Source organism: Curcuma longa, chromosome 20 (genome assembly GCF_044706935.1).
Source record: "Curcuma longa cultivar G26 ecotype Majalengka, Jawa Barat chromosome 20, ITB_CL_G26_1.1, whole genome shotgun sequence".
NCBI lineage: Eukaryota > Viridiplantae > Streptophyta > Magnoliopsida > Zingiberales > Zingiberaceae > Curcuma > Curcuma longa.
The window spans coordinates 10,923,348-10,995,436 of NC_133880.1; the positions used below are offsets into that span (position 1 = coordinate 10,923,348).

General features: G+C 35.0%; 1 protein-coding gene across 1 annotated transcript; it reads right to left on the reverse strand.

Annotated features, from left to right (window-relative positions):
• Positions 1–11,947: 11,947 nt before the first annotated feature.
• LOC141813480 (uncharacterized) lies at positions 11,948–58,264 on the reverse strand. Its single transcript, XM_074701448.1, has 13 exons — positions 58,072–58,264; positions 57,292–57,376; positions 57,137–57,207; positions 21,250–21,364; positions 20,988–21,067; positions 19,051–19,135; positions 18,864–18,944; positions 16,304–16,398; positions 15,960–16,010; positions 15,674–15,754; positions 14,965–15,037; positions 14,709–14,786; positions 11,948–12,296 (listed from the first exon to the last, which is right to left on the reverse strand). Exons 1-13 carry the CDS (start codon positions 58,209–58,211, stop codon positions 12,267–12,269), a joined length of 1,065 nt encoding a protein of 354 aa, XP_074557549.1. The 5' UTR covers positions 58,212–58,264; the 3' UTR covers positions 11,948–12,266.
• Positions 58,265–72,089: the final 13,825 nt, after the last annotated feature.

A 72,089-nucleotide genomic window follows, 5' to 3' on the forward strand; every position in this document is an offset into this window, starting at 1 on the left:
TCGGTGACCCTGATACAGCAGCAGCTACCAGCAGTATCGACTTCCTACAGTGTGCCTTATTAGTATATTCATTAGTCGACATCAGTACCTCAGAGTCAGCTTCAGTCAGAGCATAAACAGATTGTATCCCATTCAGCTACCCAACCGTTTAATTACTAAGGTATTTCTGCGTCATAGTAGGTAGATAGTAAATTTGGGGATCAAATTTTTATTAGTAGGGGAGAATATAAGATACAAGAAATTTTTATTAGTGAGGGAGAATGGAACTCATCTTATGAAGATGAAATAAACGAAATTGACTTCGTTCAAAGCAAAGGTCGTTTGGTTAGTGAACCAATGGTTCAGTTTTGAACCAACTTGGTTTGGTTCATGATGGAAGAGATTTTGTCAGAACGGATGCAATGAGAATCTTCATCTTGTGAAGACCAATCGAACAAAACTAATTTAGGTCAAATCAGAGATCGTTTGGTTAGTGAACTAAGCGAACTAAGATTAAACCTGGTTTGCTACAGTAATCGGTTTGATTGCTACAGTAAATCCTAGGTTTTAAGCCGATTCAGCCCAACCCTAATCGCCGGTCGACCTGTTCAACCAACCCCAAAATTACTGTAGTTCCTCGTTATAACATGGAATCGCAACTCTTCCCCTGTTCTGCTTCCTGCCCGCACCGTGCCTCCCCCGCGATCACCCCTCTGCATGACCACCACCCGCGTGCTCCCCTGCTCCGCCGCTGCCTTCCTCGTCTTGCTGCGATCCTCCACCATCGTCTTCCTCGTCTTGCCGCGATCCTCCGCCATCGCCTTCCTCGTCCTGCCGTGATCCTCCGCCGTTGCCTTCCTCGTCTTGCCGTAATCCTCCATCGCCATAGTCAAGATTGAGCAGCCCGATGCCCGCAACGCTGCCTCCCTTCTCCCTTAAGTCGTCCGCATGAGAAGCAAAGTTTGCCACCGCTGCCTCCTTCACGAGAAGCCTTCCGGCCAGAGAGGAATCAGATGTTTATTAGGGCAATAGAGGTAAGTTCGTTGAAGCCGATTCTTATAGTTATTCTGCTCTGATGTGAGATTTTTGAATTTTGGAGTTTCTCTGTTCGGTTGGGTTTCGGTAAGATTGAGATGGATTCTGTTCCAATCTGAGGTGGAGTTAGGGTTAATGATTTTATCTGTTCGAGAGCTGAATTTTCATATGATTTGATCTGTTTAGGTGTTCGATCCGGTCTTGGTATGCTGTGAGATTTCGAGTTTGTTAGGATGTTGGTTGCTGTTGGAATTCAATGGAATCAGGGTTTTGTTGGAGGTGTTGATTGCTGAAGTTTCTAGATTTTTGTTTTGGGGTTCTGTTTCGGTTGATCTTAATCCCGGTGGAAGTGCTGTTCAGATCAATTAGTATTGTGTGGATTAGGGTTTTGTTATGGAATTTATTGATTAGCTTGAACTTAATTAGCATGAGTTGGATTTGGGTAAGGTTAGTTTGTGATTTATTTTTGTTGGAGGTGTTGGTTTCTATTTGGTTATTAGTTTGAGATTAGGTATTGTTGTTTTGTTGTTAGGATAACTTTAGATCCGGTTGAAGCTAGATGTGGATTGGATTGGTTGGGTTAGTTTAGATCCTATTGAGGTTAATGGTTAAGTAGGGTTTACTTTGTCATAAAATTTAATATAATATTGTATTTAGAGGATGCTGTATTTTATAAATTATAAGACCTTAATTTGTGGATCCTATTGTATTTGGGGTTCTTATTGGGACGTGCGTCATACCAGGTGGGTACTCCTGTACTTGGTCAATACAGGTCTTTTCGTAGTGCATGATTTAGTATAAATCTGTTATTAATTATCCTGTTGCTATCATTATTGCATTCATTGCTTGATACTTACTGTTGACTTTTGATATGATCTAGTTGCCATTAAAACAGTTTCATTGTTTGTTGTTAATCTGTGATGACTTATTATGATTGATGTAGTAGTTACTTGTTGAACTAAGATATAGTAGTTACTTGTTGAACTGAGCATCATAGCATTATGACATGTTGTTGTTGGCTCTCACTAGACCATTGTTGATAGTGGTACAGTGAGAGCATTATAGCACTATGTGGGTGCGATCAGGACTAGCTAGATAGCTCTCCTAGAATACTGCCCCTCCCCCTTGTGTGTAGTTGGTTTGTTATTGGAGCGGGTGATTCTTGTCGTGCGCCCTAGTTCACTGCACTGGGTGGGTGTCTAGGGATGTTGAGTGCAGACAGTGACCAGGCAGCTAGATAACTCCCCTAAGATATTTTTCCCGCTCCTCACTCACGTGTAGTGGTCTGTTGTTAGAGTGTGTGCAATTGTCCTATCGTGCGCCCCAGTTCACTGCACTGGGTGGATGTCTGAGGGTGGTGAGCTGACAGTGACCATGCATATTGTCGTTGATGTGTGTTGTATATGTACATGTATTTGTTGGTAGTTATTTTCTTGCATTTATTGGTAATTTATTTTACTACATATGTGTGTGTGTTTGTTGCATTTGTATGATATATGTTTGTTGCATTTGTATGAGATATGATTGTTGAATTGTATGACATTACATGCATTGATTGCATATGCATGATAGCTGTTATCCATTATGTAATATTATTGACCTTGTTCCTTAAGTATCCTTTGGAGAGATTGTATACCCTTTGAGATCCCTGTTTATATATTTATGTTGTGCACTTCTATCTAGTACTTACTGAGTATTTTATACTCAACACTCAGATCTATTTGCTGGGGGTTCTTGTATCGATAGTCGTCATACCAGGTGGGTACTCCTGTACTTGGTCTGTACAGTTCCTAGTTATAGTGCATATTTATGCATAATTTATTATAACTCAGTTGATATCTTGACTTGTTCTTATCATTACACTTGTTGCTTGATACCTTGTTGATTGATCTTGATATGATCTTTTGGTTGCATCCATATAATCTTATTTTATTGTTAATCTGTGAGTGATGACTTATTCTAATTGATGTTGATTATGCCTGAGTAGATGTAGGCCTCACTTGTTGAATTGAGCATCATGATATATACATGATAGAAGTTAGTGTGGTTGATTGTTGTTGTTGTTGGCACTCACTTGACACTGTGTGATAGTGGTACAAGAGTGAGATCAATTGTTGCACTAAGTTGGGTGCAACTAGGACTAGTTAGATAGCTCTCCTGTGATATCATGCCCGCTCCCCACTTGATTAGTAGTCGTTTGTTGTTGGAGCGTGTGTAGTTGTCCTGTTTGGCGCCCCAGTTCATTAGTTGGGTGTCTAGGGGTGGTAAGTACAGATGCAAACAGTGACTATGCATAACATATATGCATGCATTTGTTGGTAGTTGTTTTTTGCATTTATGATTGTTGCACTTGGTTGTTATATGATTGTTTCATTGTGTGACATGACATATATTATTCTCGTATTGTATGATACCTGTTATTTGTATGTAGTATATTGACCTTGTTCGTTATGTATCGTATGGAGACTGTATATCCTGTTGATTCCTTATATATATATATATATATATATATATATATATATATATATATATATATATATATATATATATATATATATATATATGTTGTGCACTTCCATTCTAGTATCCATTGAGTATTTTATACTCACTACCCAGATCCTGAGATTTCTTTTATTCTTCCCCAGGTAAGTAGATAAGGAAGTCGTTGGAAGCTTGGAGGTCTGTCAGACTGCCCCTATCTTACAGCAAGAGGAGTATTTTATTATTTTATTTCGTATGTTTTGTTGGACTGCATTGGATAGTGGATTTGGTCATATTGTATGGATTTGGATCTTACACTTATGTTCGTATTGTATGGACATGGATCTCATTATAATTCCGCTGTCACAATTTTCTATTAGCATAGAATTGTGGAGTTTGTCGTGGTTTGATCGATTTATACATTGTGATTTGCTATTTGTACATGCATGCGATGATTATGTTGTTTGTGGCCGTGTGTGCCTTTATCAATATTGTAGTTTAGTAGTTTATTTACTTGTATTGTACTAGTAATCAACCGTGTGGGCTTGCTATGTTACTATGTATCAGGAAAAGTGAAATTGTTACAGGGGAGATGCTGTCAAAATTTTTCAGACAGTCGTCTCCTAGGACGTGATAATACTTGTTAGATAAAACTTATTTGATTTTATTTTTTCCTTTTTATTATTTTATTCATGTTGAACTTAGATTGAACCTAAACTAGTTAAGGACATAGATTTGATTAATACTTTCCCAACCTAATACCAGGATGGGGCGAGATGATAGTACGCTAGGGAGATCCAGTTTAAGTAGGTAAGTGGGGTAAGGAGCACCCTATCTGGTTTACTTAGCTGAGTGGAACTAACCGAAACTACCTTATCAAACCCTAGACTAGTTAGATCAAAGTTCTTTCCCCAGATTAGCTAAGTGTATAATTTCTCAAACTAGCTTTGTCTTAGAAGGTGGTCATTGTTTCGATATCCAAGAAGGCCCTTGTGCCTCGCCACTCTCTGAAGCTAATTCTTGAAATATATACTTAAGTAGTCGATAGTTAAACTTGAATCTAACTCAAGGTTAATCATATCTTAGATAATCACAATTCTATTAATTAAGATAAAAATTAAAAAATTATCTCACACAATCCATAGGATTAACTATTTGATAATCTAGAAATGGGTGAGATGAAAGCTAGGTAAGATCAATCTACTTTTTAACTCCACACTGGATCCAAACCAAGTATCTTATGTGTAGGAATACAAAAATTTAGATCAATGGATGTTGGATAGTAGATGCTGCAGACACATGACTGAAGACGATCAAAATTCACAAAGTTAAAGTTCAAGAATCTAGGATCTATTGCTTTCAGAAACAACGAAAAACTTAAGGTAATTGGAACAAGTAACATTGAACTAAACTCTAACTTCATTATTTGCAAAGTATTGTTAGTAGACCAATTTGAATTTAATCTGTTAAGCATTAGTCAATTATGCGATGCAGAATATTTAGTTAGATTTACCAAATCAAAATGTATAATTGAGAATATAAAAAATCCTAAAATAACACTTAAGGGAATTAGAAAAAATAATATTTATAAAATTGACCAACCAAGCTCCTCAACTAAATGTCTATTGACACAACAAGAGGAAACCAAGCTGTGGCACAGGAGACTAGGTCACACTCATGTTAGACTCATCTCAAAGATGAGTCAAAATGACTTAGTTAATGGTCTACCTAAGTTAATCACCCTAGAAAATACAATTTGTAATACTTGTCAACAAGGTAAACAAACAAAATCAACCCACAAAATAACCAACCTGAACCAAACAAATTCCATACTTGAATTACTACACTTAAATCTCTTTGATTCACATAGGGCTAAGTCACTAAGCGGAAACCAGTACTGCTTAGTAATAATTGATGATTACTCTAGGTTCACTTGGGTAAAATTCTTAAAAACTAAGGATGAAACTTATGAAAAATTCACAAACTTATGCAAACTAATAGAAAATGAAAAGGACTTAAAAATTAAAAGAATAAGAAGTGACCATGGTGGAGAATTTGAAAATGCTAGGTTTAATAAATTTTGTCAAGCTAATGGATACCACCATGAGTTTTTATGTCCTAGAACCCCACAGCAAAATAGAATAGTAGAAAGAAAAAATAGAACTCTACAAGAAGCAAAGGACAATGTTAAATGAATACAAACTAACCAACCAATTCTGGGTTGAGGCAATAAGCATAGCCTGTTATATATAAAATAGAATATTAATCAACAAACACCATAATAAAACTGCCTATGAAATATATTATAACAAAATACCTCAATTTAAATTACCTAAAAGTATTTGGATATAAAGTACATATACTTAACACAAAAGATTACTTAGAAAATTTACATCCAAAATCACCAAAGGAATATTCTTAGTTTATTCAATAACTAGTAGGGCATATAGGGTCTATAATCAAGATACCTTAAAAGTTGAAGAAATCATAAATATAATATTTGATGAAGAAAGTAACAATAATCAATCTAACAATAATCAACCTAATGAATAACTTAATAATCCACAAAATCAAGAAGAAGAAAAAATTCAACCTAACTCAAACATAACCAAACCAGAAGATAGGACTGACCCAAACCTAACTGAACCTAATACCACATGAGCACTTAGAATAAGAGTCAATCACCCACCTGATTAAATTTTGGGTGATCCTAACCTAGGGGTCCAAACTAGGTCGGCCTATAAAAACCTGAGTCAAATAGCACTAATATTTAATATTGAACCAAAGACTATAGAAGAAGCCCTACTTGACCTTGATTGAATAATAGCAATGCAAGAAGAACTAGCGCAATTTGAACGGAACCAAGTATGGGACTTAGTTCCCATGCCAGACAATAAATCTATCATAGAAACTAAATGGGTGTTTAGAAACAAAACAGATGAAAAAGGAGAAATTGTAAGGAACAAAGCTAGGTTAGTAGCTAAGGGGTTTAGCCAAGTAGAGGGGCTAGACTATGATGAAACCTATGCACCCGTAGCTAGACTTGAATCCATCAGAATATTGCTAGTCTACACAACTCACAAAGAATTCAAGGTCTACCAAATAGACGTAAAGTCCACATTCTTGAACGGGTATATTAAAGAAGAAGTCTATGTAAGTCAACCATCTGGGTTTGAAGATAAAGACCATCTAAATTATGTCTTCAAACTCAAGAAAGTCTTATATGGGTTAAAACAAGCACCTAGAGCATAGTATAAAAGACTATCAACATACCTAGTATCTAATGGTTTTAACCAAGGACAAATTGACCCTTTTTATTTGTCAAGATCGTAGATAAGGACTTCTTCATAGCCCAAATCTATGTAGATGATATCATTTTTGGTTCAACCAACATTAAATTTTTGAATGAATTTGTTGAATTAATGAAAAATGAGTTCGAAATGAATTGGGTAGGTGAACTACACTTTTTCTTAGGATTACAGATAAAATAAACTAAAGATGGTAACTATATTTATCAAACTAAATATGTTAAAGAATTAATTAAGAAATTCGATATGGAAAACTCAAAAGAAATAAAAACACTCATAGCAACAAACATAAATATTGATAGCAACCTAGAAGGAAAACAAGTAGACTTAAAATACTATCAGAGTATAATAGGTAGTCTACTATACTTAACTGCAAGTTGACCAGATATTTTATTTGCAGTAGGTATGTATGCTAGGTATCAATCAAATGCTAAGGAATCTCATTTAACATTAGTAAAAAGAATACTTAGATATATTAAGAGAACACTAAATGTAGGAATGTGGTACCTAGGAGTAACCACTTTGACCTAGTAGAGTACTCTGACTCAGACTATGCTGGTTGTAAACTAGACAAAAAAAGTATAAGTAGAGGATGTCAATTCCTGGGTCAATGTCTAGTCAACTGGTGTAGTAGAAAGCAATAATGTGTTGCATTATCTACTACTGAATCAGAGTATATAGCAATAGGAGAATTTGTTACACAATTACTTTGGATGATGCATACATTAACTGACTTTAACTTGAAATACCATAACACTAAAGTATTAATTGACAATATCAGTTCAATCAATTTGACCAAGAACCCAATCCATCACTCTAGAACCAAACACATAGAGGTCAAACATCATTTTGTAAGAGGTCATGTCACTAAGGGAGAAATTGTACTCAACTATGTTTAGTCCAAATCAAATCTAGCTAACATCTTCATAAAACCCCTGCCTGAATCTGAGTTTAGTACACTCAGAAGGCAATTAGAAATGTGCTTGGTAGACTAAGGATAAATATTTTCAAAATTAAGCTTTTGTCATAATAATTTTTTAAAACTCATATTACCTAGCTTTCAAAGTATTTTTAAAATTATATTTGTCTTTGAAAAATCAAAATTTACTTCAAAAGTAAAAGATAAAATTTAGACTTTGCCTAGGCACTCCAAGTAGAGATCATGCTCCTATAGACTTAGGTTACCACATCTTATAAAGCACACTAGATATAAATTGGTTGTGTATTGTGAAATCTAAAACGGTGTGAGATGCATAGGGTAAAAGAGTTTTCGATGCTTATGTCTGTGCATCAAAATAAATCTGGGCTAAAATGAAAAATATGGATCAAGTTGTGTTTCTACTTAGTAAAGGCTAGCTAAAATGATATACTTAAACTTGACTAACTTGGTCAAGCTGTTATCTTCTAATAGTCAGCCAATGCCAATAAGTTAGACATGTGCCTAAAGGATAAAATTTTTTTATCTAAGTATTTATTATATATTATTTAAATGGCATGTTTAGACTCAAACTTAATTTTTAGCCTGATTGAAATTTTATAGTTTTGGTTAAAATTTTTTCAAAAAACACCCTCAAATTTTAAACAGTTAATTTTTTATTATATCAAAGGGGGAGAGTATGGTAAAGTTAAGTTAAATTTTTTCAAAATGTTTGTAAATGTTTTTAAATCATTTGATTAAAATTTTTACTAAAAATTTTTATTTCAAATGTTTGCAAATAATTTTAAAATTGATTTCAAAATTATTATTTCGATGGTTGCAAAAAGCTTTTAATGTTTATAAAATATTTTCAAAAGTTTAAGTATGACTTGGATAGTTTTTAACCAAATTGACAAAGAAAGAAAAAGACCATGTCAAGTTCAGGGGGAGAAAGTAAAACAAGTTTTTAAATTTTTTTTTCTAAATAGACCTTAACATCAAGGGGAGAATCCTGAGTTAAGGGGGAGTCAAAACTTTAATTTTTAAAAATTTTTATTATTGACTTGGAAAACTGTGATGATTGTTACTGTTAAAGTAATTTTTTACTTAACTTAGAATCTAGGTTGTCATAATTAAAAAAGAAAAGATTGTTGGTGTAGTGAGCACCAGATGATCGAACCTGAGTTTTGATAATGGCAAAGGATTTGAGTTAAGTTTGAGAAGTGGACTAACGAGCTTAATTGAGTGTGCAGGTAGCACAGGGAAGTCATAGTTGTGGCTAGGCAAAGCAAGTCCTGATCTGGAGGATTGGGCAAGGAAGACCTAGTTTGGAGGACTGAACAAGGAAGTCATAATCTGGAGGATTGGGCAAGGAAGACCTGGTTTGGAGGACTGGATAAGGAAGTCCTGATTAGGAGGACTGGGTAGAAAGTTTTGGCAAATCATAGCACCAAGCGAGAAAGTCTAAGCGGGTTTGGAGGATCGAACATCTAGCAGTTGAAGTCCTAGAGGCGAGGATCAAGGCTGAGCAAAAGTCCAATGAGTCTAGAGGACCGAGATTGGGAAAAGGTAACTTCTCCCAAGTGGAGTGGGTGAAAACGTGTTTCTGATAAGGAGAACAGTAGGCGTCGGTCTGACCTAGGATTTCATTGGAAACCTAAAGTCAAGAGCAAATAATTTACCAAAATTGTTTCCTTCCTATTTATTTTATTTCTGGACTAACTTATAATGCAAGAAAAGAGGGACTGAAACTTTGTGTTCCGAGTGCCCTTATCTGGATCCAGGCGATCAGATGATCCAAACACTTAAAAAGGATCCAGGCAATCGAACGTTAGTCGAACGGGCCAGCGAAGCAGATGAGGTGGCAGAGTCCTAGTGGTCGGGACACCTTAGCTTTCAAGCGTCTAGAGAAGTTCCAAGCGCCCGAATCTAGATAAGACGTTACAGAGTCAAAGTTGATCCGGCAACCTCCACATCAGCATCCAAGCGCCCGGAAGGGATATAGGCGCCCGAAAGATATCGAGTCAGCGTCGGACGTGGATCGATGGGATGACGTAGAGGCGCTCGGAAGGACTCTAGGCACCCGGATCAATCTTTATAAGCAACTGCGAGGGGGAACCCTAGAATGAACTTACTACGCTACTATGATGACTTCCTAAGCACAAACATTCGATCTAGTATGCCGTCATAATGCCGAGAAGCTGCACCAATAACTACAATCTTAATACTCTCAGTCGTTAACTATTACTTTATTGCTTTTTATACTTAAGAGTTTAGGACGATATAAGTTTACTAATCTTAACACGTTTTGTAAAGTGACAAACTCATAAGAGGGGAGTTTTTATAGTGGATTGTCCATCAGAAATGATCATAGATCGTGAATCTTGGAGTAGCAGTCTGTGGTTGTGAACCAAGTAAGAACAAAAGTATCTCTATTCGTTATTTTTCGCTGCACTTATTAATTTCACATATTTCTGCACTTTGATTTACGCACAAATTTTCTAACGAGTGAAAAAGCAATAAAGCGTTATTCACTCCCCCCCCCCCCCCCCCCCCCCCCCCCCCCCCCCCCCTCCTCCCTCCCTCTAGCGCTCTAACTCGATCCTACAAATTAGATATGTGATAGACTTTTAACCAAAAAAAAGACCAAAAGTGAAGCTTTTTTTAGCAAACAATGAAGTCCTAGTGATGAGGCATCTTAGAATGTAACTCCTAGTGAGTTGTAAGAGTTGATTGAACTTATAATTTGAAATTTAGGTAGAACTTAAGCAAAGCCTCAACCTTAATATTGACTATAATCAATGATCCAATTGACTAGCATGTGAGTCGACTAGGGAATCAACTCAAGCTCATTCACTAGCTAATCGAATGCTTATATTAGGGATGAGGTTGACTAGGCAATCTACTTAGGCAAAATTAATCAACTAGCTAGTCGACTAGTTCACTGATAGAGCAAGACTACGATCATCATATGGCTCGTACGATACATTTTATTCAATCAACTAGTAGTACATTCAGTCAACTAACGTGTTTGTTATTGAATAGATGATTGATGCAACATTGACTTCAATCGGTTGATTGTCAATTGTTTTCACGCACAAAAGCTATTTTGAGACTAAAGTGAAGATTACTTAAAAAGAACTTATTATCAACATCTAAAGCCCTCGTCTTATTTTGTATAGTAATGTTTTTGTTAAGTGTAAGGTTTCTACTTCAAACTTCATACTTGCTGAAGACTTTTCTTGCGCTCATTATCTTACAAGAATTGCAAAGAATTTCCGCACCTATTAAAGTAGAAAATATAGTGAGATCCAAAAATTCTAAATCGTATAAAATTGGCATATCATCGATTGTTATTATCTGTTATTATTCTTTTTATATTTCCACTATGTTTATAGCGCTAGATATTTGACACTTAATTTTTAATCACAAAGAGGTAATATCCTTAATTTTTTTTATTGAGGAAGTGATTGTTTGGCATCCAAAAGATTAGACAAATTGATCAGTTTGCTGTGGTCGGGCATCGGCAGTGGACTTATGTTGGCTACTCGCTGGTGCGCTTGACGCACAAAATAATTATTAAAAACAAAAAATATGTATGTACAACATTAATATTAATGAAATTATTGTCCCATCATCATTTTTTTTATTTTTTGCAATTATTTTTACATCACTCCTAGAAACACCTACTCCAAGACAACTATATTTTATTTTTCAAATAATATTTTTAAAAAAATCCTAGCAGTTAGATGCATCAAAGAGAGAGTGAGCAAGAGAGACAAAATGACGAGTTGACTGAATGACGAGTTTTGACTATATCACCATGCAGATTGACGACATGTTTACACTGACCAGATAAATTGAGGAAACCATGGAGGATCAAATGAGCAAAACAAACTGAGCCAGAATAGCAGAAGTGGTCAAGCAAATAAAACCAGTTGAGAGGACCATACTTGACAAGTGAACCAAGAGGGTCAAGAGAATTGAGGCAAACCAAGCCCCTGTGAGAGTCAAGTAACTAAACTACTGGGTATGCCAGCAAAGCAAAGCACTCAAGCCAAGCAAACTAAGTAGATCGACAGACCCAAACAGATTGGGTATAGACTGAATGAAATATTACTTATGAACATATATAGTCAACACACTTATTTATTTCATGGAACATTCTATGAATCAAATATAGGCATTAGAATAAATCACATATTCCAAACAAAGAAACGCATTCATATATTCCTATTCCTTTTCATAAAAATTACTATATTCAAATTCATTCCATGAACCACGAGAATTACTTCAGGCTTATTCTATTTGCAACAAACGTTGTGTAGAAAGCCTAATAAAACAAGTGTACAAGAAAGCATGATCAAAGCCCAGAGATTCACATATTTGAGTTATTATGTAACTCACGCACTAGAGTTTTACTATAAATAAATAAATGAAGTAGGAAAACACAGAAAGATGCAACATATTAAAAAAAAAGCTTGCATTGCTTTCTGTTAGTTGAGAACCCTTAGTTTTGTTTTCCAACCTCTTTTCAACAGTTCCTTCTACGGTGTTCGTTTGAATAGTCCTGGAATCTGCATAATAGCAAATGCAACAAATACTGAAACATCAAGAAATAAGACAGAAAAGGCTAGATGGCAGATATTAGTTGCATAAAATTGTAATTAAAGTTGCGACAATAACTCCAATTATCAAACTTCAGAGTGCACTGAGAGCACATACAACTTTCTACCTTATAGGCACATTGAAGAAACAGGAAATGCTTTTTGACTATAGGGCTGTGTTTACTTAAGAATATATGCATAGGAAAGGAGGTGAGGAAGAGAACAGCACAGTGAAAAGAGAAAGAATTTGCAGTGCTACTTGGCATACGATGACTGCATGGACAGGAAAAGGCAACCATTTCATGGAAAAGAAGTGGCCAAATCATTTGTTTTTTCACAATGTCACTTCTTGTCCACCCAATTTTGGGCAGAATGATTGAGGAGAAAGGAGCAAGTCAGATTTTTATACAGTTTTCATCCATCCCTTAATCAATCAAGTAAAAAATTCAAACACTCCTCTTCCAGCTCCTCCAAAAGCTTGACGCTCCCCACTCAAGTAAACACAGCCCAGACAAAGCTTCCAATTTATAAAAGAAATGTTGAAAGCTAAGGTTCAAAATCTCAAATTTTGTTAGTGTCCTAGGCTTTGACTGAAACGATACTTTTTTTGGCATCATGTCGGCATTTCGATACACAGTGTCAATGATGAATTGGAGGTTGGAGGAAGGATATGAACAAGAGGAAGGAGATATCGTCTGTGAATGAAATCAAATTTTGATAATTTACCGGAATAGTATATTTCAACCGTTTCGCTCAACATGGTATGAGATTTTAAAGCATAGTTGAAGTCAAGGTTTAAAATCTCAACCCGTGCCGAGGTTTCGGTCTCAGACCGGAACGATACTGTTTCGGTACCGTATCGTACCGTGCCGATACAGTTTCGGTATTTTTTTATTTATATATATGATAATTATTAGATAAATATATTTATTGTATATAATTTAAAAATAAATTGTATATTAATTAGATATGAGTTCTCAATTATTAACCATCTTAATATTGTTAAATAAAAATAAATAAATATATCTTAATATTGATTTGATAAATAAATTTTTTAATATATCATTAATTAAATTATTTAAATAATAATATATAATTAATTAAATTTTTTAACAGATTAAATAATTCATTAAAAATTTATAACACATGAATTAAATTATTTTTTAAATATTTTTATTTTTTTAATAAAATAAATTTATATATTATAATTATATTAATTAATTAACAGTTTATTTAATTAATTATTATTCTATATAATATATATAATTAGCATTTATTATATAATTAATTATTAATTAAAAATTATATATATTAAATAATATGTTTTATAAGAATTTAATATAACACTGATATAATTAATATAACAGTTATTATAATAAATTTTATTTCAATATAACGGTTTTAATTAAAACCGTTATATTGATTTTTTTTAAAAAAATCAAACTTTTCCTCGCGATCGCGATTCGGCGGAAATCGCGATTCGGCTTTCGCCGATTCGCGATCTCTGATCGCCGCCTCGCCGAGCCTCTGCCGCCTCTGAGCCTCTGCCGTCGCGTCGCTGCCTCGCCGCCTCGCTTCCTTCTGTCTCGCATGATCGACGGAAGGAATCGAATCGATTCCTTCTGTCGAGATGGCGCGAACGCGGCGCGTGCTGTGCCGGTCGAGTGCCGGTGCAGATCCCAGGGCGGAACGGTAAATTTCGGCCGTATCGGGCGGTTCGGCTCGGTATTTTAATCCTTGGTTGAAGTACAAAATAACTCAATTCAAGAAACAACCATATTCGAATACTTTTTTGGTATCATGTCGGCATTTCGATACACAGTATCGATGATGAATTGGAGGTTGGAGGAAGGATATGAAGAAAAGGAAAGAGATATTGTCTGTGAATGAAATCAAATTTTGATAATTTACCGGAATGATATATTTCAACCGTTTCGCTCAACATGGTATAAAGCATGGTTGAAGTACAAAATAACTCAATTCAAGAAACAACCATATTCAAAAAAGCAAATCATTAACCTATAACAAAAGCAATTGTTAAAACCCAAAAACAAAAACAAAGCACAAACCAAGGTCTTTTATTTCTCATCAGCCTCACATACTTGAACCTTCATTTCATTTCTTATTACCCTAATTTACTGGAGTAGGTCTTGCATTGTACCAACTCATACAATTTTGGAAATTGGAGTGGCAACTAATGATACAATAACCATTTTTTATGCATAGTTCAGATGTGAAAACTACTGTGTTAGTTCAATGTCTTTTACTGTCTTTACCTTTGTGCTGTGACAGACAACCTAAATTTCACTCAATGATAAACAAGACAGTTACCAAAGTCCTTACAAAACATATTTAATTTGATGTGATGTCACGACTACTAACCTCAACGCCATGGGGCCCAACTCGGTTACGAGATATAAAATTAATTATAAGTGAAGCAAATTCATCTGGTACATCTTCCTGCAATTATACCAATATTGTAAGACAATTTTAATGAAATTAATAATTCAAAAATGACGAGCAGAAATATAACCAATGAGAAGCCTCCAAACATGTCAAAGCATTAGCAGATAACAATAAATTCCACATATGTGCAATTCATGCATATATTGAGAGATTGAGTTGGAGATCTCACAACCTGTATCGCATGTCCAGTGTGTCGCACGACAACCATTTGAAACTTGCCTTGCATTTGCCCAATAGTAAGAGACCTGTTGCATTAAAGACAATTCTCAAAGTCATAATTGTGTCTCAAATTCATAATTGTACCTCGGTCTTAAAAAATTCTACAAAGGCAGAACACATCGAATTTAGGAAAACTTCCAAACAAGTATATAAGCAGCAGGGTGGAATAATAGAAATGTTAATTCTGCATGCTTGAGAAATAATATTGTGACATTTTTAAGTCCTTAAATTTAGCAAGAATATCAGTTCATTGGAATAATTGATGAAATAATGTGTCACAGTTGCACAAAACATATACACCATGATGACCAACAAAGATACGGCAAAATGAAAAGGTTTACTACAGTCCATTAAAAGATTAAAGATGGTCTAACATCAATAAACTTTGGACCTCTGTTAAATTGATCAAATTTAAATCCTAGTTAGTTATGTAAAATTAACTACTAAAATGCTAAGTGTTTGTTGCAGTGGACTTCAATGGCTTCAAACCGTATTCCAGTATATTCTGAAAAGGTTGAATCCATGGAAGAAACTGGCAACAATTTAGCAAATATATCACTGTAATAAGGGACAAATATGTAGATTCTGCTCAATATAGTTGCCGAAACCTGTATCTACAACAGTTACACTACATTTTTAGCAAAAGAATGTATGCTTGAGACCTGTCTAATCTGTCTGTTCCAGCCAACAGCAACAACTTTGGTACTGGACATGATAAGAACATTTCTGAGAGGCCCTCATACCTGGAATAGTTCTAATGTAAAATGAATCATCGTGGCAGACAAAATTAGCACCAGAACAATTCAAGATATAAATTGTAGAATATTTGAACTTATCTACCATATGTAAGGTTTTCCAATAATTTCTTAAAAGATGTACCAAAATTTGTATAAATGTTCAGAAAATTCTGAATATAATATGGAAAAAGAAAAAACTTCATGGACCTACCAGCCTTTCCAAAATTTCTCTGTTTTCTCAAGCGAAGTTCGGTATGCATAACTGCAAAACATCTTTACATTACAGGACTAGAAATATGTCAAATTCAAAAAACATGAATTGAGAAAATTGCTGGCGACAATGGACTTATAATATAGTTAGTGTTACATTTATTTACCATTTTTTTGAATTGTCATACATGTGTGATGGAATAAATGTTAAGTGAAGATTTGACATTTTATGTCAAATCCATATATATATATATATATATATATATATATATATATATATATATATATAAGAAATTGCTAAAGACAATGGATCTGTAATATAATTATAGTGGTATCTATATTCACCATTTCTTTGAATTGTCATACACAAGTGTTGATGGAATAGATACACGGGCAGATTCAACATTTCTCAATGGGCCTCCTTTAACACTCCATTCAATCTACAAAATTTTGATACAGTGAACCAAAGACAAGTCAAATATCAATCGGAAATGATGCAGAAAATCAAATATGAAACTACATTTAATTTCATTGATCTCAAAAACAATTTCATTTCTGTCAAGTAAGACAAAGTAAACCTTTAAATTATGTCAGTTATGGGCCTTTCCAACAGAAAAAAATCAAAAGATAAATAAAACATATTCCTGCTGTAATGGAGGTGCAATAGCCTGTCGACAAAAAAAAATTGGAATGAAGATGAACTTGGTCTATACAATTGCAAAAACTAAGTCAATTCTGCATAAGTTAAATAAATATCATTCTTAGTATTGTTGCTTCTTCAAATCTATATCTTTCATTACTTGACTATGAATTTTCATATCGTTGAATATACAATTTAAAAAAGTGTTGCATGATGACCATCATTTTGTTGGCCAAACGACAAGTGAAACAAAATGAGATAGGCTTCTTTCTAAGTTTTTCTATGATCCATGAAACTATAAGCAGCAAGCTTCTTCACGTAAGGCAAATGCTTCCTCTTTTTCCCAGAATACTTCAAACCTTGGTTTAATCCATCTCACATGCTTGAATACCCATAAATTGGTGATCTAGTCGAATTTTGATTTGTTGCAAATTCAGTTTCATATCATTATTTTAAGATCTAGGCAAATGTTAACCAAGGTCTAAATCTCCTTCCACAGCGGAGTTTCAATCCTGGCAGAAACAAGATAGTTTCTGTGTTGTTTCAGCCATGCCAGCAGTAGTGTTGGTTGCCTCAATGAGGACAAGAAAAAATAAGCAAAGAACAAAAAAAGATGAGGAACTTACATGAAGGTTTTTGTCAGAATGTGAGGAGATCATGGTGCAAGCTGCCTGAGACAAGCCATGGTGAGTGGTGATAGAGGTATGTGCTAGTTCTAGCTATTGAACCAAAGAGGGATCCTCAGTCATCGCCTAAGGTGAGACAATGAGGGATCCTCAATCACTGCATGAGGTGAAGAGATGAGGGACCTCCAACCACCACATGAGGTGAGACAGCAAATGAAGAAAGTAGTTATTGTGTGTACCATAATTAGGATTGAGAAATGAAGGACATTAAGGCAACTTGCATAAAATCACAAGGAGATTGTAATGTCAACAGTGATTTTGCATAGCAATTCTCCTGGTGAGAGGAATCATGGTCCAAAATCATGAGGACATGTTGCCAACATGAGGAATGGATCATGAGTCGGTGCCAACACTGTTGCACATCTCAGTGTAGGAGAGGAATAGAAAATTTCGATTGTGCCAGCTGGTGTGGTCCAGAGTCTATTCCATAATTAACCAACGATCAAACTCATGGGTCATGAGGCAAATCTATTTGAAACAAAGTAACATGCGAGAATGTGAACTCCATGTAGCTATTTGACACGTGGCAATACCATATGTTTTGTATTGGTATATTAGAGAACAAGTAAATAAAGCATGTGACTGAAGTAGCATCACAACATTGCAAGTTTAAGGGCATGTTTCCTATGAGGGAAGGAACGCTAGAAGGACATAAGATGATAGAAAATTTTCACAGCAATACTTATCCTCCATTTACTTTGGTAGAAAAAAAAGGGAAAGAAGGAAAAGATTAGGAAACTATTCCCCCATTTTTCCTCTATAATAATTCTGTTAAATCTGAGTGTAAAACTCAATTTCGCATGCAATATAATGGAACCAAATCTGACCTTAAAATGTTTTAAACTATTTCTTCTTTTCAAATATATTTTATTAATTTTTTTTATTTTTTTAACAAATAAAGTTTCAGAACATCTTTCCTTCCCTCAAGAGAAACAGTGATCATGTAGGAGATAAGGCTAATATTTTTACTACATGGATCATCTAGTTTTCCAACTGATTTCATAATTCATGTCCAGCAATCTAGCATGACAAGTCCAGGATGCTTGTTTTTCCAGAAATAAGGGAAGTGTTCAAGTTTGCTGGCTATTAAATAAGATACTAACTGATGCAATTTCTACAAATATACAAAATTTGAAAAAACAAACCCAAATGGAAAAATAAAAAATAGATGCAACTAGACTCAACACAACTTTGATTAAAATGTGGGATTTCAAAAATCAACAAAAAGATAATATAAGACAAGAACCAACACAAGACAGGCCTTTTCGATCAATAAAAACATGAGAATTAAACCTGACAGGGTCAGGTCATCTCTCACCAAGTCAAATCAAATCTGGGGTTTCAGTCAAAAACTTTGGCTCAAAAAAGATTTAGTTAGATTTGAAAAGGACTGACAGACTCAACTTGTTACGCTCTTATTAATAATAGTTTGTAAAATCAAGAGAATAATTTTCAGACATTTACCCATTTTAGCATGTGAACTGTGAAAATGTTCATTAATGCATAGATTTTATTGATAATTGATCTTGGAAATAAAATCAAACAACAGTGGTAAAGAGCTCAATTTGATACTACATACTGCTTTTTCTACTGATGGGAAGTATTGCATTCTGCTCGAGAGGATTTTTTGCATATGGACCAAAGATGCCATGGCTGTTCCCTATTTCAAGATGAAAATGATAGAAATTAGATTACAGAAACATGCAACTCTTGTGGAGAATATTATATGAAAAAGCGGATCGTATAGATGAAAGTCTGAAGCACACCTCAACAACGTCGATGACAACAAGACCGCATAGATTAGGCAGAACTTTCTGTGCAGCTACGTGCACAGCCACCGAACCTCCCATGCTATACAAGTACACAGAAGAGATATTACTTGTAGGCTCTCTAGTGAACTATAAGCTAAATTAGATGTTAAAATGATTGAAACAATGTTGCACTTTTTTTAAATATAAAAGGATATTAAGCGTACCAATTATGGATTCACTGGGTTTGTGGGTACATAACAAAGGCAATCAGTAGCAATTTTCAGAATGCTCAAGTATTTCACAGTGATTCCTTTTGACTTTGGTAACGTTCATTAGGTCAGCTGATTTAATCTTATAGTAAGAAAGCTGGCATGAGATGATGCTGCAATAATGCTTCATTTGATTTTGAAACAGTATATAAGCGTGTATGGATAGAGATGCTTAGCTCAAAGATAATGCCATTAAGTATATGTCAAAGCTACTTTTGGTCTTATGAAGCCCTAACCAATTCCGGGAGAATATCTTGATGGAAAAAGATCCCAATATCTTGTTTCTTTTTGCCATTCTAGGAATGAATTATTCTTTCTGGATTAAAGAAATAGGATCAGAATTATTTGCAAATAAAATAAATATAAAAAAATTGATGCAGCCATGTCTAGGGTAACAGCAATGCATAGACTTGGTGCCTATGAAAGGAGACCTTTTCTTTCCATGTACTTTAAAGTTGCATTGAATGTCAGAAGAGCAATACAATGCTGTTATTGTTTGAACCTTATGACATAATTATCAATTCTATTAAATAACTAAATATACATTTGTAGTTAGCTTATTCCAATTAGAAGATACAATAAATGATCACAAATTTATTTCATATAAATAAAAATGTTAGAGAGAAAGAACCCTGAGGCAAACCATTGCTCACAGCCCTAAGGTAAAGATTCATCACTTTAATACGGGTTTGATTCTAATCTTTACCCCAGGGATACAATCAGTGTAACCACTAGTGCTACTGGCATGTCAGTGTGGAGGAATGTCATAGATGCTCTCAATGTTGATCAACATGATAAACTTGAAAATATTGAAGAATAGTCAAAAACTAGAGAGGTCTCTGTTCTTGATTAGGACTCTCCCATGATGCATCATGGCAATGGATTTTCCCTTCTTTCATAGAGAGCAAATGCCTCTTCAATAAACCCATTAAGTAAGATTTATGTCCATATCAAGAGTTGTCTTTTATTCACGCTAATTATATTTTTAATTTTAAATTTTCCAGAACAAAAAACAGCATAGATGTTTTTCTCATCAAATAAAAGTATCAACTGTGAGTGTGATAAGTCATTATTTGAACCGTGAAGAAATATGAAAATGACTGAATTTAAATAATACTAGAAAGATGTCTTTTTCCATTGTGAATTAGTTTAACCTGTTTATTCTGAGAAGAAGTTTATCTTGGTAGATAAATTCATGCAGAACTAAATAGATAATGCAAGAGCAATGAAAGAGAGGGACTAAGAATTATATGATAAATTGTACGGAAAGAAAATAATTCTAGAGTGGAGCCCGGCAAGTAAATGCTTATATGAGACTGTTACCAAGATTATGTTACAAACCTTTACATTCCCACTAACTTAAATGGTAGCACATGATCAAAACCCTGCTAGTCACATGGGAAACACTGTATAGGTTGTTGTAATTTATATTGTATGCAATATACGTCAGGCTCATAAAATTATGCAGGACAAATGGCAATAGCTATTATTGTCAAAAGGCAACTTGATCATCACTGACTGATTAATTTTATATACTAAAGATGGGATATTTAACTAGATAACTAATTGAGAAGTGACTACATGATATGGTTGATTTAAATGCAGATGGAGTACAAAAAGCAACTGCATTCAATGATATGGCCATAAAGATTTCAGTATTTCGCTATGTTTTAATGAGAGAACCTGTGGCCAACAAGTATAACTGCTGGGGGAGAGTCTCCATACAATGTCTTCAGAACAGCCAATACATCATTGCATAAAGTCTGCAAGTTTGAATTTGTCACTTTCTACTTTAAAACAATACATCATTGGTACAAGCGAACTGAAAACTGGTCAAAAATAGAATCCTAGAAAGACAATATCAGAGCTGTTAAGATATAACCAACTCATACAAAAATGTTGTGAGCTGTGCTAACAAAGAAGTACCGAATTGTAAAGTGCATACTTCAATAGATAAGTTTAGATCATCATCGGTAACTGATTTTCCATGTCCTCGTAAGTCCATAGCTAGCACCCTTGCTTTGTCCTTTATCTTTCCCGCTGACAAGGCAAAAGAAAGCCTAACCACAAGTGATGATCAAACATTATTAGGATAATGTATAAACGACAACACAGTCTCGTGATCAAATCAGAGACAGAATTTGATGCATGAAAATGAAAAGTTGATTTTAATAAAAAGGAGGGCAAGCAATAAAATCAGAGGAAAACATTCTTTGCATGCTTTTTTAACTGGTTTATCAAAATCAGAGTAGGCCATAGGATCATCCAATCAATCAAAACATACAGATAGAACTTGGCCAATATCCAGGGCTTGAGATTGAAATCGAGTGCACAGGCAACAAACAATTGATGCAGAATCTCAGCAAGATCCATTTGTGATTTCCTCTATAGTTTGTGAATTGGTATCTGAAACAGCAATAAAATCAGAGAGAATTTCTTTGCATATTTTTTAACTGGTTTATCAAAATTGTGAGTGGGCATAGGATCATCTGATCAGCCAAAATATATGGATAGAACTTGGCTGAAGTCATGAACTTGAGAATGAGGTTGAGCACACCAGCAACAAATAATTGCTGCAGAATCCAGAGAAAAGATGTATGTAAATCCATCAATAGTTAGCGTAATTGGTATATGAAAAAGTAACGGTGGATGGAAAAAATCTAAGTACCAATTGTATTGAAGTGGTAGAGGCTCAGTGAGGTTGGAATTAAAGTAAAAAATTTTTAAATGAAAATTAATATTAAAATCATTTAAATTACGAGATATGAAAATGAATTAAAAATCTAAGGATGATTAACTATTATCCAACATTAAGTTATAAGTTCATAATTATGAATACTTATTCATAGAAATAATTCTCACTATTAAATCAATAATATATACTATAATTAATGATTGCATTATTAATTCAATACTAAAGGCACATCTCATTGATATATAGTCATTAAGACAATGTTAAGTTTCTACTGATAATATGCTTAAGAAAAATCCTTCATATTATTAATATACTTCCAAATGAAGAATAAATTGTTATATAAAAGCATGATGCAGCATCAAAAATCACACCATAAAACTTGAAGAATTCTCTACTCAATAAAGGGAAAACTTTATTAAATTGAAAGATGATTCAATACAAGAGATCCTAACCTTTCATAAACTACAATGAAACTGGATATTGTGATAATGTGCCTTGGCTATCCCAAAATAACTATAACAAACTTTTTCTAATATATCTAAATAATCTCTAATATTCTTATAACAAAGAATAAAAAAAATCAAACTAAAAAAACTTAATAATTTAAATAGGAATTGAAATTCTAACTATGTTATTCACCCTGATCAAAGAGAATTTGACTCTAGGCGAGTTGTCATCTTCGATCTTTGTTTCTTAAGCCTCACTTCCAATGACTTTTTGTTTTATCTTTTCTTAGGCATCCTTTCAAAAGAGTGGGCAACCAATGTAGATTCTTTTTTATTTTGATTCTTGTGAAATAAAATATTTTGTACTCTTCCTTGTTAGCCGTGGGCCTTCCAATAAATCAAGAATGACCATCTCTATCCAAAAGTGGAAATGCTTTGTGAACTTCTCTTGTGACAAAGACAACATGTAAAGATAGAGGCTAGAATGTATCTCAAAATTTAGAATCAGTGATACGACTAGAGGAGGTGAATAGTCAAAACCTTTATAAAAAGTGTCGACTACTCTTGCAAAATACAAGGCTCAAATAAGATTAGTGATTATAAAGAAATATACAACGAAAATAAAAGATATAAACACAATAGCAAACAGCAAACTATGCTAACTCAATATTTAGCGTAATTTGAACACCCTTTTCCGACTTCAAGGACTACTGACTCATTAAGTGAATCGCTCCTCAAAATCCCACTAAAAATTAATTCTCCTTGAGGAAGTGGAATAACTTGTATAGAAAACTTTTGCAAATATAAACCAAATAAGTACAAACAATGAAGAAAAAGAAGCCTACGAATTATAAGATCTTAAGTTTTTAAGGTTTTCACGAGAGCACTTAGGAAATACAAGAGAGAGTGGAAATGATTATTCTGAGATATTATTATGTTGTTGTTGGCTCCCTTTGTTGCTCTATTGATAGCAGTCAAATTGAGCTTGGATATGCTTCACATAGTTATTTTGTTTGAACCAATTAATTCAAATGTCCTCAAGTTGACCTAACATCAATCGCAAAAGTCTCATCTACCAACAACTACTCTTCTAGTCAACTAACACCTATTTAGTAGACTTAAATTCATTGATAACCCTTTTTAGTCAACTTAACTAAATAAAATTGAAGCCTTATATGTCAATTAATATTATCTCTAGACTTTCTTTTGCAAATATAAAACCAAATAAGTACAAAAAATCAAGAAAAAGAAGCCTAAGAATTATAAGATCTTAAGTTTTTAAGGTTTTCACGAGAGCACTTAGAAAATACAAGAGAGAGTGGAAATGATTATTCTGATATATTACTATGTTGTTGTTGGGGTTCCCTTTGTTGCTCTATTGATAGCATTCAAGTTGAGCTTGGATATGCTTCACATAGTTATTTTGTTTGAATTCAATCAATTCAAATGTCCTCAAGTTGACCTAAACATCAATCGCAAAAGTCTTATCTACCAACTACTCTTCTAGTCAACACACCTATTTAGTAGACTCAAATTCATTGATAACCCTTTTTAGTCAACTTAACTAAATAAAATTGAAAGCTTATATGTCAATTGATATTATCTCTAGTTGACTCACCCAGGGTTTGACTCATATCCATTTAGTCACTTAACCTCTTCCAATCAACTCAATTGACTTCGATAGTGAACTCATCCATCCAACAGAAACTATTTTAGTCAATCTAAGGCATTTCAGTCGCTCAATTAAAACAAAAAGTATCTTGTTTTTAGTCGATTGCAGTCAACTTGAGTCACCTCAGTGATTGAAGTTAACTCTAATCAACTCAAGCTAAAATAAAACTTAAATTATGTTCTTGAAAATTATGATTGATATAGGTGCAAGCATGACAACCTTAGTTTTGATAAGGAAACAAAGTTTAATAAATTTCTAAATTAGTTAGATTGCATCGAAAATTACTATGTTGACTTTCATTCACCAAACACAATTTGCTAACAACAAAATCATAGTCACCAAAGAGAATTTTGGTAGTGTCCAGGATCATAATTGTGTGATAGAAACTAAACTTATCATATATTGGCATGAAATGAACAAAATTTAATGAAAAAAATGTGCCACCATATTTTAAATGACACATAATTTCATAGTTTAAAATCTTGTGCCGAACTACCTAATACAGACGAAATATTTCGTTCCGCCCAACAACCTAAACCAGCACTAGCACACCCAAGGTCTCGAGGCCCCGTGACCACCGCAAAGGTATCGCGTGAGCCCCGAGGCCGCAACAGAGGCATCACGTGAGCCCCACGACCACACCATGTGAACCCCACGGTCTCGTCATGCGAGCCCCATGGCTAAGGCGGATGCGTCGCATAAGCTCCACTACCAAGGCGAACACGTCGCATAAGCCCCACGGCCAAGGTGAACACGTTGCATGAGCCCTCAGAATAGGAAAGGGCAAGTTAGCTTTTAATTAAATAAAATTTAAATTAATAATTTCAATCAACTCCTAACTATAATAAGACAATTTAAATAGACTTAATTTAACCCTAATAAACTATTCTATTAATTATATATATATATACAGAAATTCTATCCTGCGCTCCGCTTCATCCGCTCCTCGTCCGCTCCTGCTGACGTGGCAGCGAAGCTTTCTGCCCGTGGCTTCGATTCAAAATCCCGCTCTCCCAAAATCGCGCGGCCAGAATCCTCGCACCAACCTACCCAAGCTCCTGTGCTCGTCGCCCTGTGCTCTTCGCCCCTGTGCTCGTCGCCCCTGTGCGATTCGCCGCCTGTGCTCTTCGCCCCTGCTCTTCGCCGCCTGTGCTCTTCGGCGCCTTCGTCGCGGGGGGAAAACGTTGCCGCCGCCCTAGTCTCAGCTCCTGCTCGCCTTCGTCGCCGCAGCCAGACGAAGAAATCCATCGCCAGACACTGCCCTGTGCTCTTACCCTAAACCCACACGCGCGAGTTAAGGTTAAGGTTTTAGGGTTTAGTATTCAGTTATTCTATGAAACTCATTATTGAATTCGTTGTTAAATGTGGTGTTTTGTGATTTAGAAATGACGTAGCTTAATTTGTTAGGTTTTAGGGTTTAGTATTCAGTTATTCTATGAAACTCATTATTGAATTCGTTTCTAATTGTGGTGTTTTGTGATTTAGAAATGACGTAGCTTAATTTGTTAGGTTTTACGGTTTAGTATTCAGTTATTCTATGAAACTCATTATTGAATTCGTTGCTAATTGTGGTGTTTTGTGATTTAGAAATGACGAAGAGTAAAAAACAGACCGGTGCTACTGAAGGAGATGTTGGAACAAGCGGAAAAGATGGTTATACAAGGTGTTCACCATCAAAATTTATGTCCGTCATGGAAGAATTGGTTCCGAAACTGGGTGACCTACATTTACAGAAGATTAAGGACAGTCCTCTTGCACCTTGGTTGAATATGCAGAAGCTTTCTATAAGCACGTCTCGAGTTTATGCAATGCTGAAAAGGTTTGAAGTAGAGACATGCAGCTTCTGTTTTGGAAGCAATATAATGGTGTCATTCACCTCTAGGGAGTTCTCACTAGTGATAGGTTTACCTAGCGTTGGGCAACCGGTAAACCTAGAGTTGAAATTGGCTTCCAACTTTGGTGAGCGACATTTCAAGGGGATGAAAGGTCTCAAGAGAAATGACATCATAGAGAACTTATTTGCATTGGCAGAAAATGAAGTAGAAGTAGATGATTTTTTTAGGTTTTTTATTTTGTTACTTTTTAATTGTGTTATATTTCCTATTAGCAATTTTGGTACCCCTAGCTTTATCTTCCCATACCTGGACAATTTGGAGACTTTTTTTGGGTATGGTTGGGGAGATGCAGCATTTAGATTTTTGGTGGCTGAAATGGAAGACCATCTTGGCCACAACAAAGTGGGCAAAAAAGAGAAAACCTACATGGGAGGTTGCATAGTTGGACTCATGGTATTATTTTCAGCATATATATGTTATTTGTTGAGCGAGTAAATGCTAATCTTTGTATTTGTATAGGGTTGGGTTTATGAAAGAGTCCCTATGCTTGGTCAGCCCCGTGTTTTGCATTGCTTTCCCCGATTATTCAAGTGGGGAGAGAGCAAAATTCCCATTAATCCAAAAGGTGTCGAGGCCATCATTTCATCTGTTAGGCCAAACAAGGTTGGTTGGTGCAATTTTTAAATGATAATTGTATAATTTGGTTTAAATGTGTTATTGAACTAACAATTGATTTGTTTTTACTTTTAGATCATATCAATCATACCATTCGAGGACGAAAAAGTCCTTGTTGATGATATTCAGAGGTTTGGTCAGGTAACAATTTTTAATCCAAAATAATATATTTAGTAAGAGTTTATTATTGAAGTAATTAGCATGCTTAATTAACAAATCTATTTCCAGGTTGATCCTCGAGTGGGTGATTCAAAATTGTTAGATCACATTAAAAGACTCGAGGATGAGATTAAATTATTGAAAGGAAAAAATAAAGAGGTCGAAGAGGAAGCCCCACATATGGCTGAAGAAGGTGATACCGAGCAACATGTTGGTGTGGAGGCTGATTCTTCTGGTGATGATAAAGTGCCAACAAAGACTGAAAAAGGAAAAGAGATAGTTGTATATAACCCAACATCATCTATTGTGAAGACTGTTCAAAAAAGAACAGATCGAATGAAAAAAAAGAAACATCCGGACTTTATTACACCCCCAAAGCGAAAGAGTAAACGCCATGTGACTGAAGTCGTGGATCAGGTATTTTAAGTAAATATTTAGTACAATACGTACCAAAATTTGATATATTTGACGAGTGTTGTAGTGTTTAATATTTTGGATTGAATTTTGTATTTCTATATTCTGTTTTTCTATATAGGATGAAATGAGTATAGATATTGAAGATATTGCTAATAATGCTGTAGAGGAATCTCTAAAGGAGTTCCGAGGACGATTAGACTTTCCTGGCCACGATCAAATATCAATGGAAGATAAAAATGTTATTCAGAAGTACATCTGCGGCGATAAATTGGGGTAAAAATTTCTTATAATATTATAAATTTTCTGAAATCTTATTATGCTATTTGATGTTGTGTAAGTTGATAAGTTTGATATTTTGGATGTGTAGGGGTGTTGTCTGGCAAGATGATGATGTAATATTGAATGGTCATCAGTTATTACAGTGTTTGTTTGGCACGGAGCTACGCTCTGACCTCATTCATTCATATTTCAATTTGTTGAGCAATAAAGAAAATAACTATGGACATGAAATATATTGCATGTCTCCCAATGTCCAGGTACATAGTCCTAATAGTATATGATTTATATCGTCATCATAGTGATAGTTAATGATTAATTTTTAAATTTGTTTAGATTGATGTGATTACGTTGCTCCAAAATACCAACCAAAGGAGGATTACAGATACCAATATTTCAATATTTTTATCAAAGTTTGATAAAAATATTGAAACATTGGTATCTGTAATCCTCCTTTGGTTGGTATTTTGGAGCAACGTAATCACATCAATCTAAACAAATTTAAAAATTAATCATTAACTATCACTATGATGACGATATAAATCATATACTATTAGGACTATGTACCTGGACATTGGGAGACATGCAATATATTTCATGTCCATAGTTATTTTCTTTATTGCTCAACAAATTGAAATATGAATGAATGAGGTCAGAGCGTAGCTCCGTGCCAAACAAACACTGTAATAACTGATGACCATTCAATATTACATCATCATCTTGCCAGACAACACCCCTACACATCCAAAATATCAAACTTATCAACTTACACAACATCAAATAGCATAATAAGATTTCAGAAAATTTATAATATTATAAGAAATTTTTACCCCAATTTATCGCCGCAGATGTACTTCTGAATAACATTTTTATCTTCCATTGATATTTGATCGTGGCCAGGAAAGTCTAATCGTCCTCGGAACTCCTTTAGAGATTCCTCTACAGCATTATTAGCAATATCTTCAATATCTATACTCATTTCATCCTATATAGAAAAACAGAATATAGAAATACAAAATTCAATCCAAAATATTAAACACTACAACACTCGTCAAATATATCAAATTTTGGTACGTATTGTACTAAATATTTACTTAAAATACCTGATCCACGACTTCAGTCACATGGCGTTTACTCTTTCGCTTTGGGGGTGTAATAAAGTCCGGATGTTTCTTTTTTTTCATTCGATCTGTTCTTTTTTGAACAGTCTTCACAATAGATGATGTTGGGTTATATACAACTATCTCTTTTCCTTTTTCAGTCTTTGTTGGCACTTTATCATCACCAGAAGAATCAGCCTCCACACCAACATGTTGCTCGGTATCACCTTCTTCAGCCATATGTGGGGCTTCCTCTTCGACCTCTTTATTTTTTCCTTTCAATAATTTAATCTCATCCTCGAGTCTTTTAATGTGATCCAACAATTTTGAATCACCCACTCGAGGATCAACCTGGAAATAGATTTGTTAATTAAGCATGCTAATTACTTCAATAATAAACTCTTACTAAATATATTATTTTGGATTAAAAATTGTTACCTGACCAAACCTCTGAATATCATCAACAAGGACTTTTTCGTCCTCGAATGGTATGATTGATATGATCTAAAAGTAAAAACAAATCAATTGTTAGTTCAATAACACATTTAAACCAAATTATACAATTATCATTTAAAAATTGCACCAACCAACCTTGTTTGGCCTAACAGATGAAATGATGGCCTCGGCACCTTTTGGATTAATGGGAATTTTGCTCTCTCCCCACTTGAATAATCGGGGAAAGCAATGCAAAACACGGGGCTGACCAAGCATAGGGACTCTTTCATAAACCCAACCCTATACAAATACAAAGATTAGCATTTACTCGCTCAACAAATAACATATATATGCTGAAAATAATACCATGAGTCCAACTATGCAACCTCCCATGTAGGTTTTCTCTTTTTTGCCCACTTTGTTGTGGCCAAGATGGTCTTCCATTTCAGCCACCAAAAATCTAAATGCTGCATCTCCCCAACCATACCCAAAAAAAGTCTCCAAATTGTCCAGGTATGGGAAGATAAAGCTAGGGGTACCAAAATTGCTAATAGGAAATATAACACAATTAAAAAGTAACAAAATAAAAAACCTAAAAAAATCATCTACTTCTACTTCATTTTCTGCCAATGCAAATAAGTTCTCTATGATGTCATTTCTCTTGAGACCTTTCATCCCCTTGAAATGTCGCTCACCAAAGTTGGAAGCCAATTTCAACTCTAGGTTTACCGGTTGCCCAACGCTAGGTAAACCTATCACTAGTGAGAACTCCCTAGAGGTGAATGGCACCATTATATTGCTTCCAAAACAGAAGCTGCATGTCTCTACTTCAAACCTTTTCAGCATTGCATAAACTCGAGACGTGCTTATAGAAAGCTTCTGCATATTCAACCAAGGTGCAAGAGGACTGTCCTTAATCTTCTGTAAATGTAGGTCACCCAGTTTCGGAACCAATTCTTCCATGACGGACATAAATTTTGATGGTGAACACCTTGTATAACCATCTTTTCCGCTTGTTCCAACATCTCCTTCAGTAGCACCGGTCTGTTTTTTACTCTTCGTCATTTCTAAATCACAAAACACCACAATTAGCAACGAATTCAATAATGAGTTTCATAGAATAACTGAATACTAAACCGTAAAACCTAACAAATTAAGCTACGTCATTTCTAAATCACAAAACACCACAATTAGAAACGAATTTAATAATGAGTTTCATAGAATAACTGAATACTAAACCCTAAAACCTAACAAATTAAGCTACGTCATTTCTAAATCACAAAACACCACATTTAGCAACGAATTCAATAATGAGTTTCATAGAATAACTGAATACTAAACCCTAAAACCTTAACCTTAACTCGCGCGTGTGGGTTTAGGGTAAGAGCACAGGGCAGTGTCTGGCGATGGATTTCTTCGTCTGGCTGCGGCGACGAAGGCGAGCAGGAGCTGAGACTAGGGCGGCGGCAACGTTTTCCCCCCGCGACGAAGGCGCCGAAGAGCACAGGCGGCGAAGAGCAGGGGCGAAGAGCACAGGCGGCGAATCGCACAGGGGCGACGAGCACAGGGGCGAAGAGCACAGGGCGACGAGCACAGGGCGACGAGCACAGGAGCTTCGGTAGGTTGGTGCGAGGATTCTGGCCGCGCGATTTTGGGAGAGCGGGATTTTGAATCGAAGCCACGGGGAGAAAGCTTCGCTGCCACGTCAGCAGGAGCGGACGAGGAGCGGATGAAGCGGAGCGCAGGATAGAATTTCTGTATATATATATATATATATATAATTAATATATTTTATATTTAAAAAATATCGAAATTATAACAGCACGATACGATACCAAAACCGTATCGTTTTAGTCCAAGATCGAAACCTCGGCACGGGTAGAGATTGTAAACCATGCCTAATTTACAAAATGGAAATTTTGAAGATAATTTAAGGCACTTAAAATCAATGAACTTTTTAGTTAAAATAAAAGAGTTGGCTTTAAAGGACCTCCCGATAACTCGACTCTAAAAGGGCCTCATATAGCATTTCAAGAGAACCCCAAAACAACAATTTAGATGAACCTTTCATGATGATGCTACTTTATAAAATCTTTCTAATAACATCTTAGTACTTCAATAACATCTTAAGATGAGCCTCTAGATGATATAATTTTAGAAGAATGTTTACAAAATGGAAATTTTGAAGATAATTTAAGGCACTTAAAATCAATGAACTTTTTAGTTAAAATAAAAGAGTTGGCTTTAAAGGACCTCCCGATAACTCGACTCTAAAAGGGCCTCATATAGCATTTCAAGAGAACCCCAAAACAACAATTTAGATGAACCTTTCATGATGATGCTACTTTATAAAATCTTTCTAATAACATCTTAGTACTTCAATAACATCTTAAGATGAGCCTCTAGATGATATAATTTTAGAAGAATGTATTGTTCTAGTCCAAGATCGAAACCTCGGCACGGGTAGAGATTGTAAACCATGCCTAATTTACAAAATGGAAATTATGAAGATAATTTAAGGCACTTAAAATCAATGAACTTTTTAGTTAAAATAAAAGAGTTGGCTTTAAAGGACCTCCCGATAACTCGACTCTAAAAGGGCCTCATATAGCATTTCAAGAGAACCCCAAAACAACAATTTAGATGAACCTTTCATGATGATGCTACTTTATAAAATCTTTCTTTATAAAACTTTCTAATAACATCTTAGTACTTCAATAACATCTTAAGATGAGCCTCTAGATGATATAATTTTAGAAGAATGTCTTGCAAACTTAACACTAATAGAAATCTTAATATTGATTATGCTGACAAAATTATAATTTATTTATATGTTATCTACAGAAGCCAAACTAGGAAAGTGAATAACACGAGCATTATGAACTAAGTGTAAATAGAAACTTTAAAATAAACCAATTAAGACATTTGTCGATATGTGTTGTTTTTAATTACTTATGACTTTAATCCCTTGTTTACTTGGAGGTGTGATGAGAGAGGATGCATTGCATATCCTTTCCTTTGTTTATCCATTGTAAAATAATAGGCGAATGGATTAAAGAATCCGTCCGCAAATTAGTTTTTGGGCATTTTTTTGTCTACCTAAAATCGGATGAAACGAGCTATCCCTTCGTCGTCATTGTCAACCTGCCTCGCTCAAATCTCTCCCACGGCGTCGTGAGGTCGCTTAGCCACGAGCAACTTCGCTAGAATCCTTTCCATCCCCTTTCCTTCTTTTTCTTCTTTTCCTTTCCTTTTCCCTGGGATTCTTTTCAACTTGAATTCCTTTCCTTCAATGTACACCTCACAGTAAACAGAGCATAATGCTTGTCTACCTATCAAGTTAATTTCCTCATTTACTTTCATCCACCAAATTAAGAGCTTCACTTTGATCATAAGAGAGATACAAGCCAATTCTAAAAACAAAATTGTATTGAGTAATAATAAGTACATAGTAATACAATAAATTTTTAAAATAAGATGTCCTTTTAATAATAATGAAAACAAAGGATGCCCTTTTGATTTTTACCAAAAAAATATTTTAAAAAGAGAAATTAATCAGAAATAACTAAATATAATATAAGACCAATTTCTCCAACATTCCATCTTTCTCCAACACCATTATGGCACTTGTGGTATAGTTTCATGTTTTCTCATTTTGGACGTGATGGGCACATATTTTCACCTCAATCTCAAACATCCCAAATTCAACCCGGCTATTGAACTCCAACTTGGACCAATCAAGCAACCTACCAATCTATCTTAGATTCCTATTAGAAAGGTCACTTGACATCATTAAGAAATTTAATACTAGTTGCCTAAAATTAGCCATGAATTTAAATTTTCTTATAACATTTATTTTAGAAGTATTTATATCCTTTATAACAACTTTAGACGATCATATTGTGGGAAAAAAATAATTATAATGGTTGTTTATTTATTTTACTAACTAATTTAAGCATTAACTTAATTTTTAAATTGGAAGATATGGTAATTTACTAGAGAAAATTAAGCATTCATATTCGTATGTTAACTTAGTCATAGGTCTTATTTTCATGGATTCATCCTCAATATTACTTCCTTTAACACCTTATTATTATTTATGTCAATGTGGACCTCCTTCATGGTAAGGCTATGGTAAGCTAGGGATGACCAAAAGGAAAGAAAAAAAGTAGCAACTCAAGGGAAAGAAAGGGGCATCCAACAAATAAGATAATAAATACTTATACTCTATGAAAGATAGGACTCAAACAATGATATTATCATTTAATGACCTAATTAAAGATCCTCATAACTCGCGTTTAGAATCAAGTTCTTATGAGGGAGAATGATGATCGGACACTCCTAACATAATTGAGTAGTAACCAATTGGTCTTCATAAACCAAGCACTAAATATCAAATTTCAACATCTACAAGGACACTTTTGGTTCACACTTAATTCTAAACACTCATGAAAGTATATAAAAAAAATAACCATAATAGTGTCAAGTAGCATTTGACACTTGATTTAGATGATTATTATTTGTGTAAGTCATCTTTATTTAAACAAATTGAATAGCTTGTTCAAGGCTTATCTACTGTTTAATTTCATCTAATTTTGAGTTTGTTGGTGCAATCATGCCCTAGCATATGTTTGTAGGTGGTTTTGATGTTAGGGAAATGTTTAAGTTACGGAATATGGTCTATCTCATATGCATGTCAAATGTGTAAATGCAAGTAAGGTTAACATAAGTTGTAGGTGCAACAAAGTCCAGGAAGGCTCTTAACAAGATGGAAGCTCTTGGCATGATGGAAGTCCAAGTAGGTATTTGGCACGGAAAAGACCAAGAGAATACTTGGCATAAGTTGCAGTAGGTCAACGAGAACTAGATGTTGAGCACGACAAGTCCCAATAGGTTAAGATCAGTCGGATACTAGACAAATGCAAGATGTCCCAGCAAGTTGAAGAGGACCGAACACTAAGCACGACGAGGAAGCCCTATAAATTAAATCAAGTCATCAAATCATGTCAGCACTCAATTTGATAATGACCTATAGTCAACTGGACAACTAAAAAGGCTGATTTTGGGAAAAGAGAAAAGACCTAATGGTTTGGCTTCTTGACATACCCATAGACTTTATTCCGCCAGGATATCTCTTACAGCTATTAACAACACAATCAGACATATACATGTTTATCTCACGACTAGAAAAAATAAAAATCATAGGAGAAAATCCTACTAAATATTGGGATAGAGACAAGGTGTATTGTAAGCTAAACATAATTAACCCAGACTTAACAATCAAAGCACAAGATTTGATCTATACAAATTGGGAAACAGAAGAATGTAAAATGCATATTAAACAACTCTTAGATTTAAAAGTCATACAAAGATCTACCTCTAGACATAGAAGTCCAGTTTTTATAGTAAACAAAGGAGCAGAACAAAAAAGAAGGCAATCTAGAATGGTGTTCAATTATAAAAGACTAAATGACAATTGTCATGAAGATGGATATAAAATTCCGAATAAAGATCAATTGTTAAACAAAATACAATATTCCAAATGGTATTCTAAATTTGACATGAAATCAAGATTTTGGCAAGTAAAAATGCATCCTGACTCAATAGAATGGACAGCTTTCTCTTGTCCAGAAGGACATTTTGAATGGTTAGTAATGCCTTTTGGATTAAAAATAGCACCACAAGTTTTTCAAAGAAAAATGGATGATATTTTTAGACATGTCTCTTCATTCACATGTGTTTATATTGATGATATACTGGTCTTTTCAAAAACAAAAGAAGAACATTATGCACATTTACACATGGTTTTCAACTTATTTGAAAAACATGGGCTTATAGTCTCCAAAAAGAAAATGAAACTAAGAACTCAACATATAGAATTTTTAGGAGCAGAAATAGGTCAAGGAACTATAACCTTACAACCACATGTAACAACAAAAATATTAGCATTTCCTGATAAAATAGAAGAAACAAAAGACTTGAGATCCTTTTTAGGCTTATTAAACTATGCTAGACCTTACTTAAAAGACATAGGAAAAATTAGTGGACCATTATATAATAAAACCTCCACTACAGGACAAAAATATTTTAATCAACAAGATATTAATCTTATCCAGCAAATTAAAGCTATGGTAAAAACCATACCTACTTTAACACTTCCTTTAGATACAGACTACTTGGTAATAGAAACAGATGGAAGTGAACTTGGATGGGGAGGAGTCTTATTAAAGAAAAAGACAAAATACGATCCCAAAACAACAGAAGTACTTTGCAGATACACGTCTGGACAATATAGAGAGAAAGGACACTTAACCTCCCTAGATTATGAAATTCTAGCAGTTATTTACTGTCTTGATGCTTTTAGACTTTTTATTTGTAATAAACCAGAAATCACAGTAAGAACAGATTGTGAAGCCATTGTAAAATATAGTCAACAAACAAAAGGACTTAGAAAAGGTCTAAGTACAAAAAGATGGATAAAATTTTCTGATGCTATTATAAACAGAGGCTTAAGAATTCAATGGGAACATATTAAGGGAAGTAACAATTCCTTAGCAGATACATTATCAAGGTTATTCCACTAACATATAGTTCTTACACAGATGGACAGACAAAGAAAGGTCAGATCCTTAGCCATGCCTAATATGAGATTTGGGTCCCAAGCATTACCACAATATCATCAGTATAATGAACAATTTCATTTTGACACTAGAAGCAAGTTTGATGCACAACAGCTATGCCTTATTGATAACATCTGGAACATTCCTAGCACTCCTGGAAGTGCTGGTTATAAAATCTCTGTTATCAATGCCTTACAACATTACTTCTTACAAAAAGCAGAACAGAGAAAGTTCACTTGTTATGCAGTCTTCACAGGACCTCATGCAGGAGTTTATCAAACTTGGGCTGAGGTTGCAACTGCTATACAAGAGTTAGAAAATCCTTTATATAAAGGATATTTTACAATAGAGGATGCCTTGACAGCAGTCAGAGCTACTGCTGGGCCAAACTTTTTCATAAGTACCTCATTAAAGACATCTGGATCCTTCTTCTGAACCAAAACAAACAGAAAAAGAAGAAACAAAAACTTATTCCCAAGCTCTGGCTACAGAACAACAATTACTTTTACAAGACAAAAAGCCTATGACAGTCTGGAATAAACCAGGAAAATACACTACATTGTTGGACTTACAACAGAACAAGGCTCTTACAAAACCGGCAGAAACAATAATGACTCCAGAAGCGTTAAGGCTACAACAAATAATATTTGATAATATTCATGGTCTTCCCAGTGACATACATACATACATCAATGAGAAGATCAAAAATACAACATACCAACAGTTTGCTGAATTATGTGAACTGTTAGAAATGATACATAATGAGCCAAGCTCCGGAAATGGAATATCTGTTACATATGAAGCAGAATTCAGTTTCAAATTAAAATGCCAGAAGACTTCACCACAATGCCAGGAAACAGAATCCCAAGGGTGTCCCTGTATGCTATCCTATTCTATCAGAAAGGCCAACATAGATTATGAAAAATTTCAGCCTAGAAATTTTCGAGGAAGATTGGTAACACCTCTCTTATTCATGGACTATGGTCTTCTACATAAACTCTGGATACATGACTTAAACTCTATACAAGAGTTTCCATACAAGCTCCGTCAAATACTCCAATATATATTGGAGCAAGAAACATTTGTAATTCTGACTATGGACAGTACACCTCCTGAATGGCAGACTTTAAAAATTGAACCTGCTAAACATCTTATTAAAATAGATGTGAATGATGTTAATGGTCTACATTGTGGTCAGGAAGATTATGTATCAGACCCAGATGTACACTGGACAGCCAGAACTACTCTTTCTGAACAGCTTATAGAATGGCGAGCTGCTGTCCTAGGTAACCAATGGTACTGGGACAGAGAATATAACACTAATGACTACATTCTTGCTGAGGAGTCATTTACAGAAAAGATATACTGGCCAAAGGAACTGGGAACTTCTTATTTTCCATTTCCTATAAATACAAAACATGAAACAGTCTATGAAAAATACAAGAAGAAATACGACCATTGGGCCTCCAGAAAAATGGCAAGTTCCATATTAGTGAATAATGCTTACTTGGCCCAAAGCCATATGGCCTCTACCAGGCTCCCTGAACCATTCTCAGAACAGGCTCCAAGCCCAAACCCAACAGAAGACCAAAATATGGACAACATGCTGGAATATTGAGTTCATCAGCTATGACGAAGACATGACGACAACAACAAGGTATGACATCAGTCATGACAACAGACTCCACCGACAAAAGAAAAAGGGACAGCTCATTACTCCACCACTCCACCGACAAAAGAAAAAGGGGACAGCTCACTCCTCCACCTAGAAGATTTGTTTTTATCTCTTCTCCTATGTATCTCATGCCATGTATCTATAAATACCATTGTAAGGATGCACCTAAGGCATCCAACCCCCACTGAGAGTTTCTCTAGTTGTGTTTGCCTTCCCTACTTTCTCTACTTTCGTGTGATCAACCCTAAGTGATTGTAAGTTCTTGTTTTGTAAAATAGTAAGTTGCTTTTAATAAAGTTTGTGTGCTTATCTATATAATGCAAGGCTAATTTGCTAAGGATAGAAAGATTCTTGTTCTTCCTTCTTCAACTTAGTCCTCAGTCCTTATCTGTTTCCTAAAACAGTAACTGTAAGAACTGGACTAGTAAGACCTGTGCTGGCTTAGTAAGGCAAGGCCTAGAGCCATAAGACCTGAAGATAGCCGGGGCGTAGTTCCTTTTGTTCTTCACAGGTGAGGCTCACTGGAAAAGGAAGAGGAAGAAAGTAAACAAGAATATTTCTAACTTATTTTCTCATACAAGCTTACTTGCTTTCTTAAGTCTTTTCCTTACCCTTATTTGCTTACTGTCTTTTACTTGTTAGATCTACTTGTTTATTTTTTTCTTAAAAAAAAAAAAACTTATTTACTTACTGCTTTTTGCTTTCTGCTTTTTATTTGTTAGATCTACTTGCTTACTTTATTTACTATTTCTATACTTAAAAATTTTTTTTTGTGCTCTTAAAAATTGGTATCAGAGCCAGAAGAACTTGTGGACCTTGGTACTGGAACTTTGAATTTGAGAACCTTTTTGAACTATAAGAAACAAACAAAGAACTTGAACCATGATATATGAACTCAGCACTTACACCTAAACTAGACTACTTAGATCTAGCTTTACATTCTAGTAAAACAATCACTACATCTGACTTAGGAAAACACACTTGCTATTTAAACTTTCAAGGAGTACACACTTTACATTCTAATTCAGCACATTTGAACACGTTAACAGATTTACACATAGGATTAGGAAAAACAGTAGAAAGTTGTCAGCTTCAGACTTATATAATCTTAAAACAGTTAAGCCAGAAGATAGAACAACAAAAGCAAGATATAAAAGCTTTACAAAGAAATCTTATATTATTGTATTATTTTGTTGTGTTAGAATTTGGTCACTCTTTCCTGTACAATCTACTTTATAATATCCGTCTTCCTTGGTTTTTGAATATTGTTGTACAAAATTTAAAGCTTCTTCGTAATAGTTGTTTTCATATTGTAATTTGTTCATTTATATTTTAATTCTTTGAGCATTGCTTGTATGGATTTTAAATTATTGTCAAGTTGTTCTTTGGCTTTTTCTACAAAGCTTTTAACTTGGACTAATAGATCTTTAGATTGTATTTCAAATTGTCTTGGTTTATTTTCTTCTATTAATTTAGCTACTCTAATAAAGTCTTGTTTTTGAGGAAGATTAGCTAGATTAAGTTGACTAAACTTGTTATTTAAAGCTTCTTGTGTTTCTTTTAGAAAGTCAAGGTTTCTTTGTAAAGCTTTTATATCTTGCTTTTGTTGTTCTATTTTCTGACTTAACTGTTTTAAGATTATATAAGTCTGAAGCTGACAACTTTCTACTGTTTTTCCTAATCCTATGTGTAAATCTGTTAATGTGTTCAGATGTGCTGAATTAGAATGTAAAGTGTGTACTCCTTGAAAGTTTAAATAGCAAGTGTGTTTTCCTAAGTCAGATGTAGTGATTGTTTTACTAGAATGTAAAGCTAGATCTAATAGTCTAGTTTAGGTGTAAGTGCTGAGTTCATATATCATGGTTCAAGTTCTTTGTTTGTTTCTTATAGTTCAAAAAGGTTCTCAAATTCAAAGTTCAAGTTCAAGGTCCTCAAGTTCTTCTGGCTCTGATACCAATTTTTAAGAGCAATTTTTTTTAAAAAAATTTTTTTTAAAGTATAGAAATAGTAAATAAAGTAAGCAAGTAGATCTAACAAGTAGAAAGCAGAAAGCAGAAAGCAGTAAGTAAATAAGTTTTTTTTTTAATGTGAGAAATAAAAAAAGTAAACAAGTAGATCTAACAAGTAGAAGACAGTAAGCAAATAAGGGTCTAAAAAGACTTAAGAAAGCAAGTAAGCTTGTATGAGAAAATAGGTTAGAAAGATTCTTGTTTACTTTCTTCTTCTTCCTTTTCCAGTGAGCCTCACCTGTGAAGAACAAAAAGGAACTATGCCCCGGCTATCTTCAGGTCTTATGGCTCTAGGCCTTGCCTTACTAAGCCAGCACAGGTCTTACTAGTCCAGTTCTTACAGTTACTGTTTTAGGAAACAGATAAGGACTGAGGACTAAGTTGAAGAAGGAAGAACAAGAATCTTTCTAGCCTTAGCAAATTAGCCTTGCATTATAGATAAGCACACAAACTTTATTAAAAGCAACTTAATATTTTACAAAACAAGAACTTACAATCACTTCAGGGCTGATCACAGAAAGTAGAAAAGTAGAGAAGGCAAACACAACTAGAGAAACTCTCAGTGGGGGTTGGATGCCTTAGGTGCATCCTTACAATGGTATTTATAGATACATGGCATGAGATACATAGTAGTAGGAGAAGAGATAAGAACGAATCTTCTGGGTGGAGGAGTGAGCTGTCCCCTTTTTCTTTTGTCGGTGGAGTGGTGGAGTAATGAGCTGTCCCTTTTTCTTTTGTCGGTGGAGTCTGTTGTCATGGCTGATGTCATACCTTGTTGTTGTCGTCATGTCTTCGTCATGGCTGATGAACTCAATATTCCAGCATGTTGTCCATATTTTGGTCTTCTGTTGGGTTTGGGCTTGGAAGCCTGTTCTGAGAATGGTTCAGGGAGCCTGGTAGAGGTCATATGGCTTCGGGCCAAGTAAGCATTATTCACTAGTATGGAACTTGCCATTTTTCTGGAGGCCCAATGGTCGTATTTCTTCTTGTATTTCTCATAGACTGTTTCATGTTTTGTATTTATAGGAAATGGAAAATAAGAAGTTCCCAGTTCCTTTGGCCAGTATATCTTTTCTGTAAATGACTCCCCTGCAAGAATGTAGTCATTAGTGTTATATTCTCTGTCCCAGTACCATTGGTTACCTAGGACAGCAGCTCGCCATTCTATAAGCTGTTCAGAAAGAGTAGTTCTGGCTGTCCAGTGTACATCTGGGTCTGATACATAATCTTCCTGACCACAGTGTAGACCATTAACATCATTCACATCTATTTTAATAAGATGTTTAGCAGGTTCAATTTTTAAAGTCTGCCATTCAGGAGGTGTACTGTCCATAGTCAGAATTACAAATGTTTCTTGCTCCAATATATATTGGAGTATTTGGCAGAGCTTGTACGGAAACTCTTGTATAGAGTTTAAGTCATGTATCCAGAGTTTATGTAGAAGACCATAGTCCATGAATAAGAGAGGTGTCACCAATCTTCCTCGAAAATTTCTAGGCTGAAATTTTTCATAATCTATGTTGGCCTTTCTGATAGAATAGGATAGCATACAGGGACACCCTTGGGATTCTGTTTCCTGGCATTGTGGTGAAGTCTTCTGGCATTTTAATTTGAAACTGAATTCCGCTTCATATGTAACAGATATTCCATTTCCGGAGCTTGGCTCATTGTGTATCATTTCTAACAGTTCACATAATTCAGCAAACTGTTGGTATGTTGTATTTTTGATCTTCTCATTGATGTATGTATGTATGTCTATGGGAAGACCATGAATATTATCAAATATTATTTGTTGTAGCCTTAGCGCTTCTGGAGTCATTATTGTTTCTGCCGGTTTTGTAGGAGCCTTGTTCTGTTGTAAGTCCAACAATGTAGTGTATTTTCCCGGTTTATTCCAGACTGTCATAGGCTTTTTGTCTTGTAAAAGTAATTGTTGTTCTGAAGCCAGAGCTTGGGAATAAGTTTTTGTTTCTTCTTTTTCTGTTTGTTTTGGTTCAGAAGAAGATCCAGATGTCTTTAATGAGGTACTTATGAAAAAGTTTGGCCCAGCAGTAGCTCTGACTGCTGTCAAGGCATCCTCTATTGTAAAATATCCTTTATATAAAGGATTTTCTAACTCTTGTATAGCAGTTGCAACCTCAGCCCAAGTTTGATAAACTCCTGCATGAGGTCCTGTGAAGACTGCATAACAAGTGAACTTTCTCTGTTCTGCCTTTTGTAAGAAGTAATGTTGTAAGGCATTGATAACAGAGATTTTATAACCAGCACTTCCAGGAGTGCTAGGAATGTTCCAAATGTTATCAATAAGGCATAGCTGTTGTGCATCAAACTTGCTTCTAGTGTCAAAATGAAATTGTTCATTATACTGATGATATTGTGGTAATGCTTGGGACCCAAATCTCATATTAGGCATGGCTAAGGATCTGACCTTTCTTTGTCTGTCCATCTGTGTAAGAACTATATGTTAGTGGAATAACCTTGATAATGTATCTGCTAAGGAATTGTTACTTCCCTTAATATGTTCCCATTGAATTCTTAAGCCTCTGTTTATAATAGCATCAGAAAATTTTATCCATCTTTTTGTACTTAGACCTTTTCTAAGTCCTTTTGTTTGTTGACTATATTTTACAATGGCTTCACAATCTGTTCTTACTGTGATTTCTGGTTTATTACAAATAAAAAGTCTAAAAGCATCAAGACAGTAAATTACTGCTAGAATTTCATAATCTAGGGAGGTTAAGTGTCCTTTCTCTCTATATTGTCCTGACGTGTATCTGCAAAGTACTTCTGTTGTTTTGGGATCGTATTTTGTCTTTTTCTTTAATAAGACTCCTCCCCATCCAAGTTCACTTCCATCTGTTTCTATTACCAAGTAGTCTGTATCTAAAGGAAGTGTTAAAGTAGGTATGGTTTTTACCATAGCTTTAATTTGCTGGATAAGATTAATATCTTGTTGATTAAAATATTTTTGTCCTGTAGTGGAGGTTTTATTATATAATGGTCCACTAATTTTTCCTATGTCTTTTAAGTAAGGTCTAGCATAGTTTAATAAGCCTAAAAAGGATCTCAAGTCTTTTGTTTCTTCTATTTTATCAGGAAATGCTAGTATTTTTGTTGTTACATGTGGTTGTAATGTTATAGTTCCTTGACCTATTTCTGCTCCTAAAAATTCTATATGTTGAGTTCTTAGTTTCATTTTCTTTTTGGAGACTATAAGCCCATGTTTTTCAAATAAGTTGAAAACCATGTGTAAATGTGCATAATGTTCTTCTTTTGTTTTTGAAAAGACCAGTATATCATCAATATAAACACATGTAAATGAAGAGACATGTCTAAAAATGTCATCCATTTTTCTTTGGAAAACTTGTGGTGCTATTTTTAATCCAAAAGGCATTACTAACCATTCAAAATGTCCTTCTGGACAAGAGAAAGCTGTCCATTCTATTGAGTCAGGATGCATCTTTACTTGCCAAAATCCTGATTTCATGTCAAATTTAGAATACCATTTGGAGTATTGTATTTTGTTTAACAATTGATCTTTATTTGGAATTTTATATCCATCTTCATGACAATTGTCATTTAGTCTTTTATAATTGAACACCATTCTAGATTGCCCTCGTTTTTGTTCTGATCCTTTGTTTACAATAAAAGCTGGACTTCTATGTCTAGAGGTAGATCTTTGTATGACTTTTAAATCTAAGAGTTGTTTAATATGCATTTTACATTCTTCTGTTTCCCAATTTGTATAGGTCAAATCTTGTGCTTTGATTGTTAAGTCTGGGTTAATTATGTTTAGCTTACAATACACCTTGTCTCTGTCCCAATATTTAGTAGGATTTTCTCCTATGATTTCTATTTTTTCTAGTCGTGAGATAAACATATCTATGTCTGATTGTGTTGTTAATAGCTGTAAGAGATATCCTGGCGGAATAAAGTCTATGGGTATGTCAAGATCTTCTAAACCTATATTATTGTTGTCTATAGTTGGGCTTATACAGCCAAGTAATTCTAGTTTTCCTGTTGTTTATCATGTTTCTGATTTACAAGCTCCTTTAGGAGAGCAAGAGCATGTATTTTCAGGATTTTCAGGGAGGAGGTGGGGTATCACCACGCTTTCGAACGCGCGAAGTATAATCAGAGACTATAGGAGAGATAATAGGAGAGGTAAAGAAAAGGGCATAATCTTTAGTTAATAGTAAGGCTCGTTCAGCGGCGACAAGGAAATTGAGGCCTAAGATCAAATGTATATTAGAATGATTTAAAGGTTTAACCCATAATTTGGGTAAAGATAAAGGTGAACTGTACGTGTCACAGTTATTGTAGAATCGAAGGTGGATATTAGTAACAAATTGTGAGCAAGACAGTCGTTGACCGTCAAACTGTGTACTAATAAGAGGTTGAGTAGTAGTTTTGATCAAATTAGAAGGTAAGATTGACCTTACTGTTGGTTCATCTATGGTAGAGTTGGTAGCTCCACTATCTAGAAAAGCATGTAAGGTAAATTCATGTCCATGTATGTTGACTAAGCATTTCACTCTGATTTCGGCTGTTCTACTTGTGTTACAAATGCTAGGGGTCTTAATGAATACTAAATCTGTATCCTGTGATTCTTGTTCCTCTTGTATGATTATTCCTTTGCCTTTCTTATTTGGTTGGAGTTGTTTTTGTATGTTTGTTAGTTCTGCTTCTAATTGGTTTATTCTTGTTTCTAGAACGGACACTCTAGTTTCTAGTAAAGTGTTTCTGGTACTCCCTCTAATAGTATGTGTGGTAGGAATTGTTATTTGGTATCTTTGTTGTAAGCAGATATTACATATTTGTTTTCTGCATATTTTACAAGTTGCTCTTTTATCTATTGCAGGGTAAAATGTATAGTGCACTTTGCACTTGTATCTTATGCATCACTGTGAGTTGTGTTGAAGTGTATTTAATTAGTGTTATATAAGAAGCCTTCCTTCCCTCATCCACCAGGTGGGAAAGTTGGCGTACTAAAGAGTCATGTGCACCAATGGGTCTGATTTCAGCCCCAGTGGTGCCACTAGTTGACCCAATAGATCAGGGTGAACTAGTTGGAATTTGTGTATTCTAAATCATTTAGGAAACCTAGATAGGGGCAACCCAAGAGAACAGAAACAAAAATATGAACCGGTTTATATAAATGTCAGGATTAGGCTAGGGTTAATTCCATTGAATTCAATTGTGAATTCAGAGCAAGAAGTCTCCTATCAACATGCAGCAACATCCTAGTTCGTACCTGCATTCCTCTTGCAGATGAACCTCCAAGTACTAGATTTACAGACTCTATGGGTTGCTATAGTAACCTTGTCTCCAAGTCAGGTGGACCATAGGTCCTTTCTTAGCAGTGCAAGTTTTAGAAGAATGAATAATCATTATATCCTAGAGGACATGTGTCAAAACCCGATTGCATGCCATTGGTGGTGGGAAATTAAGATTTAATAAAAGTGACTGTATACTTTAGGATTATTGATTGCTATGAGTCAACAAGTCATCATTCCAATGCACTAACAACCAAAATAACCAACAGGTTTTGAATTGGGAAACAAAGCTTATATAAAAGCAAGGTTTAAAATTTCGAATCATGCTAGAGTTTTGGTTCCGGACCCGTACCGATATAGTTTCGGTACTTTTTAAAATTTATAAATATAAATGTATATTAATTAAAAATTAATTTTATTAATATTTGATTATTATATATGCTTATTATTGATGTTATAGTGTTGAGGTATTGAGTTCATATTCCAATATTTTCTCATAAAATAATGTCTATTAAATTTTTACAACAGTTACATAAAGGTATAAATTTAAAAATTATTTTAAAAAAAAGTAATTCTCAAAATTTAAAATTAAATCTAAAATTATAAAATTATTTGAAAGACTCAAAGATAATTATAAAATTATTTAAAGGTCTTAAATTATTTTTTGAATTTATTTGTATATTTTTAATTTTTTAACATTTATTTAAAATGATTTAGAATTATATTTTGGAAAAAAATTAGATTATTTTAAATTCACATTCAATTTTCAACATATATTAAAATTTTTAAATTATTTTATATAATGTTTTATTAATATTTAAAATTATTTTAAAATTTTAAAATAATTCTTAATATTTTATAACTATTATTGATAATATTTTGTGTTTATAACTATTATATATGATTAACAACAATATATCAATTTATTTATAATAAAAAAACCTATTTAAAAAATAAAAAACTTAACCTTAAAAAAATTCGTAGCAGTAGTTGTGATCCCGTGAAGACCGTAAAATGGTGACAGCACCCTCTACGCCACTGAGAGAACCGCCACGAGGTCTCAACACCCTCTGCGCCCTCGAGGAGGGTCGTCGCAAAGTCGAGCACTCTTCGCAACCTCGTGAGGCCGCCCAAAGTCGTGACAGTCTTACGGTCGTAGTGCCAGTATGGTATCATTGTCAGTCGATGAGCAAAACAGAAAATTCCACCAGTGCGGATCGGCACGAAATTTAAATACATGTATGAAAGTGCCAAAGTTATTGTCTTAGTAATCAGTATAATGTCGGTGTGTTTTAATTTAAACCTATAAACGACGCTGCAAAGCACTCAAAAATGTCAATTTCTCATCATCATGTCAAGGAACTGACCCATAGAACTACAAGTCATTCACAGCCAACTCTCCCAGTTTGCTCCTCCAGAGTAGAGGCCCAAATCAGAGAAGAAAACTTTTAAAGCAGGCCAAGAAAAAGATGGTTGACAGCCCTCTAACTTCAGTGACTAAATTTCTGCTCGTCCATTCCAATGGAAGAATGCTAACCACACCATTTTAGTCTCCACACTCAAAACATTTTGGAGAAGCATTTTCGAGAAACATGATAAATTCATTTTGGAGAAGCATGGAATAATGAATCTAGTCAATGGGTCCAACTCCATGGTACTTTCTTTGCTACAGCTAAGCATGCCAAAATGAGGCCCACAACAACATAATGATGTCCCTTTCCTCCAATCCTAGTTGGTGGCTTCAAGAAGTTTTAAGATCATTGGCCATGCTAATGCTTCAACTTATAGATGAATCTGGTTATAGTTCCTTTGATCACTCACTCAGGAAGATCATGAGCTCAATCATCCTCATCTCTTCGAGAAATATTGGAAACTATTGACTCAGTGAATCACCAATGTTCAACTCTAATACCAACTTGCCAGGACTTGATATTGAGATCAATTGCATGAACAAATGACGAACAATTTTTGCATAATCTAGAGAAGATATCAATGGTTTCCTAGCCCAAAAAATTGTTGTGAGAATTCCTAATCCAAATTGCGGAAGGAATGCTCGTTCTTCCTACCTATGGTGATCAAAAGCAAGGAAAATAATAGAGTTAGTATAAAGGGAACTTTGACCTCTGTAACAGAAGGAAATCTCCCCTCTTATTCTGTTATTCTGTATTTGAACTGCACAATTAACCATTGTCACAAGGCATAAACCAATACCAGTGGCTCTAATATAGATGACAGTATTTCTAACAATATACTTAGTCACACTACAAATTCAGAATAGTTGTGACTTAAAGTACCCTAATAGTTAACATTCCATTACAGATACTTAATACTAGCTCTAGCCAAATGACCACTACTTAGTCTGCTGCTACTTCCACATTCTGTTACTCGTCTGCTTCAGCTTGTATCTTCTGTGCTTCAGCTTGCATCTACCAAACACCAAATTTTTTATTTGTATAATATGCTAAAGAAATCTGAAAAACTTAGTGTTTTATTTTCTTTTTAAGTTCTATTCGTATGTTCTAGATCTTATTGAATGCTTGTGTCGTAGTACAAAATTTCAACCCAATCCTTTTAGTTATTCTATCCTTCTGAATGCATAACAAACTGATATCTTTGCTATTCATTCAAATAAAATTTGAAGAAAAAAAAAAGCACCACAACCCTATCATTAAAATTAAAAATCATTATTATTTTTTATCCTCTCTCCAAACTTCTCTCCCCCAACCTTCATCCTACTTCTACCTCCATGATGACCCTCAAAGATCTCATCTTCTTTCCTCATCCACTACCATCTCAACCTTCTCTGCACCCCACTCTTCCTCCACCAACGAGCGAGAACTTTCCGGATCCCGATGAATCGTGGTTCAAGCATGGTTCAAAATATGTTATGAAGGCCAGCATGATCAAAACATTTTTCTATCTGATGGCCAGCACACCAAACACATCATAGGAACACCAACAAATGCATGCCTCAATCAATAATTCCAGCTCAATCGGAGGAACACTCATCAAATGTAACTTAAATTCCTTCAACATGGCTCTAGTTTCTTCAAGGTGATCCAACTTCTTTATTGTTTTGTTGTGACTTCTTACACCTCGTCCACTTGGGTGTTTTTCCTCTGCCTAAGCGCCTCTCTTCCAATCAAGATATGGTTCCAATTTCTTCTTTATCTGCCTTGTCAACTGCTGCTTCTTCATCTAGTTAAGTTTCTACTCCTTCCCTCTTTAACTCTCCTCTCCTCAAGCTTCTTTAAGATACAACTCTAACTTCTTCAACATCTGCTGCAACTTCTTCTACTTCATCCACTATTCATCCTCTGGGTATTACCTCCTTCACATCAAGATATGGTTCTAATTTCTTCTTCATCCAGGTCATCAATTGCGGCTTCTTCCCCTAGTTAAGTTTATACTCCTTCCCTCATCAATTCTCCTCTCTCCAACATACAGCTGTGGCCTTTTCTTCATAACACTGTAACTTCTTCCACCTAGTTGATAGTGGTGTTCTTCCTTCCAGTAAGCGACTCATCTATCTGATCAAATAAGTCATTCTTCTCCAAGTAAACAGCTCAGTCCTCCTCTCTTTTTTCTTCCTTGAGATATGGCTCAAAATTTCTTCTTTTCCACTACAATTTGTTCTGGCTCAAGACCTCTTCTTACTCACAATCCTTCCTCCTAATTAATGACCAGTAGAACCACACTGACACCATCTCATTTTGAAGTAACATTAAAACCCCAAGCATGAAACAAGACTTTGAACCTTGGGTTTAGGTACATTCTCTTGTCCATTGGCAAAACAAGTGAATCATTATAAAGGTGCCAAAGTCTACAAGAAAGCTTGCTTTGAGATAGGAATCAAATGCCAACATGGCAATGCTATGAAGCAACAAGAACAATCATGTTGTGAAGCATCATATAAAAAGTTGAAGAGATAGCAAGGGTAAGATATTATTAAGGACTCAGAAGGATATCAACAGAAACATAGTTAGACAAGAGAGAGGAGCAGTGCTTTTCAAAGATAGGGTGTAGCCGTGGTGGACACCAAGCAGATGATGGCAGATAAATGTCTTCAATAAATTGATGGGGAAGGAGAGGGAGGGAAGCAAGGGAGCTAGACAATGGTAGAGTCAAGAAGGGTCGGATGAAGGGTTGGACAATGGTAGACAATGCTAGACATGTTAGGACCATGTGAGAGATTAGAGCGGTGAATAGGCGCAACATGAAAATCAATTTGTAAATACAAGGCTTAAATATTTGTTAGCAATCACAAATCAAAGATATAAATCAGTTGAAATAGAAACAATGATACATTTGAATCCCCTACTAGGTTCCTACTCCACACCATATGCCTCGTAAGATGAGTCACTCCCCAAAACCCCTATACATAAAAAGCTCTCCTTGCAAAAAGTGGGGAAACCTCATATAGAAAATTTTATCATACAAAGATGAGAAATGAGCACAAAAGAGAATCATAGATAGTAAGATGAACATGCCAAAAGTGTCCTTCGTCGAGGTCACTTGTAGCTCTTCAAAACAGTAGACAAAATGCATAGGACAAGCAAAATATAATGAATATGCGTTGTTATTCGAAGTGGCTTCACTTCTCTATTTATAGAGCTAGTCAACGAAACATCCGTTGGCTCAAATTTCCTTGCACAGTCAACTGAAACGTCGATCTTAAACCTCTATCCACGATGACTCAAACTATACGCCATCAACTCGATTGCCATCAGTTGACTACAATGCATCCAGTGGACTCCACTAAATATTGCTTCAATCTTTTCTTACGATGATTGTGTCTACAGTCAACTTAATCCATCTTCGGTCGACTCAGATGAACAAGTCTGTGACAGTGTCTTTAGATTTTCAAACGATTGTGTTTTCAGCTGACTCCTTCAATCATAAGTTGAGTCACTTTGATAAACCTGCAACATTTTCACCATTGACATAATTCCACTCGACTCCAACTATCATCAATTGACTCTAATTAACATCAATCAACTCAAATCTCGTAGTCATGAACTTTATGTTACAAAGGCAAAGTCATTCGACCATTCTAGTCGATTCAAATTCAAATCACAAATCCAATCAACTAGGTAGACACTCAGGTAAAGTCAGAACAAAACCCTTCTATACACAAAGGGCATATTAGTAGTTGACCATAAAGTCTTAGCTATTCAAGCATTCTCTCATCATTCATATCTAACATATGTTCCCTCCCTCGACTCCTTTATAAACATCCAGTCGTTTAAAGCTCTACATTTAAGTCTTGCTCAATATAGGTACTTAAGCCATCCATCTAGCATTCCCACAGACATGTAGATTACCTTCAACATCTGTCTTTGCGAGGAATTCCCCTCCAAGATTCATCTGCCAAGAGCCACTTGAACTACTAACAACTTCTTCTGTTGGACTTTTCCATAACTATCAAAGTTTACTGTTCTGAGACTTCTCATGTTGCCAATGAACTCTTCTTTTCCATAATTATCTAAAGCTCACTTCTCTAGGACTACTACCAGTCTTGTTGAACATTTCCTAGTCAAACTTAACTTACTTAAACTTGTCCAATCTTAAATTGTATTTCCTAAGTTTCTACATAAACACACTTGACGCATATCTGAACATAAATTAAGCTAAACTTCAACCTTTTATTATTTGTCAACCACATTAACACCATCTCAAGCATAACTATACCAACGGTCTCCCTTTTAAGTTAAGCCTTTTTAGGGCTTGATTCATAAACCATTTAAACTGGTGCAGTAACATAAGAAAATCAATAATTCATAAAATAAACTTTTAAGTAAAATAACACCTTTTCCCTCTTTAATAGCTTTCTACCTGTACATTCAAGGTAAGCTACTAATTCAAACTTTTACCCTTTTATTCTTTTCAAAAGAGTAGGTTACTAAGTTAATCTTTCTCCCTCATTTGGAATACACAAAAAAAATAGTTTGAAAATAGAAATTCCATTCAACTTGATAGAAAATATGAAATTAATAAGAGGATTAAAGCATCTAACTCAATAAAAAACCAGATGAATATCTTCTCCCTAAGGAAAGCTCCCCTTCGGATTCGTCTCCCTCAAGGTAGATCTGTCAACATAATAACTTCCATATTTTTGACCAAGAGAGTTAGCAATAAACTATAGAAACAACATACTGTTATTGTTTCTCTTACTTCAGTCAGCTAGATTGGCCATTCAATCGATTAGTCACACCATTCAATTAGATAATGAATTTTCAACAATACTTGATAATTTCAAAAACACATTCAAAAACATATCAAGAGAATGTTATTTTTAACATACAAATTTAAAACATAATCAGATTTTTAAAGTATAGACAATTTTCAATGATGATCAGGTGAACTAAGTGTGTATACAATTGTACACGGGTAACCCATGATTGATCATTTGCATGATTTTTAATTTTTTGATGCATTGACCCATCATACCAAACATCATGTTGTAACTTCATCGTCCCCACGGGAGTGCCCAGTTGGCTAGAGGGTAGCAAACTTGATACAATAGGGCAAGGGATCAATTCTCGATGGGTGCATACCCTTGGGGTAAAAAACCCCTCCCACCCTCTCGCCACTTGGTGGTTGGCTATAAGTTGATCCCGTGATTTATGTCTCTTCACATAACCTGGGGACAGATTGTGAGAGGCGCTTGGAGTGAGCATAATCACTTTTTGCTACAATGTTGTAACTTCATCGCCCTAGCATTTGATTAGGTTTCTGCATGGCTTAGTACACAAGCAATCATACCTTAGGTTTGTTTTCTTAGTAAGATGTGATTATGGTTATATCCTGCCCAAAATTAACTGATTGTATCATTCCAAATCAATTACAAAAGGTAATTAAACAAGAAATAAATAAAAAATAACACATGTAAAGACAAGAAAATAATCATCAATCAATTTTGTTTATTCTATGCAATATTCATGTTAGAGGTTTAGTAAACAAGTTAAAGTCAATATAATCAAGTTCAATTTCTCCCTTAGCTATATGATATGTAATAAAATGACGTTTTATATGAATATGTTTAGTTCTTGAGTAATGTGTAAGGTTTTGACACTTTCTTGTATTCCAATCTGAAATAGTTAAGGTGTGCATCATTCATAAAGTTATGTCACACACTCTCCCATGACTACATACTGAGGTAGTTGATAGCACAACACTTGCAACTACAACTAACTAGAGAGCATCCCAAGATCTAGCACCCTCCACTAGTACTCTTCTTATCCAACTTGCAACCCACATAGTTGGAAGTATTCTATAAGGTCAAAAGTACAAATCTTTGGATACCAAAGACTCATGTATCTCAAGATTCTAGGGGTTTGTTTTAATCATATAGCACTTTTATTAATTTGAAAACATGGTTAAGAAAAGTCAAATCTTTAAAACCAAGGGTTATTTTATAAAAATTTCTTTTATAATACTATTAAGAAAAGTCAATTTAACATCCATTTGAAATAGTTCAAATCTCTTATTTGTTGCAAATGCTAGTAACTTGTAAATGGACTCAAAACATGCTATTGGAGCATAAATTTCATCAGTATTATATTTTATACTAATCTAGCCTTGTTTCTAATTATAGATGCATTTTCATCTAGTTTATTTTGAAAACCAACTCCGTCCATGATGAATTAACTCTGTCATGGTCGGTCTTAAGCTCGGATAAAGAATGAGAGTTGTGTTAAGTTGTCAGCCAGCATTAAACTAAAATAAATGTTTAATAAATGAATCTATTAAACTATTATGCTAATACTAGATTATTCTTCAAAAGAGACGTGTTGCAGGATCCGACTGTAACATCTTGACAAAGATAACTACATCTCCAGAACTCGAGTATAATGATAAATATACAAGAGTTCGTGTTGCAAGGTCCGATTATAACGTATTGACAAGGACCGCTACATCTCCATATTAACTTGGGTGTAGTGTTAAATAGGCAAGAGTTTTCACAACATAGGTTGGATAAGAATAAATATTATAGAAAAACTAATAATCAAAGATTTAAAACATGGAACATAAGAACCCTCACTAGTAAAGCAATGGAAGTAGTAGATATTATGATTAGGAGAAGAATTAGTATTTTGTGTGTACAAGAGACAAAATAGATAAGCAAGAAGGCAAATATGATAGAAAACTCAAATTTTACATTATGGTACACAGGAAATAATAAAATAAGATATGGAATGGACATTATTGTAAATAGCTCGTTAAAGGATAGAATTATAGGAATAGGTAGTAGATATGATGATTAGGAGAAGAATTAGTAGTTTGTGTGTACAAGAGACAAAATGGATAGACAAGAAGGCAAAGATGATAGAGAACTCGGGTTTTAAATTATGGTACACAAAAAAGAGTAAAACAAGAAATAAAGTGGATATTGTTATAGATAGTTTGTTAAAGGATGAAATTGTAGTAGTTAGAAAAGGAGATAGAACTATAGCTCTCAATATAGTAGTGGAGAAAGAAACTATGAACGTAATTAGCATATATGCACCTCAAGTAGAATTAGATGAAGATACCAAATAAAGATTTTGGAATGACCTATATGAACTATTATAAAGCATGCCGCCAAATGAAATGATTTTAATAGAAGATATCTAAATAGGCATGTCGAAGTGAAAAATGAGGAATATGAAAAGGTGTATAGGGGTTATGGGTTTAAAATAAGAAATAAAGAAGAGAAAACTATTTTAGATTTTACAATAGCACATGACCTTATATTAGCTAATACGTTTTTTAAGAAAAGAGAAGAACACTTAGTCACGTTCAAAAGTGAGTATAATAAATCGCAAATTAACTTTCTTAAGGTTAGGAAGAGGGATAGAAAGATTTGTAAAGATTGCAAGGTCATCCCTAGAAAAAAAAATTTAACTACCAAATATAGGTTAGTACTGTCGGATATATGCCTCAAGCATAATATCAAAGGGCAGCCCGGTGCACGAAGCTCCCGCCATGCGGGGTCTGGGGAAAGGATCCATTGTACGCAGCCTTACCTTGCCTTTGGCAAGAGGCTGTTTCCAGGATTTGAACCCGTGACCTCAAGCATAATATCAATAGAAAGAAAATATACACAACTCCTAAAATTTAGTGGTGGAAGTCTAATGATGAGCAGCAAAACATATTTAAAGAGAAAGTATGAGTACAAGCATTAGGTGAAACATACAGTGATTCTAATATGACATGGGATAAGATGGTATCAAAATTAAAAATATTAGCCAAGAGTGTACTCGATGAGTTAAAAAGATATGCATACCAAGTAAGAAATCTTAACGATGGAATGAGAAAGTACAAGAAAAATGAACAACCTATAAGAAATTATATATTTGTAAGAATGAGGAAAACTTAAAAAATATATACAATAGTCAAAAAAGAGGCTAAGCAAGCAGGGAATGAAATTTTTGAACGTTATATCGAAAGTTAGATAAAAAAAGGGAAAAAGATATTTATAGAATAGCTAAAGTGAAAAAGAGAGGAAAACAAAAGATCTTATCCAAATAAAATGTATTAAAGATTCATGCAATATGGTACTAGTAAATGAAGGAGAAATAAAAGAGCGATGGAAGATATTTTCATTAACTTTTTAATGAAGGTTTAGGTGACCAACTTAACTTATGTAATTTAAGTAGGTAAATGAAAATTTTAAATTTTTATTGTAGAATTCAAACTTCAAAAGTAAAACAAGCATTAAATGGGATGCAAAATGAAAAATCGTTAAGTGAGATGATATTCTAATAGAGGTATCGAAGTTCCTAGAGAAATAAGATATTAAATGGTTTACAAAATTATTTAACAAGTTATTGAAAACGAAAAAAAATATCTGATCAATGGAGAGTAAATACTCTAATTATCTTATATAAGAATAAGAGAGACGTACAAAATTATGTAAACTATAAGGGTATTAAACTAATGAGCCACATCATGAAACTTTGAAAAAGAGTAATAGAAAAAAATTAAAAAGACTACGGTAACCAATAATCAATTTGGATTCATACCTGGAAGGTTGACAATAGATGTTATACATCTTCTCAGACAACTAATTGAAAAGTATCGGGAGCAAAAGCAAGATCTACATATGGTATTCATTGTCTTAAAAAAAAAACTTATGATAGAGTGCTAGAGAAATTATATGGAGAATTCTAGACAAAAGAGGTGTTAGCATAGCATATATTGAACTAATTAAAGATATGTATGAGGATGTAATGAACAAAGTGAAGACTTCAAGCGAATTAACTAAAATATTTCCAATAAAGATAAGATTATATCAAGGATCAGCTCTAAGTCACTATCTTTTTACACTAATCATGGATGAACTCACTGGATGCATTCAAGACAACACCGTGATACATATTGTTTGTAGATGATATTATTTTGGTAAATGAGACACAGGAAGGAGTAAATGTTAAACTATCTTGACGAAAAATACTATAAGTAAAAAGTTTTAAATTTTGTGGAGTAAAGACAGAATATATGAAATTTAAATTTAGTAATATTAGACGTAATGAGATAATTATTAAGATCAGAGATAATGAGTAGTCTAAAACTGAGAGTTTTAACTATTTACGATCATTTTTACAAAACAATGAAAAAATTGAGAGAGATGACTTAAATAGAATACAAGCAGGATGGTTGAAATGATGAGAGCGTCAGGTGTTTTATGTGATCATAAAATACCTCTAAAACTTAAAGAGAAGTTCTACAAAACGGCAATTGGACCTCCTATGTTATATGGCGTTGAATGTTGAGCTATAACTTGAACACATGAGTAGAAAATAGAAATTACAGAGTTGAAGATGTTAAAGTAGATGTGTGAACATACGAGGATAGACAGAATAAGAAATAAAAACATTAGGGACAAATCGAAATTATATCTATTGAGGGAAAACTCCAAGAGACATTTTTAAGATGGTACAGATATGTACTTAAATGATCAATAAATGCTCTAATTAGGCGATGTGAAACTATGATAAATACGCACATCAAATAAGAAAGAGAAAAACAAAAAAAACTTGATTAGCAACAATAAAACAAGATAAAATTTATTTAAGTATAGATAATGATATAGTAAGAGATAAAGCCCAATGGCGTAGAAGGATTCATATAGCCAATCCCACCTAGTAAAATAAAGTCGGTGTTGTAAATGACAATAAGCGATGGCAGGGCGGTTAGTCACCGCCTACCACCTCGACCGCCAAGGCAGTGCCTAGGCGATTGAATTTATTATTATTATATAAATTAAATTAATAGAATAATTTTATTAGGCTTAAATAAATAACTAAAAATAAAAAAGTTAATCTAAATATTTTTTAAAAAAATAAAAATATGTTTTTAAATAAATGTATATATATTAAATTAATAGGATAAATTAATAGGAAAATATGTTATTAGGCTCGTCGACATCTCTATAAACAATCGCCTAATAATTATAAAACCTAAATGATAGTCATCGATGGAAACAAAGGACACAATAAGCTAGAATTGAACAAATTAATAGATGCAAACCAGTCGACTGATAGTGCCACATCAACAAGACTACATCAAGATGAGGCTTTAAAATGGGGTCCATATGCCATAAACTATAATAACATATTGAGAAAAGTTTTGTTTTATTATTATTCTCGTTGAGCCTCATTCTCAAAACCCTAACCTCTATTGTAAACCTCCTGCACATATTGCAATTGTCTTGTAAGCTGTTTCACCACCTCTAGCATGTCACCAAAGGGAAGAAAATATAGAGATTTCCCAGGGTGATCCACCAAACAGATCATAGGTCGTGGACTAGAACCCTGAGGTTGCGAAACCATATTAAACAACTGCATTAGTGATTGTGGTACGTTTATTTGTTCTTTTTCATTGTTTCACTATTAATTTATTTTGTGACCTTGCAGGATCATAACAATAGAAGATCAAGTTTTTGTTTACAAACACAAGAATTATTCACCCCCTCTACCTCTAGAATTCACCTTATGATCTTGCACAGGTGTTGTCTAATCTAATAAGTTCTTTTCACTTCATTTAGTGGAGACCTCCAACTATATACTTTAATATAATTTTAGGTAATGAAGATAGTTTAGGATGGAAAATGGGATGAACATATGGTGTCAAATCGGACTCACATTTACATACCATGTTTAGTTGATCATATAAATAAGACAAAAACATATAATAAATTGGTTGGCCAAAAATCATGTTGTGATGTTATTTTATATTTTTTAAAAAAGTGAATAGTATATGTCAAAAAGAAAGCATTAAATGGACATATTTTTAGTTAACATTTTGAATCTTGATAGTTTTATGTAATCATTTTCATGGGTTGTTTATAAGATAACTACACAGCAATTAACCAACAAAAGGAACTACAATGGGCATCCTTTAAGTAGTCATATGAGAGTTTGACTTCTAGATGATTTAGTATGTAAAACTTGAAATAAATTAACATGCACGAAGCATAGAAAAAATTGAGATTATTACATAGAACGAAGATGCATTCTAGTAGCTTATATGCCAGGATTGAAGAAGTGCAAACATACCCGGAATAGCCACCTCCATGTAGGCAAAACACAACTGGCCCACCAGACCCAGCCATATAGACATGAAATATCTATCAATGAGCAACATATGGAAGAGGTGAAATGGAAAATTGACTATAATATTAATGATACATAACATCATAAAGATTAGTTACGTTATCTGAACCAGGAACTTTCACATCATCTTCTTTATCAAAATAATCTGACCATTGCAAGGGTGCATACTTTTTCAGCAAACTCCTGTATGTAGATTCTAATATATGGTTATATGTTGTACATGTATGCATAACTTAGTACAATTATTATAACCTCCACATAATTGAGGAAATTTAACAAGAAATTGTATATATTGTTACTCTGAAAAGCATCTTAGAACAGCCTTGACTAGAAGAATTACTATCTAGAAATAGGGAACTTGTCCAAGCTACCTTTGCTGGGTGATGGTTAATGAAACTGTTCGCAATATAAGTTCAAGATCATGTTTTGTCAAAAAATGGACTGCAATATGCCAGCAAAACTATTAAAAATCAATTATAAAGTAAGAGAGTAGTACAGTTTTCTTCTCGTCGTGTTCATTCTTTTGTGATTCAAGGATAGATCTGCGCTAGGTGTTTTGTCGAACAAAAAAAGGTTAGGTAGACGGCAACTGAATTATACCAATGAGAAAATGCAACCCTAGTCGGCATCTTAAAATCGTCTTTCAATGCGTTAACCGCCATGGAAATACGTCAGACTATACCATTGATCTTGAGTCTTATGTGCAAAGAAAGTTTATTCACCCAAACAAATGAAAACCTAGGAAACGAAGATCACGCGAGGATTTAAGCCAACAAAATTCGAAGAAATGGGCGAGTCCGGAAGGTTCAAGATTGTCATTTGATCTACTGATGGTGACATTGACACAATCAAATAATTATATGGTAAAATGATCTTACTGCGATGCAGGACGAGGAGGGATCGACGCGGGAGAAAAAACGGATTGGCCTCCGAGTTTGTCTTCTCCATCTCTACCATCGTCGGTCTCCACTTCCTCGCTTACTTCTTCCAGGGCGGAGAGGTTTGAAGGAGATTCCATGATTTTCTTTGATCTTTGCTCAAGCTCGACGCCGGTGGCGACGATATACCGATGCGGACCGTGTTTTGGGAGGAAATAATAAGTCGACAACGATGTCAAAGGTTTGGCATGACATGGACCGCAACTCAACGTGTCAGGACTGATTGAACCCAAAAAAAAATTAAAAAAACAAAGGCGAAAGAATAATTCGCTATGTGTTTACCACGCAGCTGCGTAAAAATAAAAAAAAAAATCACATTCACATTCTACCTCTTCCTTACTAACAATTAATTATTAATTCATTTATAATCATGAAATCGATCACGTAAAACCGTTAAAATCATAAATTTCAATTTTTATAAAAACTATTAAGTCATTAACAGTTAATTATATAAATAATCCAACAATAACAATCAAAGTATATTTCACTAGATCGATTATATAAATTCTTATATATTATTAGATTTTACTATACTATCATTTATATTTAAATAAATTTTATTTTATTTTATTATTGTTGATAACTAAGTCTTAATTGTTTTGCTCTTCAAGGTACGTTTGATACGACGTAATATAATCATACTTGTAATGTAATCAAGTTTGTAATGTAATGTAATGCAATCAAGATTACATTACAATGTTTGGTTGAAGAAATGCATGTAATCTTTGATTACAAGGCTGATTACATTACAGTATTTGGTGTCCATCATTTTCAGTAAGGAATATAATTTTTATTATTATACAATATCAATAATACCCTTCTATTATTTTCAGTAAGTAATATAATATTTATTATTATAAAATACCAATAATACCAATAATTTTATTATTAAAATTATTCAATATTTTGATGATTTGATATTCAAAAATTATAAAAAAATTATATTTTATTATTCAAAAGTTGAAAAAACAAGAGCAAGAGATGAAAAAATCACAAAATTGTGGTGAGATATATTTTGCTTATCTTCTCATCATCGTAAAGAAATAAAATTATGAAAACAACTCACAAGAAACCAAAAATCTATCCAAAGCTCAATAATGCAGTAGTTTAGAGCATCAAGATTAAAATAGATTTGCAATCAAATGAGTAATAGATAGGACAAAAGTTCACCACGTGCAAAACATGTTCTCAAACTTTCACTGAAACATTGTCCAAAGCAATACCCACAAAACCTACAAGTTGTACCACTCAAATATGTCCACTCAATAATGCTTTTATCCAAACTTCTTTCTCATCATCTGGTATAGTGAAGAAAATATCTGTAGTTTCACGGTCACAACCAATTTTTCTTGTCGCTTTATGTCGCTCCAACATGCTAAGGTCATGTAAGTTTGTTAAGACCTCATTGATTTTCATTCTTTTTTCAGCGCCTTCATCATATTCCAATGCTTTACTCAATCGGTTACTTGCCTTGTTAAGTTCTTCCCCAAGAATAGTTGTCGTCTCTCTAATAACTTGAGACAAATCTTTAATGCTCTCGCTCTTTCTCCTTTTTGGCTTAGAACTTTCTTCCTTCGATCCAAACATGAAATCTTGGTCATATGGAGCAGAATCCCCATCAACACCTATACTTTCATCATCATTTTCATTTGCAATTTTCTCTAATTTTTCCACAATATTGCAGGAACTTGAGCATCTTTCCCAGATGCACGATCTCCACCAAAGATGATAGAAAGCTCTTCATAGTAAGGCAATGATTTGTATCTAAATTGTTCTGCATTTGGATGAGTCTATAATAAAAAAATTATATTAGCAACTAAACAAAAGGAAAAATAGTAAAATTTAATAATAAATTAAATTACCTTAAGATATTCAACCCATACATCGTTTTTAGCTGTAACACATTTTTTTCTGAGTCCCAACCAAAACCACTACTACCAACTCCATACAACATGTCATGCACAACATTGTGGAGCTTTTGGAAAGTTCTTAACCTTGATTCAATGTGTGGTTTTGTCTTAATTCCACCATGTCCAGGCAAGCTAACATCAAGCATTTGTTATAGTTTTTGTCCTTGCCCTGGCCTAAAACCTTTCTCATTCTTGTTCCTAAGCCCTCCGGCATTGTTTAATTGCATCAATGCTTCGATAAGTGCAGCATTTTCTTTATTAGACCATTAGTGTTTGTTTTTGCCTGGTCGTCTTGAGTTGCAAGATTCTTCTGAAGGTTTAGAAGTCATGTCCACCTATAACACAAATGATTAACAACTCAAAAAAAGAGAAATAGACAAACACCAAAAGTTCCAAAAGATATCATAAGTTACCGAAATAAAAGTCAAACTTCTTATACTTACATAGATAGGTGATGCGTGTTCCGCAAGTATACGGAATGTCGCCAAGTAATAAAAGATCGAATCCACATGGACCGTGGAATTAATTACTATCCTAGCACAATAAGAGTGGAGAGTTCATAGGAAATGGTTTGGTGTGGGGGAGAAAGAGTGTTCTAGAGTTCCTAAACCTTAGTTCGAAGATATAATTCGACTGTGACAATATGTGGAAAGCGACTCTAGGACTTCGGATTCCTCGGGATATTGATTGATTGACTTGGATCCTCTATCATTCCTCAATGATTACACAATTGTAGGGATTCTAACCAAATTATCCAATTAGACCTCGTCAGGCTTCCTCGGAATAAATCAATGGTGTTCTAATGTTACTTATGTTGGTTTGAGATGATTCTAGATAGCCTGGTTCAAGGCTTTCCTGTGTCACGCAGGCGCCCCAGAATACTACTAGATTCCTACCCCCTGTCACAGGGTATCCTTTTAGAGACCTCTCCCCAACACTAAGCAACCGTTAGTTATCCCTCATAAATATTATTCACAGCTTAAGCAATCCCTCGGAAGGTCCGGTTAAGACTCTCCTCCTGTCACGAGGCGTCCCGGGTATACGATCCTAAGAATTCCTCAAACTCCAAATAATCTCTACCCTTATGGATTCATACTATTCACAAGCATATCATCAAACAAGCATAAAGCATAAATCCACAAAGCAATTGCACAATCATATCATAGAACATGGTAGATTATCAAATCCATAGTTACAATCATCCAATAACCCCGATTCTTCCTACATCCTAGAATCTGGAGGACTACTCCATATCGGAGAGGTTACAATACAGAGAAGAATGGAAATAATACATCCTATTCCAAGAATCTAAGAGAAATCAGGAAATAAGAGTTATCAATGTGCTTCTTCTTCTCCGGACTGCTCTCCCTACGAAGATGAGGCGTAGATGTGATGGAGTATCCGGACGGATGAACGGATCGTCGAATCTAGCTCTGGAATGAGGCGTCAGTGGCTCTAGCACGCTCCGGTGGCTCTCCAAAGTCTCCCTTCCCTCCGTTCTAGGGCTATTGAGGGTATTATTTATAGGCCCCCATGAAATACCCTAGGACTCGGCCAGGCACGCCCCCATCACACGACCGTGTCTGGGAGACACGGCCGGGTGTGTTGCCCCAGCTTGTAACGCCCCCCTCTTTCTCATACTAATAGGGAGACGTTACGTACTTAAACTTCCTCATTACTTTTACTTATTAAATAAAATAACTCAGATAAATCTTTTCTGTCTAACATGCGGAAGCAAAAGAAATAAAATAAATTTCTTGGAAATAAAATAAACATCTATTTCATTATTAATATTTGGTCTTATTCCGCGGTTCCGCCGGCACCACACATCAAACTTCCTGCTGCCTCCTCGTTCCTAAAACTTTTCCATTCATTTATCTGCAATATGAGGGATGCAAACTATAAGCAAGGCTTAGTAAGTACATCATCTATCTCACAAAACGATGCATATTTTAAAATCATGCTTTTGAAAAATATGAAAGGAAATATCTTCATGCTTATCATTTATTGCTACTGAAACATATAAGCTAGATAAATATCATGGCATACGCATCATAACAAGCACATGGACTAAAATCATAACTGAACTAAACATGATCAAAAAAACTACTTTCACTTCAAGTTAGTAATGAACTTTTGAAAACTTATACATATAGTAAGTGAAAATAGTAATCATCCTGCTGTGGGCCCGGCATTGTGCTAACTATGCGCGCATCCCTAAATAGATCCGAGGTAGCTAATCCCGAACCCATTAGGGTACTACTAGGCGATCTGAGCCTAGGGGCGATCTAGGAGCCCACCCATGGACGATCTGAGTCCAAGCACATGCCACATAAAAGTAAAATACTTTCTTTAATCATTCTTTTCTCTTTAACCTTGCATATACTAGGCGATCTAGGGCCTAGGGGCGATCTAGGAGCCCACCCATGGACGAACTGAGTCCATAATTACTGAGGCAAGGTAAATTATTTTCATAAACATTCTGTAATAGAAATAATCTCCACATACATTCATAAATTTTCGAATAACTAAAACTATGGATTTATGCATACGAACGGAGCTACTTATACTACAGGTGAGAGATACTTACAATATCTTACTTCTTACATCATGCAATTCTACCATTTACATATGCTTTAACAAAATCATGCATATGCTTTAACAAAATCATGTTTATGCTTTAACAAAAAAACAAAATAACGGAACTACTCATACTGCAGGTGAGAGATGTACTTACCTTATCTGCTCACTAGGTTTTAAATGCTAAGGTTTGTGAGATCGGAGACTTCCTCCGAGGTGCTCTAGCACCTTCTTCGCACGACCTAGCAAAAAGCATAACTACAACTTAACTGAAATCTTTAACTTAATCTAATTACTTAACCGGGTCAAGAGTTAACCCTAATCCTAATTAACTCATAATTAATTAATCTAATTAAATTAATTATCCATTTATCCTTTGATTTATTAAATAAACCAATCTCCTACTAATAACCAAATCCTACTGTTAATTTAATTATCATACAAGCCCTTAATTATATACTTAATTAATTACTACACTTATTAAAATCATTAATTACTAATTGTTAACTATTTAACTAATTATTAAACAGATTAATGATCTAATTCGCATTTAATCTAATTAATAGAGAAATTATTAATTAATTAACCTTTAATAACAGATCAATTAAATCTTTAATTAATTAATTACCTTAATTAATTAACTGAGTTAAAATAAATCTGTGGCTCGTCTTCTCCGGCGGTCGGTACTGGGCAGAGGGCGTCGGCGGTGTGCGGCGTCAGGCGGCGATCGGTCGTCACACGGTGGAGGGCCGGCTGGCAGGGCGGTGTCGCAGCTGTGGGAGGAGGCGGCGGCTGCTCTGCTTCTCCACGCGGCGGCGGCGAAGGGCGTCTTCACGCGGCGGCCGGCAGTAGGGTGTCGGCGGAGGTGGCTTCGAAGGAGAGGAGGTGGCTTCCGGCGTCCCGCAGCGGTGGCTCCGGCTTGTGAGGAAGGCGGTGCGAGGAAAGGGGGAGGCGGCGCGTCGCGGCGAGCAGAGGGAAAGGAGGAGGCGGGCTGGTGGCTAGGGATCTGGTCGCGGCCTCCTCTTATAGCCCTCATCCTCGGTCCGTTCCGAGTTTTCCGCCGGCGGAAACGGGCGGCGGCGGGCCGAGCGCCGTCTACGCGAGACGCGGGCGCGTGAACAGAAACAGTCGGCGTATTTTTAATAGGGAATGCACAGTAACCCGATTAAACCTAACCCACCGATTAACCCAATTAAAACAATTAAATCTATTACTGTAGCGAACCGGGTTCGCTTTTGGTTCGCGTGGTTCGGCCATCAAACGACCTCCGATTTAGTCAAAACTGGTCTCGTTGGATTCGTCTTTGCAAGACGAATCTTTTCATCTATTTGATTTTATCAAACTCCCTTCTACCATTTAACTAAAGGACCTTTATCATAATTTTTTAAATCTAATTAAAAATTCCTAAAAATAGGGAGAAATAATCGGGGTGTTACATCTGGACTTGGTCAGGAGGAGTTGCAGACGAACTTGACTTGGTCAGGAGGATCAAGTTGCAGCAGAAGAATGGACTGATCAGGAGGATCAGTTGCGTTCAAGTCCTGAGGGGCAACGACAAAGCCGAGCAAAAGTCCAACGGGTCAGGAGGTCTCGGTTGGCATCAGGTAAATTCTCCCGAGGGGAGTGGGTGAGGACGCATTCCTACGAGGAACAGTAGGCGCCGATCTAATCCAGGATCTCACCGGAGATCCGAAGTTAAGACTCGAAGTTGGTTCGGTGAACCGACTTGCTCCTTTACATATTATATTTGAGCTAACTTGTTATGCAGGAAGGAAAAGCCCGACGAAAGCTAACTCCGAACGAAAAAGCTAGTTTTTCGAGTCTGGAGTCGACCCAGATGGGTTCTGGAGTCGACTCCAGCCGACTCAGCGTGAATCCAGAAGTTAGCGCGTCGAGGTCTCCGCCAGATCAGCCTGGAGTCGACCCAGATGAGCTTCTGAGTCGACCCAGGTCAAAATATTATCGCCGCTGCCGCCACCAAGACTGGAGTCGACCCAGAACAGGATCAGAGTCGACTCAGGAGGGATAAGCGACGAAGCTGATAAAATTCTATCTGCCACATCAGCTGGAGTCGACCCAGATGGCGATCTGAGTCGACCCAGGCCGGCTATATAAGCCCCTCGCGAGCAGCAGCCGAGAACTCAATTCCAACGCTTCCAAACTACGTTCCCGCGACTCTCGAGCTCTCCAACTTCGACGTCGGTGCTGTGCCTGCCTCAAACAACCGTTCTTAACACCGAGACGCCGAATTCAACTTCCGGGGAGCGACCGTTTGGTAACAAAAGATTTATTTGTACTTCAAGTTATATTATTATTGTAATCGGTTTTGTACTCGAACTTTCGATACACTTGCTGCCGGACAGGGGCAAGTGAGGTAGTGAATTGCCCAACGTAAACGGTCAAGGACCGTGGGCCTTGGAGTAGCAGCGTTGCGCTGTGCACCAAGTAAAAACAAAACGAGTCATTTCTTTCTTGCACTTAATTTCTATTCTTGCTGCGTTGTTTTTCCGCTTCCGCTTCTGCACTCGAGTTTTTACGAAAAATCGAAAAGCGTGCAAACACGCTATTCACCCCCCCCCCTCTAGCGTGTTTTCGATCCTACAGTTTGTAGGTTGGTTCAGATAGGGGGATGGTGGATTATAACTTCTTTAGAAATTCAGGAGTCAAGAAAGCATGGACAACTGTGGTTTGGAAGAGTTATGTGAAACCCAAGCACGCATTCACAGTTTGGGTATTGGCACATGGGAGGCTTCACACCAGAGACAGGTTTGACTTCATGACTGATCAAAGATTCACATTCTAAGAAGCAGATACGGAGTCATAGGAGTATTTATTTTTCAGATGCCCACCGTAGCAGCACTATATAGGAGGATTAGAAAGTGACTACATATGTACCAGAAGATGTTCACCTATAGGAGGATGTTCAGAGTCTTCAAGCAACATTATCATGGGACTAGAAGCTTGGTGAAGGCTCGACACATTTCCATGTCCTCCATGATTCACTATGTATGGATAGTAAGAAATTATAGCATGTTTGAAGGGGTAAGGATGGATGGAGAGCATATTTTCAAGAAAGTACAAGTGCATGTATACAAGTTCTTGGACATCTACTTAGATCTAATGTTGTATTAATTAGACGTGAGTAGCTACCTCAGTCGAACTTTATACATTTTGGCCAATTTATACAAATACATTTACTTATAAAAAAATAATAATAGAAGCATAACTATAAAACATGCATAAAATAGAACCATCTATTAGGTGAGATCATCTAAAACATAATCCATAAATAATTTTAAAACATAATTTAATCAGATGAGGGAGCAGGGTGTTGGCTCATGTGTCAAGATTTGCGCGAGTTGATGGGTGAAAATCGTAAGTGCACGATTATCATCATGTAATAAAAAATATTGATCCCATAGAGATTGTAAAATCAAGTATCAGTCAGAATCGTGAAGCAGATTATCTAGACAATCGCAAATCACAAGAATAAGAAAGAAAGAAAATAAATTGAGAAAACATGAGGAGTCGTAGGAGAAATCCGATTTTGAAAAACGACTCTAGGATTCCGATTTCACCACGATGACTGTTAACATCCTAAATATTTTTTACTTTCTTACCTCAATATTTATACGTATTCAGGTGGTCTATCCCAAGATACCAGTATAGACTTTTGAAATCATACCGACATGTCTACTTAAACACGACACCTACTTTCAAGGCAACCTTACTAGAGCAACTCTTAGGGAGGCTCCTCTTGTCATAATGCCCCCACAGTTCTCTAGGTGTCATTTCCTACTTCGTGATGTTGAATTAGGGTTGATCCATTAAGCTCTGTGATAGTCAATGGTGCCCTCCTGAAGTTTTGGACTACTTTCATGAACAACTCCTTATGTCTTAGTCTTTATAGGTCAGAGATTTGGGTAAACCTTTCAGTCCTTCTCTGCGTGTCATGGGATATGAAGATGCATGATTAGTATCAAAATCATATATTCTCAATAAAGTCGGATCATGGATAAATATATCATATGATAAAAAAGATAAATAAGTATATAAAATAAATGTCAATAATATATTGGCTACTCCCTCATCCTAGAATCTAGAGTATTACTCCATGGAGATGAAGTTACAATTGAAAGACAAAGAAGAAGACACCTACAACTCAAATCTAAGAGAAAAGAGAAGAGAAAGTTTAATCGTGTTATTGTCGATGTCTTCAAAAGAATCTCCAAGCTTTAGGGTGGACGAAAATGTCAATGACTCCTTCGAACAGTTCTCCTAGGGTTCCTTGTTACGGGGAAACACCTCCTCCCTCTCTTAGGGTAGAGGGAGATCTCCCAAATCCTAGATGATCTAAACAAAGAGCTCCATGAGTTCTTTTATAACTTCCAAAGCCTTCCAAATATGTTAGACCCTTCATAAATTATTAGGGCACCACAAAAGAACATTTTTTGGGCCTTGAAACATGATTTCGATGGGTTCCACGCTAACCAAAACTTGTAAATCACATAATTATCTTCAATTCGATAGGTTGTGGGCCTTATGATTCATCCTGAGTAAAAAAACTATGCCTATTTAAAATTTGGTTTGTCATTTAGTGTCAATTGGGCCACCTTGAGACAGATTCCGACATGAACGTCTCGGAGGCTATGGAGATGAACACGCCATGCATGTGGGCATGAGGGGGCATGTAGGAGGTTGTGGACTCCGTGGTAGCTCCATTACATGTCTAATTTCATCTTGAGGAACACACTCGTATCATGGGGACATGGGCAGAGCGTGTTCTTTGTTGTGGACTTTCGTTCCAAGACTCTTTAACTCCAATTAAGCTTTGATTTCATGTCCTATCAATCAAAAAGCACAAAGAATAGTTCGCCAAATTAAAAGAGTGAAAATGATATAAAAGAGATATAAATATGAAAAATATGTTCATGTCATGTAATAAAATGCATGCAAAATAATATCAAAAATTATATATGAAACACACTTATCAAATACCCTCATATTTAAACTTTTACTTGTCCTCAAGCAAAACCTACAATCTAGATTTATGTGTGTGAGGGATGTATCATAATCCCTAATGAATCAGTGTCATCCTATCAAGTAGTTTTACTCATGAGCAAAGATAACCGAATTGTATCAATGTGGCCTAACTAAAAGTTCTCCATGCATAGTGCAAAAAGTGACTTAACACTTTCTTAACTTCTAATCCTAGTCAAGTCATCATCTAACCATGTTCCTAATGCTTCCGGCGATAGGCACTTACTTGCTATGCACCATCTCCATAAGGTTTTAAAGGAGTACTCAATATCAAGAGAAATATGATAGGTATTTTCCTAGTAAGCTAACTCGGTCTCAAAGGGGTATCATATCAGTTTTCATTCATAATAACTATTTTTATCCCTCTTTTTTTCATCCTTGTTATACATAACTTTTTTTTCTCTATTACAACACACTTTTTTTGGAGATTTTGATTTTTCCCAATGAATATCATAATCCGAGTTTCCTCAATAACCAAAATGCAGTGAAGGATCACCTAGGAATCAAAAGTACTAGTCTGGTTCTATGAATCATAACTATTCTCAGATATATCAACCATCAAAATTAAGCATAACATGAAAAGAGATCCTAAACAACTAAGCCAATACCAAAACTTTTACAGCATAAATACTGCTCAAGTCATGCTACTATCAATAGAAGAAAATATATCGCTAAGCATACTAGCATACTATCTCAGGAACATAAATTCTATCATGCTAAAATCGTACTATAAAAAATAAAGAAACAATGAATGATGATATGGAAACATGATAATGCAACTAAAAGTAAAATTTATAATGCACATAGGAAAACATGATGATACTTGGCAAGACTAGACTAAAAACTATCAAACAAACCAACTAAACTAAACACCCCCCAGACTTGAACTCTAAATTGCCCCCAATGACATAATCTAATACAGAGGAGAAAAAATATGGTAAGTTAGGAAGGTTACCTAAATAAGTGTGTCAATCATAAATGTTGTCGATCTGCTTGTTGGGAACGCTCCCTCTAATAGAAATGCTCCTCTTTATTGTGGTGACTTGAGGTAGCGGCATGGCTGGAGAGTAAGGAAAGATACAGCCAAAAGAGAAGCGCTTGTTTATTTGTTTTTTTTTATTTTTTTTATTTATCACACACAACATTTAAAATTAAAATTTATAATTAACCACAATCCTTAATTGTCATTTAAGCAGTATAGTAGAGGTCCGAGTTGTCTCTCTCATGGAATCAATGATAGGAAGTCATCCTAGACAACATGGCGTGGGTTTTTATTGTTGATCTTATTCACTCCTAAGTATTCAAAAAATCTATTTATTAATAATTAAATCTTATACTTAACAAAAGAATATTAATTATACATAATTCATAAATTAAGACCTATCGTACATCCTAATCACAAATTTATTCACAATCACCCAAATTTACAATCTCATCCCTAATTCACATAATTACATTACAATACAACAAAGTGCACAAATTTATAATTTATTCAACTAATCATGTATAATTAAATCTAAATTATCCAAACATCTAATTATCTTAAATCAAATCCACATACACTTTCTACACTTCAATTCCATTCCTATCAATTTCAAAACAAGCAACAAACACATTCTTTATCAGCAACTTTCAACAAACACAACATAAATTAATTTACAGGCCATGAACATGAACCAGTCATTATATCAATAATTTCTCAAAGTACACTATATAAAATGTTCAATTCAACAACAAACACCTTTTACAACCAATCTAAACAACAACATCATTAATTCACATTATTCAATTACAACACATTAAACAACCAAACATGCTTGGTTACCCTCAATTTCAATCCAAGAACATAATCACATCAAGAAGAAGTTATACCATTATCCATTGAAAACATCAAATAACTAAGCTAAACATCACATTACGTTCCATTCTACAACGATAAATAAACCTATCAAGTTCCATTACCAATAACAATAAACCAACAATATGTTCCATTACCATAATTGCATAAGAACCGATTCATTTATAACTCAACCATTCAACCAATAATCTTCCATTGCTTCTATTCATCCTAATCAGTAGCATGTTCAAATCCTTCCAATTCAAGCATCACAAATCATGTAACATTCAACAAATTAACAAAACAAAGGATCAACCAGGTTTTTTTAACAAATAATTGGAACCAAAACAAAACAAACAAATGCTTTAATAGAACAAAATCAAATGACAGGATAATTGGGTTGTCTTGTTCCTAGATCAACTCAGAAAAGAGCAAACAAAAACTTCAGTGGAATTTCACTAACATGAACGTGAACCTCGTTGGAACTGGATAAATCCAACGAGAATTGATCAGAGAAGCCAAGATCCAGAGCTCCTTCCTCTACCCAAGCCCCTGCTATCCACAAACAAAGAGTTAGAACGAAGGAATGGAAACCCTTACCTTGCTTCTCCGATGGATGAAGGATTATCGGAGCCGAATAGAATCTCCTCTATGTTTGCAACCACATCGGCGAAGTAAACCTCTGCTCGGATCTTTGGTGGATGCGGAGGGATTGTGAAGAACTCCAGAGCTGGACCACTGTTGGAGGGCTTCTCTATTGGGTGGAAGACCGTTGGCCACCAATCGTGTCATGTCCCGAGAGATGGTCGCCTGAAAAATTTCGACAGTATCTCCCCTGTAACAATTCAACTTTCCTGGATACAAATTAACATGAAGGCCTACACAACCGTTCAACAATACAATACATGTACTTTAATTACTAATCTATATGAAATATGGCCCACACGACCACTCACCAATACAAACAAATGCGTAACCACATAACAACAACGTATAATGAAAATCTCAAAGCATAGGCACAACAATAGAACACACAACAAAAATGAAATGTAAACCCACAAGACTACGATACCAGAAACAAAGCAAGCGGAAGTATAACCACAATGAAATCCATATAAACGGATACAATCCAAATCCAAATCCATACAAGGTAAAACCACACAATCAAAATACTTCTCCAGCTGTGAGATGACATAACCAACAGATCTCCTCTGGCATCAGCAGTAATCACCTATCTACTACCTGAGGAGACAAAAAAACCCAGGGTCTGGGTGGTGAGTACAAAATACTCAGTGGATAATCAGACAGATAGTGCATGCAAAAAGTATACAAAGGAACAACAATAATCAACAGTGCTCAGTACTAATAGTGAACGAACTACCATAATCCATATGAATGACATGAATGACAATGGCACACATATGCATCAACTAGGAATCAACCAAGTATACATCCAAATGCAGTATCTATATACGGTCCATTACCTATATAATGCACATAATGTAAACATATGCATGATGTAACTGTCACACTCATCCCAGTACTCACGTATATTTGATGCTGGGGGTGTCTGACATCAAACTGTCATAAATTCAACCCTATAACAAAGTAGTATGGTGGCAAAATAGTAGGTAGTCATGTTACATACGTCCTATGACCAATGTCTGTCCTCCATACTTGTCCCTGAGTATCACTCCTATACTCTCTGAGTACCTCCATGAGTATCACTTCCATACTCTGAGTACCACCACTCCGCGGTGACGACACAAGACATTAACTCGACTGCGTACAGGTCATACAACCATCATCCATGATGAAAATAGGGAATTTCTAACCACCTATTCAATAACTTGCTACTACAGACCAACTATCAGTGACGATTGACCCACAACATTGGGGATTATAATCGCCATATGCATTATGATGTAATGATCAAACAACAATAACCAACATCTACTATACTAAATCAACATGCATCGATAGTAAGATCTCAATTGATCATAGGTATCATAACCAAAGATAATAAATAATAACCACATAGATAACAAAGGGTTCATACAAGCAATAGTATAGATGTTCATAAGATCAATCGAATCAAGGGCAAGCATGGAATAAACAGGAGTACAAATAAGGTATTCAACTAACAACAAATAGGAGTATGATTAAGGTATCCAATCAACTACAAAAGAAAGATAACATGCACTAGGAAAAAAATAACTTTGTATTGACCAAATACAGAGATTACCCACCTGATGTAACATACGTCGAATATAACCTTGTATATAACAGGATCACAAATCACGGTCCTACAAATTATAAAATACAACACCACTAAATATAACATTATATTAATTTCCACCAAAGAAAATCTTAGCCGATTCTAAGATTAATCTAACCCAATTAGACTCCAATTAACTCAAGTTAGCCTAAACTGGATCAACTAGGATCAACATAAGTCAATCCAATAGATCCAAAGGTTTAGCACTAACTTACTCAATTAAATCCAATAGATCAATCCCATTCAAATCCAACTGAAACCCTAAAATCCAATAAAACCAAAACCTAACAGGAATCAATCCTAACAAAGCTCT

Excerpts from the sequence above, each read along its gene's own strand:
- LOC141813480 (XM_074701448.1), bottom strand. The coding sequence starts at position 58,211 with ATGGAATCTCCTTCAAACCTCTCCGCCCTGGAAGAAGTAAGCGAGGAA. Across the intron at positions 16,399-18,863 it reads TCCCATCAGTAGAAAAAGCA|ATTGAATGGAGTGTTAAAGG; the intron begins GTATGTAGTATC and ends AAAATTTTGTAG. Across the intron at positions 16,011-16,303 it reads TATGACAATTCAAAGAAATG|TTATGCATACCGAACTTCGC; the intron begins GTGAATATAGAT and ends GATGTTTTGCAG.